This window comes from Folsomia candida, unplaced genomic scaffold, assembly GCF_002217175.1.
Source record: "Folsomia candida strain VU population unplaced genomic scaffold, ASM221717v1 Fcan01_Sc039, whole genome shotgun sequence".
Classification (NCBI taxonomy): Eukaryota; Metazoa; Arthropoda; class Collembola; order Entomobryomorpha; family Isotomidae; genus Folsomia; species Folsomia candida.
Genome location: NW_019091231.1, coordinates 713,274 through 785,362, shown reverse-complemented (window position 1 = coordinate 785,362; position 72,089 = coordinate 713,274). Strand labels below are relative to the sequence as shown.

The 72,089-nt window shown below is 36.4% G+C and overlaps 4 protein-coding genes and 3 long non-coding RNA genes across 8 annotated transcripts; 4 read left to right on the top strand and 3 right to left on the bottom strand.

Moving 5' to 3' along the window:
- The first annotated feature begins 3,293 nt into the window (after positions 1–3,293).
- Positions 3,294–4,213, top strand: LOC118433032. Its single transcript, XR_004833145.1, has 2 exons — positions 3,294–3,727; positions 3,872–4,213. It is a non-coding gene; the product is annotated as an uncharacterized LOC118433032 (long non-coding RNA).
- Positions 4,214–12,680: 8,467 nt separating this feature from the next.
- On the top strand, positions 12,681–23,051 carry LOC118433042. Of its 2 annotated transcripts, XM_035844585.1 has the most exons (7): positions 12,681–12,830; positions 13,628–13,756; positions 15,485–15,537; positions 15,705–15,739; positions 15,835–16,074; positions 16,496–16,647; positions 22,705–23,051. In XM_035844585.1, exons 3-7 carry the CDS (start codon positions 15,486–15,488, stop codon positions 22,724–22,726), a joined length of 501 nt encoding a protein of 166 aa, XP_035700478.1. In that variant the 5' UTR covers positions 12,681–12,830; positions 13,628–13,756; position 15,485; the 3' UTR covers positions 22,727–23,051. The 2 variants fall into 2 exon arrangements, with proteins under 2 accessions (XP_035700478.1, XP_035700477.1); XM_035844584.1 differs by lacking the exon at positions 15,485–15,537.
- Positions 23,052–25,480: 2,429 nt separating this feature from the next.
- Positions 25,481–32,059, bottom strand: LOC110861284 (delta(24)-sterol reductase). Its single transcript, XM_022110388.2, has 8 exons — positions 31,806–32,059; positions 30,262–30,420; positions 29,228–29,452; positions 28,980–29,074; positions 28,238–28,409; positions 27,075–27,410; positions 26,274–26,455; positions 25,481–25,755 (listed from the first exon to the last, which is right to left on the bottom strand). Exons 1-8 carry the CDS (start codon positions 31,998–32,000, stop codon positions 25,608–25,610), a joined length of 1,512 nt encoding a protein of 503 aa, XP_021966080.2. The 5' UTR covers positions 32,001–32,059; the 3' UTR covers positions 25,481–25,607.
- Positions 27,417–33,823, top strand: LOC118433039. Its single transcript, XR_004833150.1, has 5 exons — positions 27,417–27,549; positions 27,615–27,774; positions 27,892–28,163; positions 28,246–28,390; positions 33,713–33,823. It is a non-coding gene; the product is annotated as an uncharacterized LOC118433039 (long non-coding RNA).
- An 8,419-nt stretch (positions 33,824–42,242) lies between these two features.
- Positions 42,243–43,571, bottom strand: LOC118433036. The gene is made up of 2 exons (XR_004833147.1): positions 42,842–43,571; positions 42,243–42,621 (listed from the first exon to the last, which is right to left on the bottom strand). It is a non-coding gene; the product is annotated as an uncharacterized LOC118433036 (long non-coding RNA).
- A 9,631-nt stretch (positions 43,572–53,202) lies between these two features.
- Positions 53,203–57,774, bottom strand: LOC118433020 (zinc finger protein 888-like). The gene is made up of 3 exons (XM_035844545.1): positions 57,437–57,774; positions 55,239–55,640; positions 53,203–53,621 (listed from the first exon to the last, which is right to left on the bottom strand). The coding sequence occupies exons 1-3, from the start codon at positions 57,560–57,562 to the stop codon at positions 53,235–53,237; spliced, it is 915 nt and encodes a 304-aa protein (XP_035700438.1). The 5' UTR covers positions 57,563–57,774; the 3' UTR covers positions 53,203–53,234.
- An 855-nt stretch (positions 57,775–58,629) lies between these two features.
- On the top strand, positions 58,630–62,480 carry LOC110861285. Its single transcript, XM_022110390.2, has 5 exons — positions 58,630–59,099; positions 59,569–59,802; positions 60,338–60,589; positions 61,655–61,828; positions 62,188–62,480. Exons 1-5 carry the CDS (start codon positions 58,794–58,796, stop codon positions 62,320–62,322), a joined length of 1,101 nt encoding a protein of 366 aa, XP_021966082.2. The 5' UTR covers positions 58,630–58,793; the 3' UTR covers positions 62,323–62,480.
- Positions 62,481–72,089: the final 9,609 nt, after the last annotated feature.

Sequence of the window (72,089 nt, the reverse complement as noted above, 5' to 3'; positions counted from 1 at the left end):
CTAGCTAATTGGATTTAATATCGTTTTAATATCGTTTTGTGATAATGGTAAATAGCTCAGGTTTGCCAAAATTTGGTATCATAATTTAATCCGGTTGAACAGAAATTTTTTGGGTAATTGTATGTAACTCGAAAACTGGTCGCAATTATTTTGAACTTTATAATAGGTGAATTTTTACGAAACAATAAATATCATCCCACGTCTCCCTAGAATTAACAAAAAATTTAAGTTCAACTGGATTATTCGTAAATAGATAGTTGGCTACAATCAAGATTCCTTGTAGCTTGGTTAATAAAAACGCAAAAATGTTCATTTTTTCCACTTTTTTCCAAATCGCTGCCAGGAGCTCATTAACTAAAACAACGTTTCTCTAAATTTACAATCCCTTCATTTACCGCTTATACGAGCAAATATTTGGAATGCATCTACTCATCCTGACACTCTTAGAAATAAAATTACATGTTTTAAAGTTTAATACGATCCTACAATGCAACATTATTACAAAGCAACGCAGAGATATTTTAGTGAGATGAAAGCCAGAATTAGGAATCACATGGACCTTATTTTTCCGTTGAAGGGCCCCGTATAAAAATTTTAACGGATTTTATGCAGCAATTTGGCTGGATTTTGTGCAGCAATTTGGCTGAATTTTATTCACACAAATTTATGCAGGGTGATTTGTGCATAAACTGTGCAGGATTATGCATAATTATGCTAAGGTTTTTCTATACACAAGACATAATTCTAGCCACAAGCTTTGTATGAAGAAAAGTCTCTTCATAAAAATATCAGTTTATAAACTTTTATGCAGAATATACTCTCCAGAAATTTATGCAGAATTATTCATAATTTTTTCTGCATAAATCATTATGCCGACTAAGTGTGCCGTATTATGCAGAAGTCGCCACATGATTTTTATACGGGGCCCCTTAGAATAGGCCCCTAAGATAAATACTAACGCTAAATTTAAATTCTTAAAACAATTGGTATCTACAGTAAGCAAAAATTTAAATCGTAACCTTTTTTGTGATATATTTTTTTTATGGAAAACATTTCTAATTATTTAATACATTAAATCACACACATTTTTAGCTTAGCATTTTTAGCCGATTTCGCATTTTTAGAAGATAATGAACCATTATTCAAAGAGAATTCAAAACCCGTGTAAAAAAATAAATCATGTCCTAAGGGTTTCTTACATAATTAAAATTGTGTCTAAGAATTACTTAATTACCACTCACAGTGAGGAGGTGTGAGCTGGTTATCGCCGATATCCACCGGCCTAATTTTAAATTGTTCACGCCCAAAAATAAATGGACCCGTATTTTTTCGTTTTTCTGAATGGGCATGTTTACGCCCGTGGAGGAATTTTCAAAAAAAATTTCAGTCAAAATTCGGATTTTTAAAAACGCTGTAAATTATCGAATTTTAACCCGATTTAAAAAATGAAACTCAATTTGTGTTCAGAATTACACACCTGAAAATATAAAAATTTATTTCCCTCAAGGATCGAGAGAAGCTAACAATATGTACAATTTCACGCCCAACCCGAATTTCCAAAAACTTGCACGACAAGAGAACTCCACCCCTTCCACATCCAACGTCAATATCCTGCAAACCTTCACATAGGAAAACGCCGCCATTAAGATTGATAAAAAAAGAAGACAAAGACGATTTACTAACATGTCGAAAACTTTACAATACAAAGGTGAACTTACCAAAACCCAGCATAACAAACTATATCGTATGTATTCAAACTTCAAAGCACAAGACAATCACATTCACAATTTATCAAATATCAGGAAACTGCCTGAATTCGTACTATTCATTCTGTCTTTTGGTCTAAAATTTTGTGTTTTACAATCCTTTAATTATCATAAAATAACAGACAGTTTTAATGAGATTTTGAGGAAAATTAGTTGGATCACATTTTTTAAAGATATTAACCAAGTCAATATCTTAACTCCAGTTGATAAACTTTTAATCAGGATAAAAAAACACAAAAACATTGAAAAAAGTCCATGTGAAATACAGAGTCAAATTTTTCCAAATGATAATATTTCCTCAAGATTTATATCGCTTATTGCTAAAAAATATACGAAAGAAAATTTTATTCCTCCAGAAATCTTGCTCCAATTTCAAAATTTTCTAAATAATAACAACTTAGTTGTAAAAAATGCAGATGAAAATGCAGGAATTTGTGTAATGAATAGAGATGATTATGAGAGAGAGGTTTTACGTCAGCTGGAAGACGAATTTATTTACATACCCAGTACTAAGACCGAATATGATCTTAAAATGGAGATTTTCATGGACAAAATGAAATCCATGAAAATACAGTTTAATGACAACAAAAAAACTAAACTTACTGATTTAATTAACTCTAATTATGAACCAGCAAATTTTTATGTTTTACCGAAAATTCATAAACCTTTTGTAAAATTTCCTGTTGGTAGGCCAATTAGCAGTACTTGTAACACAATCAACAAGTTTGTAAACGAGTTGGTTGACTTTATTTTAAAACCTATTACTACATTTATTCCAAATCTTATTATTGATACTAACCACCTGCTAATCCTCCTTGATAAGCTTACTTTAAATCCCACAGGGAAATACATATTTTTAACCTATGACATATCCAGTATGTACACATCTCTTAATTTAAGCAAATGTAAGCAATTTTGTACACAAGCCTTCAAAACTTATCGAGCCTATTTAACTTTGCCATTTCAATCTAATGATATTCAATTTAATAATTTATTGAATTTATGCTTAGATTATAATTATGTAAAATTCAAAAATCAACATTTTATTCAAATTAAAGGTATCCAAATGGGTAACTCAGCGTCAGTCTCAGTAGCAAACATTACAGCTTTTTATGAACTTAATGACAGTTTTAAAGACAAACCTGAGATCGAATTTAATGCCAGATTTGTGGATGATGGTTCACTTATAATAAACTGCTCTGAAATTATGGATATCGATGTCTGGTGTAGGCAAACTTTTTGTCACCAATATTTAGAGTTCACTTTAGAAACAAATTACGATTCAATTAATTCTCTTGATGTGAATTTAAGTTTTAACGATGAGAACAAGATAACAACATCTTTGTACTCGAAGCCAATGGCTAAAAATATTTTTTTACATTATCAATCAAACCATCCTAAGTCATTAAAGGAGTCATTACCATACTGTCAATTTCTACGAGCGAAAAAAATATGGTCAAGTTCTGATGATGCTGAGAGACAAATTAATTTAATTGCTGATAAGTTTATTAATAGAGGGTATCCTGAAAATGTATTAAAGTTGTGTAAAGAAAAAGTACTTATTATGGATAGAAATAATTTACTCATACCCAAAACTGATTTGGTTATCAGACACCTGAAACGAAACCAACCTCAAATTCTTGCTACATACAAATTGAATATGAGTTGTAATCCAATACGGGAAAATAATGTATACATAGTTATGCCCTTCTATAGGAATATATATGGGTTCAAAAAATTTATTTTGGAATACATACGTAAACAAGCTGACCAGAGTACAAATGTCAGATACAGAAACATAGTTAAGAATCTAAATTTAGTTTTATCATTTAAAAAGGTGAACTCTCTTGAAATGTACTGCAAAACTCAGCCAACAAAATAATGTGAATTTTAGAGTGTAAGTTTCAACATTACAATTCAACATTACTCGAGGAAACATATTTTTAATAATCACCAAATAGGTAATTATTTATATAATTATTTATACAATTTAATCATAGCTGGATATATATTTTACCAATTTTAATGGCACATACATTTCTCCAATTTTTATTATTATTTAATTAAGATTATAGCTAATTTTGACATAATATGTATTATTACAGCCTGATGAAGCTGAATTATATTGCGAAACGCGTCGCTTGGTGAATAAAACTAAATCTTTGAAATCAGTTGGATTTGTTCCCTTCTCACTTTTCATAATTTTTTTGGTCACTTCCCGTCAGATATTTTATAAAATTTATATGTACATCTATATTTATTTAATTACCCCATTTTATATGGTACAGATATTTTTTAAATGTGTATAATAAATTTACAAGGATTCGATTCTTATGTATGGGTCATAGATAATATTGAATAGATTCCTCAATTTTCTTCTTAACGGACTTGTATAATATTTTGGAACGTAAGTAATAACAACATAATAAAAACCTTGCAGACAATAAGCTTTCCTTAAGAAATCTCCTGCATTCATTCATTCATATTTGTCAAGAGCATATCCTATCTTGTGAGTGAAAATAATTGTGCGTGTCTACATTGTAGGACAAAAAGCAATCAATGATGAAACGTACATATATTTGAAGAAATCTATAGTTTTAGGTTTTGTCACCGTAACACACTCTTAATATCCACACCTCTTATATATATTGTTTTTTGTAGATTTCAGTGTTTTTTATATTGGTAGTGTATCCACGATGTATGCATTAAAAATTATAGTTACTGGAAAATTCTTATTTACTGGAACTATGATACCTAATTCCAGTAAATAATTACTTATGCTTGTCACATGTCAGCAACACCTTTAGATTTCGTGCAGTTTTTAACATAAAGATTTAAGATATATACATACCTATGCCTTTAATCAACCTAAGCTGTTTACAAATTTCTTGCCGTCCATGAGAAAAGCTATCACGCAATCTATATATTTTGCTTACACGTGGCAAGCGACATGAACCTTAGTTTGTCCATATTTCCAGTTGACGTACGTATAAGAAGACAAATGCAAAATCGTAACCCGATATTACTTTGACCGGAACTAAAAACAATTTTATCTATAAAATTCAATATTTTTTTGTTACAGCCTTCATTACAAATTACATAGCGTAGGGTATAATAGTTTTAAAATGCATCCCTTTTAAAAAACCCAGTTATATTACTTCCTTCTTTTATTAGTTACTACAAATTCATCCTGTAATACTTCAGCGGTTCAAAATATTTTTGCCAACTGCACCCTCTACTTTGTCACAAGGTCCAATTTAACGTTCTCAGAAACACCCCCATATTTCCAGACAATTCGAGGCAACAATATTTATTCCCCACTCATCATTAGTGCCGCACTTGGAAAAAATTTCGATAACATTGAATTTTATTTTAACCAAACTTTTCCCACGAAGAGGTCATCACGACGGATCGTTACGTTCCTAAACTTTGATTTAGATTCGACTGATGTTTCGAATTATTGGATCCTTTGGCAAATTTTATTTATTCAAAATCCTTCCTACATATTTGCAAATATAAAAGAAAACTACCCAGATATGGGAACCGATTATATTCAAGGGTATCCAAACATGGCGGGAACTTCGAAATTATTTTTATATAACTCAACCCGAAATATTGCCTGGATCCCGTCCATCCCAAGAAGCTCAACATTTGAGCAACTCCCCCCTAATCTGACCACACTAGACGACCTGAATAACGCATGGGACGCCCAGAATGGGAAGGACATGCAGAACACGGCTGTTCTTATACTAACGCAGGTATTTCCGTTACCCACTCAGATCTCTTGTGGCCCCAGTATATTTTACATGGGTCCACGAGAATATCCAGATTTCTGTGGGATCGCCGTACTCGGGAGAAAGTACAATTTTACCACAAACTCACCCTGGCACACGAACTTGGAAGAAACTCGAGTCGTTGGTAGGGTCAATTTCAGATTGGGACTAAACCAGGACTATGTCGACATCGGACCATACCAACTTACCCCGCTAGTTTTAAAAATTCAGGAATTTGGATTAACCATAGTGACCAATTTCCCCTCAAGGCAGGGGTCCGTGGACACGCTACTTTCACCGTTTGACCACCTCACCTGGATTCTTTTATACGTGTCAACTATCCTCGTTGCTATGGTGATCCATATGGACATAAAAATCTTAAAGTTTAAACCCTTAGAACTGCCAAAATTTGACCCAATCTTTCACCTCCTTACCCAACTCGTTGGACAGAGTAGTTTCTACCTGGTTAAAATTAACTTTAAAACGATCGCCGTAATTTGGTCCATTTTTTGTTACATCTTAATGGGAAATTTATATCAAGGATCAATCTATTCCTGCTTAACGGTCATGTTACCCCCATCCGTTCCCAGGACGGTGGCAGATATCGTGTCCTCTAATCTCCAAGTTTTAACAATGTCCCTCGTGTACGATAAGGTCGGACCGAATGGAACCTTAATGTACAGTTCAGTCCTAAAACACTTCATTCTTCCCTCCCTGATCCATCAATTTCCCGAAAACTCCACCATTGCCAGGAAGCTTAGTGAACTTGAGGAAAATTTAATCTTTGTCCACTCCTACCACATCTTCACGGGTGAGTTGGCCACACGGCTTTCAAACTCTGAAGAAACCTATTCTGCCAACAAGTCCATCAATACGGTGGGAATGTTGGCTGTTATCGATAGAAAAAAAAGAGTTGGATCGTTTCACCAGAACAATGAAAACGCTAGGAAAGCGCAAAATCATTGAGGGGCACTTGAAAGATGCCAATTTCCAATATATTCAGGTGGACGTGGCCTTGCGCAACTTTTTTGTGGCAAAGTTTTCCCACGGAATGGAATCTTTAATCGAGTCCGGAATTTATGGGAAGTGGGAAGACATGGAAAATTTGTTGTATGATTTACAAGTAGTCATTAATATTGGGGACGGTTCGTACTCAAAGTTGTTTAGAATGGAGATGGCAGGTGGAAAGGGTGCGGGGACAGTGTCGGCAGATCCGGTGGCATTAGCAGTGATGAAATATATGTTTGAACTTTGTGCAATAATAGTTTCGCTGGCGTATATAGTGGGGTTGGGGGAATGTGTATTTTATAAGAAGCGTTACCTTGCTGTATTTCATAATTTGAGACGATTCTGGAAGTGGTTGTGGCTATGTAGTAAATGTAAAGAATCGAAACACACGTATAAAATATATAAGCCGAAAGAATTTTTAGGTTAAAGAAAAATCAATTTTCATGTAAACATCAAGCACAGTGTGTCCGAATTCTGGAATATTATACTTTTTAATGAGAAATAGGAATTAAGAAAATAGTAATAAATTGTCACCAATATTTGCAGTATTATCAGAAACAATTTTATTAACACATTTAAGCAACTGTAACTGTGAAAATATTAATTGACTCAAAGAACGTACGCGGCAACCAGTAACCTGTCAATTTTGGTGATACATACATACATAAGTCACTTTGGTAATAAATTTACCTCAAATTTCAATGGTGACCTCAATTTTGCCCCCGAAGGACTCGAAACTTTCTAGTTTCGTGACCTTTCGAGTCACTCGAAAGGTCACGCAGGCGAACTAAACGTCAAATTTGACACGTGTCACGGACTTCGAAACCACGTGAGATATAACAGTTTTCCTACTGAAATTTAAACAATATCAGCTTCATTTTAACATATGAAACACTACATAAATACTTTCACCCCTTGGTTAAATGTGTTGTAAAGGTTTATTTATAACATTATTAGCGATATATACCAAACCACTACTTAAACGTAAAGCCAACTGGGATACCGAGACCCTGGGCCACTTCAAGTGTAACATAAGGGCCATCCATATACGTAGGTGTTTTATTATTGATTTTCAAAACGTATGTTCCGCATTGTTTCTGACCAAAATTTTGATGAAATAACAAACTTCAGATACATTTAGGATGCTGTGATTTTTTTCAGCTCTTTAGGTTAACATCACCACTAGCAATAAATCAGCAAACTTTACCTCGACGGAAAAAATGTCAGATTTGCAAATTAAATATCGTAGTGTGATTTAACTTTTAACGCTGGAAGGGCAATCGGTGTCGCAGATTTATGATCGCATGCTTAAAGTTTACGATGAAAACTGCCCAACACAAAGCACAATATAAATTGGGTCAGTAACTTCAAATGATGGCGAAAAGTGGTCTCGGACAAAAAGTCGCCAGGACGCCCAAAATCAGTTTCTTCCACAGAAAGGCTGCAGAAACTAGAGGAACCAATAATTAGAGATCCACGATTGAAACTGTCCTATTTAGCAGATAAGATGGGTGTTCCAAAACCAACAATTTGTTCCACGTTAACTGAAGACTTAGGTATGAAAATGGCTTCCGCCCGTTGGGTACCAAAATTGCTTTCGGCATCTCAACAACAAGATCGAGTTGACCTTTGCAATGCCAATTTTAACCTATTAAATGAAAACTGGAACCTGCTTCATATTTTAGTAGTTGCATATGATACTTGGGTTTACTATTATGACCTGCAGACTAAACAATACTTCATGCAATGGGAGCACGGGGGGTTGCCACCCCCCATGAATTGAAAAGTGCAAAAATCGGACAAAAAAATTGATGATGACCATTTTCAAGGATACCAAAGGTCCCCTCCTTATAAAATTTATTGCTGGTAATACTGCAATAAATGTGGCCGTGTATGCAGGAACCCCGACGGAGCTGCGTGCTGCGGTTGAAGAGAAACGTGAGGTCAAAATAAAGAGTTGGCCTTTTTTTAGACGACAACGCGCGAACAAATACCTCGCTGGTTTCGAGGGCTGCTGCAGACGAAAAACGCTTCACCGTCATAAACCACCCCCCGTACAGTCCAGCCTTGAACCTTAGTGATTATTATCCGTTTCAAACGTTGAATAAAAGCATGAAGGGGAAACGATTTTGGGATGATAATGGAATCAAGTCGTAAATTTTTGCATATTTTCGAGGTAAATTTGGATGATTTATTGCGGGTGTTCCTTTTAACCGATTGAGCTGAAAAAAATCACGACTTCCTAAATGTATTTCAAGTTTGTTATTTCATCAAAATTTTGGTCAGAAACAGTGCGGAACATACCTTTTGAAAATCAATAATAAAACACCCACGTATGTATCATATCATCAAAAGTTCTATGTCCACCCACCTTGAATATACACTACGAAATATATGTAGCTTTAACATGGCATAGGCAAGAACATCTAAACCACCACGCACTAAGAGGTTGCCGTAATATATGGACGTTCCTTAAATTGCTACATACTCTACGAGGTCCTTCGTAAGGAACATTTTTCCCCTTCTTCCTTATAAATACAAGACCTTCATTAGTTCCCTTGAGGGCCACTTTCTCTTCACACATTCATAATTCCTCTCCTTTTTCACGAGTAGATTTTCATTTACTCGTTCATTTTCTAAACAAAAAACCCAAAGTTGCTTTGCTCCTTAAATATTTCAAAGTTGGACAATGCCACCAAATTTGGACGAGTTATTACCAAGTGAAATACATTTTACGACCCGTCCCCGTAAAAGAATAAATGCCGGCCAGGCAAATTCTACATCTTGGTTTCGTCTCCTTTTCAAAACTTGGGTGTTTGTCTTAATCTTGGTACTTTTTAAGGAACGATATACTAAACCGGATCCCAAATATTTTTTATTATTGAGATTTAACGCGGGGCAAACTTTAGTGACGGATTTGATTTTCTGGAGGCTATTCTTTATCTCGGGAAGGATTATTGCGAACCTGTGGGAAAATCGGGGTCGAACAGAGGGTGAGAAGTAATGTATTTTTTGGGGTTATTTAATAATACTTTTTTTCGGAGTTTATTAATTTTTGGAAAAACCGAAGAAATTTCAATGATTAGAAAAGATGCCAAAGTTATTCAAGATTTTGTAAAAATAGTAAATTTACAAGTCCCTTGTGTCTTACATATTGGTTTAAGCCGGAAATATATTTTTTTCATTAGTCAACTCTCTTCTTTTATATAAAAAGTTGCAAATCTAAACGTAGTTTTTACATATTCCGATAAAAGCAGTATGCATAAATTTCAAAGTTTATTAACTTTAAGTTTTACACGAATGTAAAATATGATGTTTTACGATATTTTTATTAATTTTGTATTTCTCTCAATCGAAAAGGCGTCTCGGATGAAACCAGAAATACTTCCAGCCAAGGGTCAAATTCTTGGAGAAAGTTGATTAAAAATGTAATACCTGTCGTCCCCTGTGTCATACTTTTCGTTCGAGCCACGTACCTCGCACCGAAGGAGAATAATGTATCCTTGTTTTCATACGTTGTAACAGGGCTGATCATGGCCTTCCTTTGGTATTTGGCTTACACGGCGGGAAATATTGTTGGCGAAATTTTAGTCTGGTGGGACGACACTAAAGGTAAAAATGAAAATTAATTATTCTTGTACACAGTCTATGTAAGAAACCCGGTAACTGAGTTATTACCAGTCGGAGTATCTACGTGACTCTACCGCATGGTAATTAATTTATTATTGAGAGGTAGAAAATTAGGTACGAAGTGGTAATATTTTCAAATTTCGAGACCGGGGTTATTACTGGTTGGGTAACAAAACGTGTACCACTCAATAATCAATTAATTACCATGCAGTAGAGTCACATAGATACTCCGCCCGGTAATAACTTAGGTACTGGGTTTCTCATAGTGTACATATTTACACGTTCTCTTCTATGTTTACACACATTATTCAATATTTTTCCCTCTTCAGACCAAGAAGCTGCTGCTGAATGGGAGGAAGACGTAGTGGCCAAGCTGAACAGGATGGTGGCCATTTTGACGGAACTGGAGGAAAAAGTGGCCGCGATAAATAAATCTAAAAAACCATAAATTTTTCACACACTCAAAATAATCCGGAAAAGTCTTAGATCTTATCCGTGGAACCTATAATATACAGGGTGGTTTAAATGTCACGCTACAAAGAAAAATTTGGCAATGGGAAAAATTCGTAAATTTCCATTAGTTACGGAAATTTGGGCTCTGAAATTCAATATTTTAATATTTTGCTATCAATTTTGATAATAATTAATCAAAATCTCAATCCCAAATCTTGTAACTATTGGAGATTTAGGGGTTTTCCCCTTGAAAAATTTTCCTTTATAGCGTGATATTTAAACCACCCTGTATAATTCCACCTGTAGTTACGGTAATGATTTATTAAATACTGGTACTAAATTTGGTACCATAAGTACACCCGCGAAGTGAACAATATTACCAGCGTTGTAATAGATAAACCTATTATTTGTGGGTAATTCACTGTAGGTGACAAATTTATTAACAAGGCCGTGGTGGATTAACCATTGCCTGGTAATGCATTTTACCCGATTATTAAGTGTACAAACATAAAAAATATCAACTGAATAACATAATTTGACTTATACTTAAACTTATTTTAATTGTAACTATCCTACATGTATTTAGCATTAAATTAAACCTGACCTTGCCAAAATCGAAGATGCAAAACATACTTTCAGAAACGTTCAGATACCAGTTGCAAGATAAGTTGCGACTCTGTCGCACAAGATATATTTTGTATACTGTATTTCACTAGAGTAGATAACCCTCTTACATACAACAAAAGAAAGGATTCACCGTACGTGTTGTTAAATGTGTAAGGATGGAAGGAAGCTATTTTTAATTATAAGCATTATCAGTTCAAATAGTAATACTTAATTGTACCAGCCGGGTCTTCTGAAATATTAATCATTGTTGTAATATTACTATTTTCAGTGCTTAATAAAACGCAATATATCAGAAATTTGAGATGATTTTGCTGTTTTTTTTTATTTGATTTTTTGCTTTAAAATTCTTTTTGGGCGGCGCCACGGACCAGCCCGCAATCGCTGTATTTTAATAAAAATCTATAAGGCTTCCAAACTAAGCAAGAAGCTGCTTTAAACAGCAAAAAAGAAACCAAGCAAGCAGCGTTTTCGCTTGGTCGAACACTCACCTCTTTCCTGTCAGGTGACCGGTTTACATATTTATTCGCATACATCAATGCGTATAGGTTATGTCTCAAAATATTTTGATCTCTGTTCTTACTATCTTTAAAACTTATTTAATGTATTTTTCTCAAATATTGTAAATAATGAAAATTAGTGATTTGCAACGGCTACTGGCCATTTATGCAATAAAGACATACATACCTACATACATCAAAGCGTGACAGATGGTACTACCATCATGGTAGCCGATTAATGTAATACATTGTTGCTTACGTGCTTTTATGCCAATAAAGTAATCGATAACAATAGCATTTCTTTTATCAAGGGATTTATATAAGTCATTTGTCAAATCTGCATGCTCAGTGGGACGCGACCTACCCTAACTACAGAAATGCGTGCGATTCTTAATTAATCCCCCCCCCCACTCCGACATTAGACGAGTATTTATGATATATTCCAATAACTTAAACAAATTATGTAGCTACATAATAATAAATTAGTAATAAGCAAATAAAAATCGAGATAATTACAACAATAAAAATGAAAGGATTGCTATCTCCTATAATGTGCACGAAAGCAATAAAAGAAAAAAAAATTACAAGTCCAGCCCTCTTTTAATAGTACTCATTTAAGGCTATCATTTATATTCTATTATTAAGTACCATCATTCCGTCAGGCAAACCGTGTACATATTTATTCGCATAACTCCATTCGTGCCAAATTGTAAAGGATTGGGTTTATTCCAAAATCGTTTTTTAAGCAAATTGTATTCTTAAATCTTATCTGCGACAGGAATAATTTGACATGACATGGCAAACTTTACATAAAACTGAAAATCAATTAGGTAACTTGCATTGCACGAAATGAGAAAAAGGAAATTCATTATTATCCAGAGGTATTGTCAAATTTATAGAGTTAGACTCATAACTTCGACCCCCCCTACACGCAACCAACCGTGGTGATAGAAATATTTCTAAGAGATAAGTCCATCATTAACACTATTGGTTCGAGATGTCACTCGTTGAAAAAATCCTGGTTGGAGTAGGGGTCTGGCTCCTAATTTCTTTCGTGTCGGATGGCTTTGGGGAAGGTGACAAAATAAGTTTTTTTTAATATTTGCCCCTAACATTATTCCAGATTTTAAATGCTATATAATCAAGAACACTTGTCTTGCTTTTATTAATCGGGAACATGTCAAAGTGTTAACTTGGTTGCTAGGAGAATACGAATATTCCAGTGTAGGAAAAAGATATCGGTAGGAAGGGATTTCCCCCTGGTCATCATGTTCCGTACAGTGATCGCTGAAATTTTCGCTAGTGTAAAAAATTATTGTGTAACGAGGACAATCGGGTGGTTCAGTAATATGGGTGACAATAAGGTTAATTGTTCCAAAGATTTCATGTGAAAATGCGGAAAATAATATTTAATTTGCATGGAATTTTTGGTACAAAACTTAGCTCCCTTGTTTCAAAATTTCTGATACATATTTTTCATTCAACGTATTTTAAGTGTATCATAAAGCACCGTCAAATGGAAAGTCATTGCAAATTTTGCTAGACTTTGACTTTTACAATTATATTTTGACCATAAATTAAGTATGTTACATACATCATAATTTCGTTTAAACTGAGCATTATGAAAAATCCTGAAACACGTGTTTAATTATTTATCTAATGTTGTACAATTATTGTGGTTTCGTCAAAATCGGAGCGAGACCGCTGGCGTCATCGCATTGTAAGTTGTAATTCAACTAGTCTCTTAACCATAGTAAATTTTCATATCTACACAGATATATATTATTTGATCATTACCTTTCTCCTTGAATTGATCGCTCGTATGTATAAGGTGATAAGTGATAAATTTCTATAAAAAATATTGTTTCAACAGGTCAAGGGAGTCTTAAGGTAGAAGGTCTATGGAAAAGGTGTGATTCGGTCACTAAATGTTCCAACGTTACGATATGTCGGGATGGAATTTGCAGATGCCCAAATGGATTCTTTGGGCGGATGTGTGAACGTATGTACCTATAAGTTTAATTACATACATACCAAATGTTAAAATTATGATGTTAATATTTTCTGTCATGTCACACTTTTATTTGCTTTACTATTGAGAACCGAACAGCGTAGTTGAATTTGTTATACATATGTCACATTTTTTTAAATTTTTGCCTCAGTTCCACAATTATGCATTCATGTTGCACATTTATATTTATACTAGCCTATAAGCCCGTCTTAAAGACGGTCCACAATTAAAGTTTTAAGCCAACAAACGTAAATCATTAGATGCAAGCATTATATAATGTTATGTATTAATCTGTATCGAAATTATAATTCCAGAAGAAACATACCACATCCAAATATATTAAACCTTGCTTAAACGTTGCTTAGGAATTTTTTAACGTTGCTGAGGAATTTTTTTATCGTTGCTAAGGAATTATTTTAACGTTGCTAAGGAATTTTTTAACGTTGCTAAGGAATTTTTTTAACGTTGCTAAGGAATTTTTTTAACGTTGCTAAGGAACTTTTTTTAACGTTGCTAAGGAATTTTTTATCGTTGCTAAGGAATTTTTATAACGTTGCTAAGGAATTTTTTTAACGTTGCTAAGGAATTTTTTTTAACGTTGCTAAGGAATTTTTATAACGTTGCTAAGGAATTTTTTAACGTTGCTAAGTAATTTTTTATCGTTGCTAAGGAATTTTTTTACGTTGCTAAGGAATTTTTTTAACGTTGCTATGGAATTTTTTTATCGCTGCTAAATAATTTTTTTAACGTTGCTAAGGACGTTTTTTATCGTTGTGAAGGACTTTTTTAACGTTGCTATGGAATTTTGTTAACGTTGCAAAGGAATTTTTTATCGTTGCTAAGGAATTTTTATAACGTTGCAAAGGAATTTTTTACCGTTGCTAAAGATTTTTTCTAACGTTGCTAAGGAATTCTTTTAACGTTGCTAAGGAATTTTTTAACCTTGCTAAGGATTTTTTTTATGTTGCTAAGGAAATTTTTTTATGTTGCTAAGGATTTTTTTATGTTGCTAAGGATTTTGTTCTGACGTTGCTAAGGAAATTTTTTTATGTTGCTAAGGAATTGTTGTAACTTTGCGAAGGAAATTTTGTATTACGAAGGAATTTTCAAGGCGTTGATGATGGATTTTTTGTACGTTTCTAAGTTAATGTTTTTACGTCCCTAAGGTATTTGCTTGAACATAAATTGTAACACAGGTTGTAACATCGATTATAACATCGGTTGTAACATCGATTGTAACATCGATTGTAACATCGGTTGTAAGCTACATAAATTGTACCCGAAAATACATGCGTGCTGTGATTGGCGGATTCAGAAAGCTGGCAACCAATCAGAATGCTGGGATGTCACGGAAAATTTCACGGGACGGACTTTTCGAAATTATAATATAGATAGTTAATTCTTCTAGAAAGAATAGTGACTCACTGCTTCTTAGGGAATTGTCCAGAATTATTCTGCGACTTATAATTGCACACGATAAATTCTATGTTAAGCATTCTGCATTCATGCACCGTAAAGTTGACATATATATATCGCTCTTGCTAAATCGGATCCACAAACCAGAACGATCTGTGCGATAATACTTTATCAATGTAGGTATTTTAATAACACTACATAAATACGTCGTTGATCAATTGAGTAGTTCTCTTTCTATTTTTAATCTGTTACACATAGAAATATGAAAGATAAAGAAACTATGGGATTGTGAATATTTTTCAGTATGCATTTATTGGATCATTGCCAGTCAGCTCGAGTTTCAGTACTTTTACAAGGTACGAACCGCGCGCAAGGTTGAAATACATCTGCCTTTCACACAGATTTTGGAGGCTTATTTATATATATACTAAAAACCCGGGTCTATTCTTCTTGTGCAATAATTTATCCTAGGACACTGTTGTTGTACACTATTGTAACAAAGTCTCTTATTCGTTTATTTCAGCCCATCCCCCAATTCATAAAATTGTAACAATGGAGGTGGGTGAGATATTGATTACTGAGTCACTGGTGTCCCAAGTAGATCGATGCTGATTCTTCCCTTGCAATTTACTTATCCTGCGTATATCTATTAGGACCATCCCTGGGTAATTGTAAACCGCTCGTGCCTATCTTCAGGAAACGTAAATAAAACGTCGTGTCGCTCTTCCCCATGTTACACTGGCTTCCTGGTCGAGCTACTGCACGCGATGTATCAATATGGTGGACGGAACCTTGATAATTGCACAATTCAAGAGGTTTCAGCCTTCAGAAGTAATCAAAACAGTAATGGATCGTTTACCAAGGATGATGTTATGAACATCGTGAGTGGTGAGGTAGGTCAGGAAAATTCTAAACTTGGACATATCCATTGTTCGGACAGTCATACAATCCTTGTAAAGTCACTTCCCGTTAGATAATTATCCTCTTATTAATCCGGTAAAGTCACGCAGGTAGTGATTTCTCGGTAATAGATTTGGTAATAATATTTAACGAGGCCGTAAAAATTCGTTACCATGATAGTAAAACTTTATTACAAGCCATTACCACACGGTACAACTTGTCATTACCACTATGGTAGAGTCATACATATACTTGTGCTTTTCGGTAATGTTCATTACCAGATTATTTACAGCATGATAGCCAGTGTCAGAAGCCGAAATTTTAGTTGGCAGTTCAAGATATTAAAATTCATTAAAGACTATGCAGCGTTTTAATCTATTTTACCACAATTTATGAAATCTTGTGTAATTCCAGGAAGCTGATCTGGCCTTGGTTCCAATAAATGCGTCCAGAGGATACAAAAATATACGAAAGACCTATCCGGTCGCCATGAACATTAAGATGAATGACTATTACAGTTTGGTATTTCCGTATAACTCTAAGCTGGCAGACTCGTTAAACTACACGTAAGTGTTTCTTTATTTACCAGGGAAACTTCCTAGGTGCCTGTCGAATGAAGGGTTCCTACATACACCAAAATGAGCACAATATACATACGACTTACGACGAAAAGTGAAGAAATTAACTTGTAAAAGTTATTATTCGTCAAGTTGTGACGATATATGTGATTTTTTCAGATTCACCAGCTTTGTAGATGGAGAATCGAGAGACTCGGACACAATAATCGCATGCGAGTGCATTGAGGTGTCTGCAATAGGTCCAATTGGTGACCTGCGTGGCTGGACTTCTGCCCCCATGGGCTGAAATCCTCTTCACATAATACATACACATACATACGAGCCACTATTTACGTTTTGTGAACGTCAACGAACACTCCGTCGCTTCATTCTCAATCGTTCACTCACTCCTCCTCTTCGCCCCCACTGTCCCACGGTCGTCACAAGTATCGCCACAACTTGACGAATAGTAACCTTTGCATGTTAATTCTTTTACGTTACGTCATAAGCCGTATATTTTGCTGATTTTGGCGTATGTATGAAGTCTGGATTCGACGGGCACCTCAGAAGTTTCCCATGCTAGTGGTGAACCCGTTTTATGCGTATACGGTGTCCGTTTATTTATAAGATTATTTTTATGAGCTCGTTACCGCAACCCATGAAGATTAGGAAAGGGCCACAATAAAGTATAATGGAACCAGTGCAAGGTATCATTTTAAATCAACTGGCAACAAGGATTCAGGGACGTCAATATTTTACAGATTTAGATGAAATTGATAGTTATAGGTTAAAAAAGATGATAATACTGACCTATTAAAGAAGCAGTGCCTATCGGGCATAGGGTATCATTTTTCCGAGATTCAGGTCATGTTCAAGATCATATGTTTCATGATACAATGGGAACACAGAGAATTGATTTGGTTTCACCACTTTATTATACCCGATTTAAGATAGTTTAATAATACTCTTAATTTGAAAGTTGCGGTAAATGAGCGTATTACGGTCGCGGACCTAATCAAGTTTCCTCAATTATGTCGCGGTCACGTCGCGTACCGTATTTTGGGTTTTTTATGACTTCCGAGTGAGTTTAAAAGTGGAAGGGAAAATGTAGAAACTAGTCATCAATTTCACACAGGAAAAATCTATTTATTTTTAGCAATTTTCAGAAATTAAAATGACAAATTAAAAAACTACTATTTTTACTGCCTTTCACACAACTCTCCTCGAGTCTCTCTTACATACTTACTTGCTTCTGGAATATTCTGGCAAAAAGCTGATGCAATTTCCAGAAGCGGATCACTTAAAATTTACAGGGAAAAGTGATACATATTTTACATTTTCATACAATTATCAGATTCATACATACATACATATATCAATTCATTTATCAATTTATAATACACATACAATAATTATAATTCATTTCTCGACATTCTTCCCCCTGATGAGCGGAGTTGAAGAACTCGAAGCTTCATCACTCTTGATGTCGAGTACTGCTATTTTCACGGCCGCGCGACGATAGCTTCCTTTGGCAGTCTTCACGTCCACGGATCGCATTTGTCCGTCTGCGCCTGGAATGACATTGATGATTCTTCCCATATCCCACTGATTTCTTGGGGCTTGGTCGTCGACAATGATGACGATGTCGTCTACTTGGATAGGTTTTCTTCATTCGAACCACTTCGATCTTCTAGTCAGGGTTGGCAAGTACTCCTTGACCCATCGTTGCCAGAATATGTCGGCTAATTGTTGAGATGCTCTCCATCGTTTCTTGAGAAGATCTCCATCATGAAATGATCCAATTGTTTCCTGCTCAATTGATGTTTTTCCACATCCATTTGTCCATCCTAATAGGAAATGATTAGGGGTAAGGGTGATGGGGTCGGTCGGATCCAGCGAGACTTCAGTTAACGGGCGAGAATTGACGATATTCTCAGCTTCCGTTAAGAACGTGTAAAGTATTTCTTCAGTTTGGGGCCTTGTTGATCTCAAAATATTAGATAGTACTTTCTTGATGCTTCCCACCATTAGCTCCCAAAGTCCTCCCATATGTGGGGCTGCTGGGCTGTTGAAATGGAATTGGATTCCAGACTTGGCCAAATTTTCAGAAATTCCATTAACATTGATACTAAGCAGTGCTTTTTGTAATTCTGCATCTGCGTTGGTCCCATTATCGCAATAAATGTGAAATGGATGACCTCTTCGATTTCCAAATCGGCGTATGCGTTGATTGCTGAGTCTGTGGTCAAAGAATTCGCAACTTCCACGTGCACAGCTCTAGTCGATAAACAAGTGAAGAGGGCTCCCCACCTCTTCTCATGGCGTCTTCCTACCACAACTTCCATAGGTCCGAAGTAGTCGAGGCCAGAATTGGTAAAAGGTCGTATAAATGAGTCTAATCGCACAGCCGGAAGGTCAGCCATCCTTGGTGGGCACGGTTGTGCTTTTCTATTTTTGCATAATTGACACTGGAGAAATGCCTTCTTAACTGCTGACATGCGATGGAGAATCCATAACTTTTGGCGTAGCTCATTTGACACAGCATGTACGCCTTGATGACCGTTCTGCTCATGATAGTGGGAAATGAGCAGCTTAGTGAATGGATGACGATTGTCCAAAATAATCGGCTCCGTCACTGTTATCGGAATGTTTGCTCGTCCGGTTCTTCCTCTCAGTCGTAATAGTCCTTCTTCAGATAACTTTAGATCCAGGCTGTAGAGGCGGCTTTTCTTGGGAGGCGTCTTCCCCCCGTGTAACTTCTGCAATTCTTCAGCAAACGATTCCTGCTGCACTTGGCGACACCAGTATAATTCTGCATTCTGGAGTTCTGCAACAGTGACTTCGTTTTTCATTTCTTTCCTGAACTTGCTCACCCAGCGAAACACTCGAGCTGTGGTCCTTAATAAAGTCATGTAGTTACTGAATCGTTCGATTTTAATTACGGAGATGATTGGTTGGATGCCATTAACTTGTCTCTTCATCTCCACTTCGTCGTCTTCTTTGTCGTCACACTGGCGAGATACTTCTTTGGGCCAATGTCGTTCCTCCTCCTTGAGCCAAGCTGGACCATGAAACCATCGGCTCGTTGCACTGAGGTCGGATTTTTGATTATCTCTCGTGGCATCATCAGCCACATTCTCCTTCGTTGGGACCCAGCGCCACTGGCTGACGTCACTAAGTTCCAATATTTCTCCCAGTCGGTGGGCCACGAAATGCTTAAAATCTTTGGCGTCGGATCGGATCCACTTCAAAACGGTACTTGAATCCGTCCAGTATATGACGTCTTGAATTACGAGTTCCAATTCTTGTTTAATCATATCGGTAAGTCTTACTCCCATAACGGCGGCTTGCAACTCCAATCGGGGAATTGAGAGTACTTTTAACGGCGATACTCTTGTCTTTGCTGCAATAATACTGGCATTTACCGTGTCATTCTTCTGAACTCGGATGAAACTTATTGCGGTGAACGCCTTCTCACTCGCGTCGCAGAAAACGTGCATTTGGACTGAATCCGCTGTCGGGATGAGATTAGAATAACATCTCGGAATTCTTACTTCAGGTATTTCTTGTAATTCAGTGGTCCAACTTGTCCACCTCTCATAGATGGAGTCAGTCACTTCATCATCCCAGCCGAGTTCCGTTCGCCAGACATCCTGCAGGAGGATCTTCGCCTTCACTATCAGGTGGCCGAGGAATCCGAGCGGGTCGTACACCGACATGACAAGTCGTAGAATTTGTCGTTTTGTTGGCCTCATTTCACCATTTATCACTTCCTCCTGACCTTATGGAAGTTTAGTCGAAATGAGAAATAGTCGTCGAGGCGCAGCTTCCCTGGTTTGTTGGGATTTACCACTCCGAAATGCGGTAAATACCAGGTGCGAGAATGACGGGTCACTATTTCACCTTTATCCAATTTTCTGATGAATCCCTTATCCACGTACTCTTTAATCTTTTGACAGTAAGCTTCAGCAAATGTTCTGTCCTTATCCATTTTCCTCTCTTGGCACTTTAGGCGGTGCAGAGCGTTGTTGTAACTTGGTGGTAAAATTACATCATCCGTTTTCCAGAGGAGGCCAATTTCATATCTCACTCCGTCTGGTGATCGCTTCATTGTAGATTCCATTATGTCGATAGCACGTTGGTCTTCTTTTGACCTCAACTTTTGCACTAATGGTTTGACACCAAAGTCTTCGGTAGTGAATGAATTCTTCACTAATCGGTGTAATTCAGCATCACTGTCCTCTTTGCAGTCGTGCTGTAACGTGACATGATTCAGTTGATGTGACTTCATATTTGGCAGGATTCCATTAACGTCGGGAATAATAATAGTCCACCCGAGGCGAGACTTTGTTGCCACTGGTTCCCCTGGCCTGCCTTCAATCACTTTCAAGGGGCAAATCAAATGATAATGAGAACTTCCTAGAATCATTCTTGGCTTCATATTTTTGAATGATGCTAACGGGATATTCCTGAGATGCGGATATCTTTTCTTGAGGGCTTCCGCATCTTGACTAACAGGTGCCAGCTTCAGTTCATCTATCGTCCTCACGTTTCCAATCGTGAATTGTGGTGAATTCCTAAAATCCCCACGAATCCGCATTCCGATTACTCTTGCATTGGGATAGTAACCGTCGCCTTCCACCGTCGCCATACAGAAAGGTTTGGTGGGACCGATGGCTCCAATTTGTTCTCGTACTTTCTCCTCAAGTATTGTAATGCTGGCTCCATCATCCTGCAGAGCTAGTACCACTTCCTTTCCTTGAGGACCTTCTATTTCTGTCTGAATGTATCTGAGACTTGCGGCTTGTAAAGTGTTGACTTGATTCTTGGCGTCAGCTGCCGGACCAGAGTCTTCATCACTTTTGACTTCTTTTTGTAAATCTTCTTTCTTGGATAGCAATTGGCGGAGTGGAAGGGATCCATGAAACAATCTGTTGTGGTCCTTCTCACAATTGTTAATTCCGCATTTTCTTTTATTTTTGCATCGTCGTGACGAGCATCCAACGGTTAGGCAGCAAAGGCATAATTTCTTTTCGACTGCCAACACAACTCGTTCATTTGCAGTTAATTCTTTCACTTTACGGCATTGATAAGTTTTGTGATTTTGCAATCCACAAAAATTACATACGGTTTGCTGCTGGCTTTCTCCGGTTAGATGAACACCAGCTCCTCTTTTCTTAAAATTGCTGTCGGTCTTCTCGTCATTCTTCTTTCCTTCTTTTATAGGTGAATGAGCGACCATTTCGTAAGCCATCTTCATCTCTGACTCCACCCACTCGGCGAATTCTTCGATGTCGTCGCTGGCTGCTTTTGCTGTCTTCCATACATGCCACCGAATTCGAATACTGTAGGGTAGCTTATCCTCCAACTCTGCCAATAATTGAGGATTTTTAAGATGACCATCAGCTTGCAGACTTTTGATTGTTGCTGCCAAGTTGACGACTGTCGTGCCAAAGTCGATGAGTGATTGCGGCTTATCATCTTTCACATTATTTGCTTGTCGGGCTTTTGTTATCATTGCTGTGATGATGTGCTTCGTCTTTCCAAATCTGTCTTCGAGCATCTGAATCACTTTTTGTATATTGTTCGGAGACACCATAAGACATTGCACTGCTTTTGCTGCTTCTCCCTTCAGGCACCGGCGCAGGCGTTCCATATTTTCGGCATCTGAGAAACCGCACATGTCAGTGGTTCTTCGGTAACTCGCGATGAACGCCGGCCATTCCTCAGGTTGACCACTGAAGGAGGGCAAATCTCTTCCGGCTGTCTGCCGGGCCATAAATTTGTCTGATTTTGATGAACTTGAATCTGTTAACATCTTGGCGATGGCTTGACTTTGCATTAATAACACTTGTGCAAAATTGTCATTATTAATAGTAGAATCCACTGGTTGAGAATCACTAGAATCTGGCACAGTTTGACTTGACACTGGAACACTTGGGTTTAATGACAAATTGTCCATTGTCGGCACAACACTACTGTCTACTATTGTCTTCCTGACTGGTGGCGGTGATACGTCCATACACTGCTGTGACCAACTTTGAAATTTCTCTGCTAATCTTTCAGATTCCATGTCGTCGTCACTTGAGCTTAAATTCAACTCTTCTTCTTCGTCCACGTGCTTGAGTTCAGCATGGTGTTTACTTTTCAAAACTCTAAATTCACTACTCTATTCATGAAAAGAAACACAAATACTATACAACTTTCAATTTAACCCTTTTGCCAAAATAAATCAAATTTATGACCAATATTACAAGTAATTGGGTTCGTTGCCGCTACTAGGCTATAGTATTTCATAGATGTGTATTTATATTATAATTTTATTTATATCATTATTGTAATATTTTGGAAAAAAATTCTAACCTACCCTAATCCCCTATATTGTATCTATGCACTTAAATTAAAAAGTGAGTAATAAATTAATAGTACACTACACTACGAATTGTAACGCTAAAATCTTAAAATTCTTGACCACTAAGCCAAACTGACCCACCTGGATTCCCAAAGGTCTCATCGATTTCCACGTTTTGCGTTCAAATTTACAACTTTTTGCTTCATTAGTTCGCTTGGATATCAAGTATTTCGAATACTCGAAAATCCTTTCGGCCGGTGGAATTAAAAGTGTGATAAAAAATGAAGCCACCACCGCAATTACAGGCAAAACTAGGTAAATTAGAAATTCCAGTTTTCCCAGCATACGAATTGTACCATACCATGCAAGTACAATTAGGGAAATGCCAAAAAATAATAAGGGCGGAATGGAAAACCAGCTCACATTTTGATTTGTGTACTTATTCCATAGAAACATTTTTCTGTACAGGCTAATTTCCTTCAATCTCGTGATCAAATTCGAGCAAAAATTTGTTTTCCTTAGATCTTGTAAAACATCGCTTGCCGAACAGGCCACCATCAGTCCAGTGATAAAGAAGGCACTGGCAGCTTTAATACTCTCAACAAATACAACGACCAGTGTGACAAGTCTAATCACAATGACGAGAATGCTCCTCCGCACTGGGTTATGAAGTGGGTCAATTTCCAAGTACACCATGATTACAGGTGTCGGGAAGGACAAGGAGAAAGCAAAAACGAGCATGATTTTTATACCAAGTTCCACTATAGAATAGTTGTTATGCCGGCGGGGTCCGGTGAGTTCTGAAATTTCATAGACTACTCTAAAAAATAAAGTAACCCTTTTAGAAAAGTAAATTCACTCGAGAATGATAGATTTAGAAGTTAAGTATGCCATAGAAAATCCTGAATAACTTCAAATTCATCTGAAATATTCATGTGAATTCTTACCTTCTGCTTCTTTCTGAAAGGGTGCAATTCCGTTTAGAATTATTGGTGCAACCTTCGGCTTGAATGAAATAACGTAACTCATGGCAAAAACCGATAACGACAAAAAGGCCACGAGTACTTGAATGTATATTCGGATTACTCTCACGGCTTGGGATGTTTCATAAAAATCAGAATTTTTCGTCTGTAGAGAAAGGGCTTTACGCAATGCAGCAAAGCAGACCAGAATGTGGCAAAACACGCAGATTGTGCAGAATTTAATGACATAACGTCTTCGCTTAGGAATGGGCAGAAGGAAAATTTGCTTCTTAGCAATTAATACTTTGTAAGGGAGTATATGCAATTTATCGTTATATAAGTAGGAATAGACCCTGGCAAGTTGCCACATTCCAAGGGTGGCCATGGTGTTACCTTGCAAAATGTTTATAATATCTATGCATAAAAAAACGTGACTTGATGTTTAAATAAAGTTGCTTTTTTACACGAAATGCAAACAGTGGACGGTAAGGATGTCCTTGATTTGGGTTTTTATAGGTAGAGTTAAATTAAATTTTAGACCTAGTCACGTAGGCAATTAATATCAACAATTTTACAACTTACGTGACTAAGCAGAAGTACGAAATTAGTTTTCAAATTGAGATACAAGCTGAAGATTAAGAACTCTTGGAATTAAAATATTCTACGGGACAAATGATCAACAAGACGACTAACATTTAACAAATAATTGGAAATACATTTTGTGCCTACGTTAGCAAGCTTAGCTAGATCGACAGCACAACAAGTTTAATTCCGGATTTTTTATTGTTACGGTCGAATCGAATCTAATGAATTATTGGTAGCATTAAACTCCGAAGATTAATTAAGTTTAGATTTTATGGGTATTTACATTGCTTCATATGTATATCGTGGAGGGAACATCCATTCCGTCATCCAGAAACCCAACTTTAGTTAGACCACCCAACGTCCCCTCCCATATCCTCTACGTTGAGCTTAACATAAGTAAGACAAGAAGCGACATAATACCACTCACCCACCTCTTTGATGACGTAATATATGTATTCGCTTTTCCAATCAACAGAAATTAAAATTGGGAAAAGGAAAGTTTTCCTACAATTAAACTAGTTATTTTTGTCGTTAATTTATTTCTGGAGACACAAATTGTATCATTTTTATCCTTTATTATTTTTTAAATGTCACGCTAATCTTTTAAGCTAAACTTAATTTATTTGTTTACCCGTCCTACATTTTAATTTTAATTTTAACTAATCTTCGATTTGTAGCACAAGAACAATTTGAAAACTCGTTTCGTACTTGTGTTCTGAAATACCTTGTTATGTTTGTAACTTGTTACTAATATGACCATCAAAGTTCATTTAGTAATTTAATTAAGGTTTGGAACAATATATATTTACATATGGCTAATGCAGCGGTATTTTATAATTAGTGTCTTTCTTTCTCATACGCATTTTTGGCCCAGATTTCGAGAAAATGACTAAATATTTAACTTCCATGACTTTTAGCAAGTTCAGGATCAGTTCGCAACAAATTTAATTATTGATCTAATTTGATTTATTAGTAATACTTTTTAAAAGCCTCTCGGGCTGATAAAAGGGCATAATATTTTGAAATTTAATTATATCCACCGCCTGGTAATAGTATTGTTCTCAGAGTTCTTATATTCTTCCAGAAATTTTCTCGTACACGTCGGGAAACGCGTCGAGACAGTCGAGCTGCTTTCGAACCTTGTTGTACAACGTGGGATCAAACATTTCGTAAAATTCGTCCCGGGTTAAAAACGTATCCGCATAAAGACCTTTCCAGCTGCACATGAAAAATAGAGAGTATTCATACCTTGATAAGAAACGTTTTCAAAAAATTCTCAAAATTTATTTCCGCCAGAGCGTTTCCCAAGTTTTAAGAAACATGGCTCGAGAACTTCCCCGCTGCATATCGAAAAATTGAGGGCGTACTCAACTTTACTTTCCAAATTGAGGATGGAAACATTTTGAGAAATTTTTACAAAAAATTTGACCCAAAAACGAAAATTTGCCCAACAATTTTGATTATGTTATTTATTTCGCAAAATTATTTCGCAAAAACCAGGAAGAGAAAGTGCAGAAATCCATGTCAAGACAAGGGTTTTTAGTGGACTGCCAATGTCTGATTGGCAGAGTCATTTTTTGCAAATCTCCTCGCAATATTTTTTTATCCAAGAATAAAAAAATTTCCAAGGTTGTATGTAAATTTGCATTGCGATGCGAAATAAGACGTTGTCTTGAGCCGGCTCAAAATTTTTCAAAAACTAAGAAAAAAATTATATAAATTTAGAAATTTGTTACCATTTATTTTGGAGGCAGAACTGTTCAAATATTTTGTTAGATTTGACCAGCTCGTAGTCCTCGAGGTTCTTTGGGACTCCGTAGATTCCAATGTCAAGCTGCATCGTGTCCGATTTCTCGTCAAATTTAAAAAATCCCGGTTCGTTGAACGACTTGCTGGGGCAAAGCCAGACAGGATAAATCTACATAATCAGAGACATTTTTACGATTTTATTCACGAACCAAAATGTTCAAGAAATTTTTCAAAACATTGAAGCAATCAATTTCTTGGAAAATTTCACTACATCCGATTTTTTTTCATAATTTTAGGCCACAATTTTGAAAAGTCGTATTGGATTTCAAAAGTTGTAAGTTTTAAAATTAAAAACATTCGTTTTTGGTGAATTTGGCGTCACGCCACTAAATAAGTCATCTAGCGTCCAAAAAATGATGGGTACCACTGGACACGTCGTGACTCCCCTATGAGACCACTTATTTTTAGTAATGCGATGGTGTGAAGTGTAACTCTCGGATTTGGTTGAAATTTTAAAATTGTCGTCATGTCGTCCCAATCAGTAAATACAAACAAGGTTTGCTGAGCGAGTTTGTACGAGTTGACCAAACTGGAGGAAGCAAACCCCACTCCAATTTATACGGACAAGTCACCGGTTTTTTAACTTTGACTTAAAATTCCAATCATCGAACAAACAAGAAACGTTGGTTGTGTTGACTTGGATCACTTAGATAATTTTAAAATTTCAACCAAATCCGACAGTTACACTTCACACCATCGCATTCCAAGATATCCAAGTAAATACTAACCTCGACCTGGTCGTTAAAAAATGTCAGGGCCTTTTCAGTTATTTCAATCGGCACGATGAAATCTTGTACGACCACAATTTTCTCGGAGAATTGTCTGAAAGATGGGGGTATCAGCTTGTACCAGTTCGTCTCACCTGCCGCCGTCCAGCCGAACAGCCAGCGCATGACGGGCATGTCGATGTACGGCACGAGAATATGGGTCATCCAGAAGATGCCGTACGTGTGGCGGTGGTAGTAATCGCGGAGCGGGATGTATTCCACGCTTGGGGCGGAGTGAGACAAATCTTGCACGTGTTTATAGAAGGATTTCTTGTACCAGCGATTCACCGGGTTTATCTGTTGAATTTGAATTATGTAGTAAGGGTAACGAACACCCCGGAGTTTTGGGATTGAAAACCCCATACCTAGGGGTTCTACCTAGATTTTAAAACTGGCACAACCCTAATAACGAAGAAACCGGGGTGCATGGGACCAAGTAAGAAATGAAATGAAATGAATTTGAACTAAAATGACTGAATTTGGATGAAAATCTTCGCTCAGAAATCGGAACTACTCACTTTCCAACAGATGTGGGAGATATGTGGGAGGATTTATATTAAAGACATTCAGTAAAACCAGAAAATATGATCGGGAGGGGTGGAGATCAACGGGAGGAGACAGGGTAAAATTTAATGGCCCTGAGAATATCTTAAATCGTCAGGTAAAAATGTCTTAATTTAGCTTATCTTAATTTACCCTGAGTTTAAAATTCTTAAATGCCGAAATGTCTTAATACAGCCTGGTAAAAAAATCGGTAATTTATAAATGTAAAACGTAGAAACGGATATATTTACAAATCAAAAATAACTCAATCAGCCAATTATGCCTACTTGGCTTTTGCTGGTCGACCTTCACCAATTGGGATCGCCAGAGAGATCGATCGAGGAGATAAGGGGAGGGAGATGAACGGGAGGAGATAAGGGGGGGAGATGAACGGAAGGAAATTAACGGGAGGATATGGGGGAAGATGAACGGGAGGAATTATCCCGTCACCTCTGGATTTATTTAGAGAAGTTTATGTACTTCAGTCTTGGGTTAATGCTTGATAAGGTAGCATTACTTTTAAGAGTGTAACGAACAAAAAGTATATTTTTATCACAAAATTTGAACAAATGAAGGAATACCTTTCCAGGTTCTGCTTTCGACGTGAAACTTCCCACCATGATGACCCCTTCGTGCAAGGAATACATGATCCCCTCGACGAAATCGTGCCCCGGATTTTTTAATGATTCCTTCCTTATCGCTTGACTCGCCTCGTCCAACGAGTTCACCGGGAGGTAGGAAAGCTTCACGAATCTAAAAATGCAGGGTTTCACACTAACAATGGAGCCCTTTTCTCACTCTACGCGAGGATTTTGTAGTAAGTTATGTAAGTAAATTAGGCCAAAATTTAAATTATGAAACACGTGGCACTAATATTTCCGTTGAAGATAAATAAGTTAAATTTTCGAATTAATTCTTCCTCAACGGGGTGAAAAACAAGACGGGCGACTTTGCCCCCCAATATAAAGGAAATATTAGTGTCACGTGGCTCTTAATTTTTGGCTGGATTTTTTACATTATTCGCTACAGAATCCCGGTGAAGCTAGGCAAAGGGTTTCGTCGTGATATGTACACTTTAAATAAAAATAGGATAGTTAAATTTACTCAAAGTTGAGTATATAGAAAGGAGAATGACACAACCAAAAGGTAAAATTGTGCTAAATTTATCCACCCGTTGGACAAAACGTCGCGCAAATTTTGCAAAAGATTGGACAAATTTTAGCTTTTGGTTGTGTCATCCTCTTTCTTCATAGAGCAAATTTGACTTATTTTTTATTTAGAGTGTAAGCTATTGTCAGGAATATACATAATTATTTGGCTTACTTTTCCGCTTTTATTAATCTAATTGTGGCAGCAGTAAGGAATCCAATGGTCCCATAGGAGCCCGGCATGGCATAGAATAGGTCCGAATTTTCCCCCTGTTTGTTAAGCTGATTGATTATTTACTATTACGAGTGAAATCCTGGGTTTTACGGACTCAAGTAAATCCGATTCCTCTCAAATCTGGATTCATGCGGTGCACTACTTTTTGAACAAGTAGATATATGACCAAAACACGACCAATTGTTTACCTCACTGCACGTAACCACCTCTCCGGAACAGAGGAGCACCTCGAACGAAACGCACGTGTTGTGAAAAAGTCCATACTTCTGGGAGGAGGTTTCCACCCCGGCCCCACACACAAGTCCCCCCACGGTCAGAAAGTCAAACTCTGGCACGACCGGGATCATCAATCCCTTCGGGGTGAGGAATCTCGTTATGTGGCCCATCGTCACTAATGGTTCGACGGTAATGGTCTACATAGTAAAATAAACCGTTACAACGCATGTAACCAAGGGGTGAAAGGAGTGTCATACGTCAATGTGAATATCAAATTGTTCGAAAATTTGTTAAGATTGACACTTCTGACGTGTTTTCGACTTTTGTGTCTTATTTGTGTCAAATTTAACAGTTGATAACCCTTATGTGACCTTTATATGACCTCTGAGGTCAAAATGGAGGTCACCATTGAATTCGGGGTTAAATTTCAGTTGAAATTGAAATAGATATGTCCTATGACCTTTACATGACCTCTGAGGTCAAAATGGAGGTCACCATTGAATTTGACATTGAAAAATAGTTACAAATGACGTGTCACATGTCAAAACTGACAAGTGACACTTTTTCGTCACTTTTCGTCACTGTGACGACGTCATCGTCACAGGTGACGATGTCACAGTGTCCATCTTCGAACTCGTCCTGTCCATTGACGTTAGGAGTTTACGTTCAAAATTTCAAGTGTCTATGTCTTTTCGTTCAAAAGTTATCGGAGCTACGGACAGACAGACGGACGGACGGACGGACGGACGGACAGACGGACATAACGATCTTATAAAGGGCTTTCACCCCTTAATAAACTGTAGAAGTAGCTCACCCTGTAATAATGATTCGGTTATAACTTTGCACCAATCAATTGGCACGATTGAATTAATTTTAGTATTTATTCGAATAGTTTTTAAGAAACGCAAAATGGCTACTTGTTAACTGACGTCCCCATGGCAATCACCACGTCAATAAATTTCATACATACACTCATTTTAGGTTTAACAATTGCTAAATAATTTACCATTGCTTCTTCATCTATCTGAATGATGTCATCCAGCTTGGACAAGTCAATCCCGGTCATACTGTCCTTGTATGCAGGAGTCCTTAAGCACATTGATTGCCACCCGGGTCTCCCTGTACATAATTTGGTCCGTCTCCCGTTTTTGTTCCAGGTTGAGATCTGTACAGGGATTTAAGAAAATTGAAATCAGTTTCCGGAAACGAAATAAGGGAACGTTTATTCATGAATCATACGTCAGAAAAACTATGTATTTTATTTATATACAAGTTTTAAATAAACAAGGTCCAAAAAAATGGAAAATCTTAGTGAGGCAGTGCAATCACAACTAAAATTAGATTGCAGAATTTTTGCATCACCGCTCTATTTTTGCTGGAATTTTCTTTGCATCCTCATGAATTCTTAAATATTAATTTGAGAATTCAGGGCATTTTCATACAGACATATTTAGTGGACGATAAGTGTGCTAAATTAACTGAGATCAAATATAATGGATTAACAATTGTGACTTACAAAATTGCAATTTCATATATTTGTATATTCTGTATTTCTAAAATCACCTTTGAGGGGGCCAAGTATTCTAAGTGATTAATGCTTCCAGTATAAAATGGTACCGAGAGCGGTGATGCAAAAATTCTGCAATCTAATTTTAGTTGTGATTGCACTGCCTCACTAAGATTTCCCATTTTTTTGGACCTTGTTTATTCGGCAATGATTTGGCAAAAATGGGAAATGAGGAAAAAATTAATGTCCCTGACAGACAGTCATCATTTAAAAAATTCTTAATACTTTTATGCTAACAGTATCCCATATTTAGATAAAAATGGACAAGTTTTTAAATGGCAATGTCATGTGTGGTTTGTATTTGCATCAATTTTGCCTTATTCTCTATCGGTGACAAATTATCTGCTAAATCATTAGCAACCTGCGTTTTATTACTAATTACCAATTAATTATACAAAGTATTTTCTTTCTAATTATAAATTACTAATTAATTAGAAATGTGGCTAATGAAAAAGCTTTGCGCGGGTGACGAATTGTTTCTAGTGTAGTATGTAGTCGTGAAAAGAGTGGAAACTCCTGTTATTCACAGCCATTCATCCGATATGACAAAATAGTTCAATAATTTTCATTCAAATGCGAGAAAATTCATTTTCATCGGCGAGTTATCTTCCACTATCATAAACATATGTATGTACCTGTTCACTTTCATTCACTTGATTGATTATGATGGAAAATGAAAATGAAATTCTTATCATGTGAATGAAAATGACTGAAAGATTCCATCATTTCAGAGTGTGAACGGATTTTTCACTCTTTTCATTTTTCACCTTATGCATAATACATGGGGCGAAGGAAGAAATGAAGTCAGATGAAGTAAAAATGAAATGAATTTCAACGAAAATGACCAAATGTGAATGAAAATCTTCCATAATAAATCGGAACGATTGAGTTTTGAATGAAAACTGAATTTTTGAACAGGTACACACATAAATATGAATATAACACAAGAATTTCAAAAAATGTATGTATATAGATTTACTCACCTGTTCCTGCGCATGCTTCAGTTTTCTGGCATGCATTTCCGGTGAATTTACTACTTTACGGGAACATTTTTCAAAAATATATTCGAATCCCCATAAAAACGGGAGGGTAACGGCGCGTCCCAAAATTCCCAGGAGCGATCCATAATATCGGACAATGTGGAAAATTACACGATCGATAAGTGTTACTTTGACCATTTTTCAAACTGTTCAGATAACCACCACCAGTTTGGTGTAATGCTGCAAAGCAACTGAGCATTTTTAAGTGGACCTGTTACATACTCCATATTAATCTGTGTATACGAGAGAAAGGAGCGTTCATAAATTACGTCACCAAAAAGGTGCGTGGGAAATAAGACAAAAATTCGTGAACCAAACACACGTGACGTCGTAATTAAAAAAAATTCAGTACTTTTATGCAAACAAGATCCTATAGCCAGATAAAAATGTTTGGTAATAGGTCAAAAACGTGTGTATTAAACACAGTGTTGGATACACACGTTTTTGACCTATTTCCCAATGGTGACAAAAATCATTACCCATACAATAGAACACTATTTATGATACCCCCGCGGGTGATGATTTGTCTCCAGATTACTTAGAGTATACGGATGTGGAGGTTGACAAGTCGTTTTTTATTGACGACGTAATGCTTGCACGTTCTCAAGCAAAATTTGCATATAGGTATGTGTTTGCGTGGGAATTTTATGGCAAAAAACTCTGTACATGCGGCATGATTACCTTGAAATATATTTCATAATGTTATACTTACTAGTTTTATAAGAGGGTACATACGTATGTACTTAGGGAACGTCCATATATAATGTCATCAAAATAGTGGTCGTATAGTTGTTGGGTCGCAGTGTCAAGCTTAACATGAGTAGAGATGAGGTGGGTGGTTTAAAATTTTGAGTTTTTTTATGCCGAAATATATGGACGTTCCTTTAGGTAAGAGATTCCAATCGTGGTTTTCTTTACGCTGAATCGTGGGAATTCTTTGTTAGTCAGACAAGCAGGAAAACGAGTAGGAACTACATAATATGCAACAAATTACCACAATTGTTTGTAATACATATCCAATTTAAAATGAAACTCTACATTAAGGGTGGTTTAAATGTCAGGTTAGAATGAAAAATTTGTCAATGGGACAAATTCTCAAATCTCCATTAGTTACCAAAATTTTGCCTCTGAAATTCAATATTTTAAGAATTTCGTCATCAGTGTTCCATAAGTTATAAAATAAGATAAAAATTATTAAAAATCTCAATCCCAAATCCGTAACCAATGGAAATTTATGAAGTTTTCCAATTGAAAATTTGTCCATTGTAAACTGACATTTAAACCACCCTGTATATGCAAATATGCATAAGGAGAACACTCTTAAGAATAACCTTAAGTACCTTAAATGCACTCCAAGAAACACTTTTGTTACCACGCTGGTAGACACTACTATTACCGCGCCGCAACAGCCTAATTCTGGCATGAGACTAAATACTGATTCGTTGGTGAATGAAATCGGACTCAGGCTTAACTTAACCAGGCTGGTAGTCTTTGCTACCACTTGGTGGAGGAAATGGTATTAAACCGTTACTATGTTTCCGCTGATGGTAATACTTGTTATTGGACAGGGGGTAATTACCGAATTTTTTCAAGTGTGTATTTTGAATTCTAAATTAAGCAAATTCAGAGTAAACTTAACCCTTTGTCAGGTTACCCTGGCTTTAGAAACTTTATAAAAGTTTAATTTTCAAATAGGTAAAATTACTTGTAAGTGTGTACATACATATTTACATATGTAGTCATGCATGGAGGCATACTCCCACGAAAGCTTTTCCGCCTCGTGACTATGTAGTTATATAAAAATTAAATGCATGAATCCAACCATAACGCGATGTTTTGTAATTGTTTAGATTTTCCATGATGCGAAAAAACTGGTAGCATTCCACAACTCGCGGATATTGGTGGACAACTGGATTCTTTTTATAACGGGTGCAACCCCTGTCTCATTTACCTGTGGGAAGATTGAACAATTTGTATTCGTGATTGTACAATTTGACCGTAATTGTCCAGCCCAAACCTGCCTGCGACATCATGAATTAGTTCAAAAATTTTCTCACCCCTTGTAGAATCAAGTTTTTGTTTGTTCCCATAATAATTTCTCATGTAAATGGGTTCTATTTTACCTTGGAACCCTGAGACAAGTCTGAGAGGAAGAAGTACCTAAAAATTAATAATTATGAATATTTGGCCTTTAAGTTTGAACTTTATCTCAACTTTCTCTTACCCGGAATGTTCTCAAAGCTTTGACATCAAAGCCTGTCATTATCGAAGAGAGAAGTGAACTAAGGAGACTGTCAAAATAAATGATAAACCCGAGTTTACAATTAGATTACATATGTAGATTCTTTAAATGAATGCAACCCAATAACTACAACAGTAAAATCGAGCAAATTCCGGAAATTTCTACATAAAAAGTAATCTAATTTATTGCATGTGAAATTTGTCCGTGTATTATTCCGCTTACCTAAAATTTGCCCGTTCATGGGCTACAAACCGAATTCGATTATTTTTATGGCGCATTCAGTAGTAACAATGATTGTAAAGACTAGGGTTATTTCTTCCTGTGAGTGGATTGGATTACATATGTAGTTTTATTAGCATAATTAATTTAATTTAATTAATAATTAGTCTAGTCATTATTTTATATTTTCCTTAGGAAAATTTGTCATCAATCGAAACTAGTTTGGTCCAAATGTTTAATCATACTTTGGGAGATTTCCATTGTTAGCTAACAATCCGCAAGTACTAGAATCCGAAAATTACTGAAATTAATCATCATGTTTTTCATTTTAATTATCGAATTTGTCACGACCAGATAAGCATTCCGAAACCTAGTGTCTCATTTTTAATAAAAACCGTGGCCTCCAAATCCATGCATCTTTCTTCAAATTAAATTAATGAACATTATTTGTCATTAAATTGGGTTGTAACGACAATATGCACGAGTCTTATTAACAGCATAACAAAATTACTGTTATACAACTAGTTTCAGTACTGTCTTTAATTTCCAACTTTTAAACATGTTAAATTTTAACTATCACATTCTTGCTTGTCCACTGGTCTGTATAATGAATAAGTATTTTCATTTCATTTTCTTTATAAGGTAGCTTACCAGGTTTACCAGGTGCACGTGTAGCGAAAATTGATGGATCAACCATGGGGGCGAAATTGTGTCCGAAATTGTGCCTCAAAAGTGGGCCCAATTATGCTAAACTTTATACGAATTATCCTAGCGGATGTTTACGATCAAAAAGATGAATACTTATCTTCCCACGTGCGCAGCCTTTATAGTAATGACAATGATTGTTCAATTGGCAGCTACCTTTCAAACGCGCATACTTGGCAAACGGAATTCCATTATCAAAAAAGCAAAATATAAATATGCTACTTCTTGACAGTCTTTTCAAAATTTTTGCTAACTGTTGCCTGGAGCTCATCAATTTTAAAGACACATTCCAAACTACACAAGATTTTCATGTTCCCGTTGTACGGACAAATATTTTGAACAAACCACTTACCCAAACAATTTTACCTCAAGTGCTTTGGAGGAGTGGAATTTGCAATTTTTGTTCAGGTCAAGTATCTAATTTGGACGTTGCCCCCAATTTTTTAGATCTCAGCAACGTTTCGAAGATTACGAATCACCCGCAATTTCGCATTTTCATATATTCCAATTCAATCAGTGATCCTTGTTCTAATCACAGCTTTACACAGACTCTCCATTCGATATCAATTTCTCGAAATTTTGTTCTTCAAATCACAAATAATTCAGGTCAACTCGTCGAAGCTATTTACTGTTTAAGATCATCAAGTTGCACACAGTTATGCAGACTGGACACATGCAAAACTTCAATCTTACACCATTCCTTTTGGAAACCTATATCTCACGATTTAAATAACGAGTACATCTCGCTTCCAAATTTTCCCGAGTTCAGAGGCAGAATTGGTCCTAGTGAAGCTGTACATGCGACCGAATTACTTGAGCACTCATGTAGTGATACAGCTTCGGGATACCACTATGAATCTGGACAGTTTCGGGCATTGGATACCAGATTATGTTTATTGTTTCACTTCCTGTTGAAAACCAACGTGTCCATTCGCCCATTAAGAAATCATAAATCCAGCTTCGTCCAAACTTTAAAATTCGAAAGCATTTCAAGCACTGAATCAATCAATATTTACTCGCAGGGTGCCACCTACGATGACCTCTTATATTCCACTTTTGTCAACAAGTCCCAGCTCGTCTTGGTACGTTTGGTACTCACGAAGCCATTCAAGGAGTACGTTTGGATAACTTTTATCCTATCCGGAGCATTTCTCTCGGTCGTATTATGCTTTCAGCTTCAAGAAGGTTGGACACGTCTTGGTTCAATTGTATTTTACCTTTTTTCGATACCAATAGGACAATCTTGGGATGCTTTTGAAGCCAGGTTGCCGCGCAAGATTAAAAATGCTTCCTTCTTAATTGTCACATGGTCATTAATGATGATAACATTAACTTATTCGTACACAAATTTATTATTTTCCTTATTAATGGCTGATATCAAGCCTGACTTGCCCAAGGATTTGGTTGGACTTCTAAAACTACGTGATATCAAGTTGTACACGTTTTATAACCCAAGACTTCACGACTTTACGGTTCCGGTGATGGACTTGGTAAATAAGGTCAAACCCTTAGGTGCACAGGTTGAGGTAGTTTTAACTAAAAATGATATATCTGTCTTCGACCAAATAGTTGTTTCCCTTGCTTACATTGGGTTTGTCGATTCTAAACAAATTTCACCTAGCTTCATAGCGGTACAGAGTTCCAAAGATATGAGCACGTTTGAAGCCTTGTTAGATTTACTGACAGGTTCGTGCAACTAGTAAATTATGACAACGTTCTGGTCAGTTTTAAGTCTGGGTGGATTTCCTGCAGGGATGAGGTGGGTCACGTGTTTGGAAATTATCTCAAGTGGTTTCACGAATCTGGAATCTATCCAGTTTGGCAAAAGCGGTCGCAAAAATTCAGCGACGCTTTAGGCCTTCGTGCTATACAGGATGAAATTAGAAAATATAATGGTGGTCGCCCAGCCATGAGCATGAGATCTGAGAAGGATAAACCATTTTCTCTCACCCATCTAGCGATGCATTTTGCACTCATTGCAGTTGGTTGAGGGACAGCATCTGTTGCACAAATTATGGAGGGTGGGTGGTTTAGGTTGGCAAATATCACTAATTAAAAATCTTAAAGCAAATTAATTTATGATTTTTTGAGGAAGTTTTTATGATAAAAAGTGTTTTGTCTAATTTTATGATATTCTAGAAAGTTCTATTTAGGTCAAGAAAAATTTGTTGTGACTTTACGATTCTCTTGCAATAACTTTTCATACATAAAATTTGATGTTTTGTATTTTGTCTGGACAATACTTTATTTCTTGAATTGAGGCCATCTCCTTTTAATGCATTTTCCAGGTAGATTGTCTAGGTATTAGTTGTTAGGTACAAACCTTTAGCATTAAGTACATGTATGTATAAAAGCAAAAACCACTGGTGTAATAAATGACACTCTTACTTTTACTCTTGCACACAAGTCGTCATCACTCTGTCTTTCCTTTCTGATCTGAAATCCTCTGACAGTTTCAGTACATATTTTCCCGACATTACTGCATTCCTCCTCGTCTTTAAATAGAGAGTCTTCATGAAAAGTATGGATACGAATGAATTGCGTATAATGAGAGAAGCTCGGGGGCTTATAAAAATAAATTTAACAAAAGTATTTTCCCCGAAATCCTAAGGGAAATCCGATTTTGTATGTGTGACTTTGTATCTCCATATGTATTCTGCTAACACTAAAGGTACGACCCATTTCCTCTTTCCTATGTTTAAAATTATAATTTACTTTACTATGTTCTTTGTGGTAACGCCCGTTAACTAAATACCGGGCTTGCATAAAAATGTACAATGTAATTGTTACAGCCATTTTAAAAAGTTAACAATAAGTTGATCGTATTTTCCGAAATGTGCTTCAGCGCCTGCATTTTCAAGTCTTTTGTAACATATCCATACGCACCCACCTCGATACCCGAATACCTAACAGACTCCCACATTTTGCGCTCAAATTTCGTTAACTTTATATCATCCGTTCGGCTCGAAATAACATTTTCCGCATTCTCGACAATTTTTGCCGCATACGGGATCAACATCATTACAAAAATTGATGAAAGCAATGCAAGCGTGGGGAGAAAGAGGTAAAGTGGGAAATATATTTTTCCCGCCATTCGAATTGTTCCATAGTATGTCAGAATAACGACAGAAAGTCCAAAAAATATTAGTGGAGGGACGGAAAAAGTACAGAAGTTTTGATTGGTGTACTTATTCCATAGAAATAATTTTCTATAGATTGATTTCCTTCAATCTTGTAACGAAATTGGTGTGAACATTGGATTTGCCAAGACCTTCTAAAATATCGTTCATGGAACAGGTAACCATCATTCCCACAAGGAAGAAGGCTATCGCCGCTTTGGCGACGTCCAGACCTACAACGATTAGTATCATTGACCTGAGAAGCATTTGGATTTTCAAGTTATTCTCTTCATTGTTAAATAGAAGATGTAATGGGTCTAATTTTAAGTAAGCCAAGGCAACTGGTGCGGAGAATGAGATAGGGATGGCGACCCATATCATTAATTGGATAGCAAGTTCGGCAGCAAAGTAGTTCTGAGCTTTCAGGGTACCTATAAGTTCTGAAATTTTAAAAAAACGAGATAAATTAATGATTTATGTATAACCCAAGGAATTAAACCAAACGCTTCTTGCACTGGCCGTATATATGTATGTTAAGAGCCCGTAGCAAAATTGTGGCGAAACGAACTACGAATCGTGCATTATTAGATGTCAGTCTAAGGAGTAGGGTATTACATGTTGCCAGTCTCAGATTTCGATCTCCTTCAGATGTGTTGTAGTCAGGGTTGCAAGTGGTATATATCACTTAGTGAGATTTAGAGAGATTTAATGATCTATATCAATCATCTCAGTTGGGGCTGAATGAGAAATATGAGAAATAATGAGATAAACTTCTAGCTCATGACCTATTTCTCATTATATCTCAGCGAGATTTAGGTGAGATGAGATTTCTGGAACCCTGGCAGCAGTACTGTATGAGTGTAGAAAACGTGAAGCAGTCTTAACCTCCATGAGACCATTTACACCCGCCACACCCCTTCAAAGACGCCAAAACCCCTAGAGTTGTGGCACAACAATCGAGTTTTGCTCAGATTAGGATGAAATTTGCATTTTTGCGATCCCAGAAATTTCAAAAAAGTTGAGTTTGCTATTAGATATGATAGAGACACCCTACTCCTTAGTTGGTCCCACATCCAATGTAATTCTTAACAATTATTTCCACAGCATTTCAAATAATTACCTTTCGTTTCATGCTGGAATTGCGCTATACAATTTATAATGATCACTGCCACTTCGGGAGTGAACGAGATGGCATAACTCATCGCGAGGAATGCGGGTGGAAATAAGGTCGATAATACTAGCATAAAGAATCTAACTACTCTGACAGATCCCTCGGTCGAATCCGTTCGTTCGGGCTTGACAAAAATAGGTTTGCACAAAAATGTCAGCGACACCAGAGTATGAAAGACGACACAAAGGGTGCACAGCTTTAGGAAATAGCGTCGAATTTTAGACATTGGTTGAAGGTGCAATGCCTTCTCTCGAATCGATACTGTGAAGGGAAGTAGGCGTAACTTATGGTTGAATAAGTTGAGGCCTAGATCGATAAGTTTCCAAATTCCAAGGGTGGCCATATCAGAAGGGCGGACTTGCTGCCGCAACTCTAAGCTTTGTAATGATGCGATTGGACAATATTAGTTGCAGGGGATTAAAAATCTTAGGGTAGAACTAGTTTGAACAAGATCGTTCTTCAATTGAGTCAAGATTTGAAATTGCTTCAAAACCAATTAATCAGCCCAACTCAATATATGTTAAATTCTGGAAAATTACACCTCCCAACAACTTTGTCCGTTCTGTTAAAATCGAAGACTAAATGCTTCCCCTAAAAATTCACCCCAAAGTATATTTTTGGGTTCCAATTGACAGTACTTATAGTTAGCCTATGGTCTATCTTCTTCGAATATATCCACGATAATAATATACCTACCGATATACATAAATACTAGTCATGCATATGTAGAAATTTCTAGAAATGCCTTAAATTGATAGTATTAGATCCTCTGAGTATCCAAATATTTTCTCCGGGATGAGTGTCAACCGGTTTGAGAACGAACTGTTTCTAAGGCTTAAACCCTCAGTTACATACAATTTTAAACTGAACTGGACCATGCCGAAGTACAGTTTGAATACATTATTACCGTTTGAACTACAAATATTCAGGGTATGTAAAATGTCGATGGCAAATTTATCAATGGGGAGGACTTGTAAATTTCCATTAGTTATTATGTCTCTAAAATTCAACCTTTTAAGAATTTTGTCGTCAGTTTTGATACTAATTATAAAAATCTCAACTCAAATTCTTGTAACTAATGGAGATTTAGGGACTATTCCCATCGAACAACTTTCCATTGTAGAATGACATTTAAACCACCCTGTACATAATTGTTTTTAGATATCTGTGTGCCTGTGAATTTATATTCATACATACATATATTGATTTCGAGCTTATTACATTTATTTATTATTGCTAGAATTTTATAACTCAGTACCAAAAACATTTATAAGAAAACAGGTAGAATGTAAGTTTAAGTTAAGATATGTATGTGCATACTCCTTGCCAAATTCGCAGCGGAAGCTGGTCTGCCTTTCGCTTATTATTTATTTATTAATGTTTACCGTCACAAGACTTGGAAATAGCAATTTCAGCAAGTTTTGTGAATATATGTATAATATTTAGTTTGTTGGAAAACAACTTGGATAACTCAAGAGAAGCTTCGTAGGATGTACATATGTATGTATTTAGAATTTATGAGTTGAAAAATTTTCCAAGAATTCTTAGGCCACATATTTATATATGTAATATATGTAATACATATATGTATAACCGAGCTGTGCATCCTCTTGGGTCGATGCTCATTACACGTGTGGGATAATTAAATTTCCTGTGCACAGTTGGAAGGGAGACACACGGGAATAATGCAAATAACCGTTTCAAGGCAAATTTTAGTTGATACAAAATAATTCGCTTTCAGTTTTTACATGAATCAACGTCGATACATTCAACGGGCTACTCTGTCTAGCAGATATTTGTTATAAATAACATGTTTTCCTAATGTGTGAAGTACATATGTACGTCTTGTAGAGGATTTAATTAATGTATGGTCTAAAAAATCACTTTTACCTTGCCCACTAAATGCGCACATTATGCTAATGTTTGATACGTTTACATTTATTCGTCACAAATCCTTCATGTCATTTACATATTTATGGCCCCAGACATGTAGTCGAGAAACGGTGCAAACTTCTGTTCTTACTGTGTATTTTACTTGTTTCACTACATTGAAAAAGTCTCCAACATGAACACTTAGAGGAATCAACCCGAGCTGCACACCAAGGAATGATACCGTAACAATGGAAGGTGCTAAAAAGTTACCGATATGCAACGCTAATCCTAAGCAGTAACGATATGCTACCGAATTTTGGTAATCAGCACCAAGTAATCAGCACCAAGTATTTATTAGCACTGCTTATTTTCCACCAATTGAGAATCGAAATTAAGGCGTTTATGTAATCGGAACGTGTAAATAAATCCTGATAAAATACCTGAATCTGACAAAGGAGATTACATAGTAATTTTTCCAGTTCATAGAAAAGTTGTAAGAATTGTAATATAAAATCGGAATACGCTTAAAGTGGAAAGGCTGAATGGGTATGTTAACTAAAGCGTTTCAAGACAAAAGATGTGAGTTCCTCGACTTCCTAGGGAGAAGGAGACTTGCTGCATTTTATCCAAAGTATGCTCGATTAAGTAACTGATACTACTTGGCCAAATAATTAAGTACTTCTAATTTTTATTACTCCAAGTCCTCCAAGTACTTAATTACTTAATTACTTTGAAAAATACTGGAGTAATTGAAATCAATTATCAATTACCAGTTACTTCAATTTCAGTAATTAAGTAAGTAATTAAGTACAAAAGTAATTAAGTACACCAACCCTGGTATGTAGATATGTAGGCTTAATACAAAAATGTGTTTTAATATGTATTTATAGCGCTTTATGTGAAGTTTTAAGGGGACCTCCATAAATTATGTAATGCCATATTGGGTCTGTGTCATGGTGTGCAAACCAATTCGTAATACGTTGATCTCTGTTGAGACGTGAATCAAGCATTAACAACAACAATAAGAAAAACCGTGTCGTTTCACCCCTTCATTACATTTGTATTGCAAAGTTTTATTTATAGTCGGGTTGGATGATGGGTACATAATATGAGAAGAATTTCTTATACGGTAGGTTTTCCATTAATTTTTTAGCCGATACCTTATTGCAACAGGGTTTAGATCCAATTTCGGTGTACATTCGTTACACTGAATATCTCATGATATCTTAATGGAGAGCCCATGGGAAATAATGGTGATGGGGGCATTTTGGCCTTCAAATGGTAAAAAATGGGTTCTAGAAGTCTAAAATTTTGGTATAATATGTTTTTAAACTTTGAAGGTGTGAAGAAAACACTTCCAACTGATTGACAAATAATCTGATTTATTCACCAGCTGCGACCGGTTTCGCCATAAAGTACAGCTTCTTCAGGCTACGAAATTATAGAAAATTACAAAATAATTAATATAAAATAACATAAAGTGAATTAAATTTCAAATTAAATTTGAATATAAAAGTATATACATATGTATATGCACATGCATATTCACATGCTTATTCACACGCCATTAAAATAAGTGTAATTGTGTTCTTAAATAATCTGGTAAAATTAAAGACTTTAGTAAGTTTTGTAACAGAATTTCAAAAGTTACCTGCTGAGTGACTTGTTATAGTTTGTTTTTTAAAAATGTTTATAAGTTGTTTACAAGTTTCTTAAACTTTTTTTGGGCAAATATTTTTTTCATATGTTACGCCTCGAGTTGAGTACAAATTGATACTGTTATCCAGTTTTATGTTGCTGGCCAGTGTACCTTTTTAGTTGGGTAGTTTTTTTGTAAGATATAATTAAATTAAGGTTTGTTAATATTTGTTTATATTTTACATTTTGACCTTTCTTTGCTTCACATACAATAAAATCTATAAATAATTTCTTAAAACCATACATATTCTTGTAGAACGGCATGACAATAAACACTTTTTCATGCATCTCTTTTTCATGTAAGTTGACATTGGTATATTTACATAACACAGTAGGATTATTATGTTTTAAATGCTTTATCACAAGTTGAGTTTTTGGCTTAAGAATATCATGTCTGCTTATCTGATTAATTTTCAATAAACATTTATGTAGTACATTCAAAGGATAACCCCGTTTTGAAAATTTTCCGAATAACATATCAATTTGTTTCACAGCATTTTCAGGATCGGAACATATCTTTTTTATACGTAATGCTTGACAGTACGGAAGAGATTCAATGAGAGATTTTGGGTGGTTTGATTCGTAGTGTAAAAAAACATTTTTAGCCATTGGCTTCGTGTACAGTGATTTTGTTCATATCATTAATTGTTATTTGTACGTCTAAAAACTCAATTGAGTGATAATTTAATTTAGTGGTAAACTCTAAGTATTCATGATTAAAAATTTTATTGTACCACTCTTCAATATTTGAGATATTTGTATTATCTACAATTAGGAAACCATCATCTACAAACCTTGCATTGAAGACAATTTCTGTATGATTATGGAACAAATTTTTTATCTCAAATTCGGCTGTTATATTTGCAATCGTAACTGAAGCTGAATTTCCCATTTGAATCCCTTGAATCTGTTCGTAATAGATATTTTTAAACTTTATAATATTATAGTCAAGACATAAATTCAGTAAGCTTTTGAATTGCTGTGAATTGAAATTATATGGGAGATTTAACTCTGGTTTATACATTTCGAAAGCTTGTACACATGCATATTTACAATTATTTAATTTCAGACTGGTGTACATACTAGAAATATCATAAGTAATTAAAGAGTATTTAGTATCACATTTTAGAGATATGTTTTCTAGTAAAAGTAGTAAATGACCTGTGTCGATAATGAGATTCGGAATGAAAGTTGTAATTGGTTTTAAAATGAAATCTACCAATTCGCACATGTGTCTATTCACGGTGTTACATGTACTGCTAATGGGTCTCCCAACTGGAAATATATCAAATGGCTTATGTACTTTTGGTAAAATGTAAAAGTTAGCCGGTTGACATTGATTATTTATCAATTGTGAAAGTTGTGTCTTGTTCTTATCATTAAAATGGATTTTCATACAATTAGTTTTATCAATGAATTCGTCTACTTGGCTATGGAAATGTGATTCGGTTGAAGGGTGGTATATACTTTCGTCGTCCAGTTGACGGAAAATTTCATTTTCGTAATCTGGCATATGCATAATGCATATACCAGCATTTTTGTCTGAATTTTTTACTACTAAATTATTTTTAAGAAAGAATTCATGAAATTTATTTAGAACTTCGGGTGGAATAAAGTTTTCTCGTCTGTATTTTGCTCGAATCAAAGACAAAAACTTCATATCTGTGTCAGGATCTCGGAAAATATCATCCTGTATGTGGCACGGCAACTTTAATGGATTATTAACTTTTTTTATGTTTATCAACAGTCTATCAAAATTTGACAAAATTGACTCTTCTTTGTTAGTTTTAAAAAATATTATCCAACTCATTTTCCTCAGAGCCTCATTAAAGTGATTTTGCATAGTTTTGTAATTAACATGTTGTAATAAGCAAAAATTGAGACCCAATGATAAAAGAAATGATACATACTCTGGTATTTTCCTTATTGTCGTTAAATTGTGAATGGGTGGTTCTTGTAGTTTGAAATTCCTGTACATTTTATAAAGAGTGTTATTCTGTTTTCTGGATAGTTGAACTGAGCAATCAAGAACCTTTTTCATATTAATAAATTTCCTAGGTTTTTTATTTACACTTATCGTAATGGCGTCGTTTCCTCATGTGAAAGCGTTGATAATCCCTTCCTTATTTTGTGGGGCGTCGATCACATTATCTCGGTTATGGGCTTCTGTATTAGATTGTCCCCTTGTATTAGTGCTGGTTGTATTGAAATACCTCCTTGTCGAGTCCATCCCAGAACTTCGTTTTCCCCGTCCCGATAAATAGGGTCGTGATGGATGTTGATGATTTTGTGGATTTGTGGCGTTGGCGTCGTGATCATCATTCACCTGGCCTCCATGATTTGACCTGTCTTGTTCGTGGTTTTGACTCCTGTTTTCTTTACTCGAATTGTTGAAACTCCTCCCATTTTGTTTCCCTCGCATGGGTCTGCCTCGATTGTAATAAGTACCTCCGGATCGGTTGTTGAAGTTTCTTCCACCGCGGCCTCGATTTCTGTAACCACCTTGACCATAGTTATTTCGGTATTGATTTTGGGGGTATGGTATATTTCCTGCCATCATAGCGTAAAATTCTGATTCCACAGCTTTTCCCTCTAACTTAATTTTTGCTGCATTTATATTGTAGCAAATCCCATCCGCTAGTCTATTTTGCACATCTACTGGTGGGTTCTCGGGGTCCACTCTTCTCCACATTGGGATAGCATGGGTTGTTTTAGATTGGTAGGTTGTCCAATCAATTACATGTACTTTTTTCGATTTGGGAAATTCAATTAAAGCAATGAAATAACTTGTGGCCAAAATATATTCTATAAGATTTTGTTCGGTTTGTTCGTTTACTTGGTCGGGAAGAGTTTTTAAAAAATCTTTGATTTGCTTCACAATTTTAAGTAGGATTAGTTGTACTGTAAAAGTTGTAGCTTCCGCTGCTTCTTTTTGAATATTAAACACATATTCCTCCTTTAGGTCTGTAAGTTTTCGTAGTACTTTCTCCTGTAGGTTTTTGAAATTTGGAATGTTAAAGTTTGACTTTGGATTGAAAAGTTTTTTATTGTTGGCTTGAGCTCCTTCCACGTTATTCTTAAAATATTTTGCTTGGAAATAATCCATGAGCTTGCTTATTAATGTGTTTGCTAATTCTCTCGGAATTCTGATTGATTCATTTTGCAACCATATCTGCATGACATCAGTTTTGGGTAAAATTGGTATAAATTTCAATTCCAACATCAATTCTAAAAAATACCGTACTACTGCATCCTTATTATATTGATCGATATATTCTTTTATGCACGATTTCTCATCTGGATCGATTAAAGAGAGCTTCTCCAGTTTTTCGTCCATATCGTCGAATAGGGCTTTCTTCTTTGGCACGGAGTTGCGTAAATTTGTATGTACTTTTCTTTTCCTGGAGATTGGGGTCAACGTGGTTGGGTTATTTGGGGTATCACTATCCTCATCAGATCCAAAAAGTCGAGATAAACTGTTGTTTCTGTCTTGAGATTTGAATGGACTGGTAAACAAGTGGTTTTTTGGGGTACAGTACATCTGATACTGTACCCCAAAAATTTCATCAGTTTTCATTGAAATAAAAATTTCGTACGCCATTTCAAAGTGACGAACTCGCGAAACGAGTTTTTTGTAAGTACCAGAATTTGGTTGACAAAGACTCGTGGAAAGCATGACTACATTTCAACGGAAAAGGATGTGGGCGTGCAAAAATTAAGACATATACATATAAAAAATTATGGAGAATCCGGAAATGTTAACTTCAAAAACGCACCATGAGAAACAACCATCGTAATGACCCCTTGAAAGTTGTGTACGATTTATTGTATTTTGGATAACACATACAGAACTCATCACGGATCTATGAGAACCAAACAAAATTCCGTGACTTGGGTTTCAGAGTTATGTATGCATTATATGAATTAGTTTATGAGACTTCGTGAGGCTTATAGAAATATTAAATTTTGTAGAATTATGTATTTCATTGCTGGTATTTTGAGTCAAGTACACAAGACATCATGCATGTTAAGAATCTAGACACGCAAATAGATTTATTGATAAGCTGGCTAACCCCTGCTTTTCTCGACCAATCACTCGACCACACATCAATAGGCATAACTTTTCAGCACCGTCAACATAGATATTTTGTGCAAAGTTATTCCATAGGTTTTATTTTGTTGCATAGATCCATTCGATAGTTTGGGTAAAACATTACATTGCAGTTCAAAACCAGTGGGATTACTAATTTAGTACCCCATGCATTTTCTTGACTCGTAAATTGTTGAAGGTGATATTGTTCAATTTTTTTCTCCAAAGTGACCGAAATTTCTAGAAGTGGAGCTAGGGCGTTCTCGAATTTGTAATTGTTATACATTTTCAAACAGTGGATAACTTTATCATCATCTATGACAAACATTATCTTGTTAGAGAAATATGGACAAAAAATAATAGAAAATACTATACATGCATGCACCAGAGTAAACAATCAATTGCAAATATGTTAGCTAACTTTTCCCTCTACTTTATGCTATTCACTTTCCTCTGTGACAAACCTATAGCACAATTTACTCCATCGAATTTCGCCCCACAAAACTCTATATTCAACATTAAGGTTGATTTTGGCCAAGTGAATGATGCCGTGTGGGAATTAGCCTTCATTAATAATCTTCTAGATGACAAATTTCACCCAAAAATAATTCACAACATGTCCAATTTTGGCCTGTATGATTCTCAGCAAAATAAGAGCTGCGAGTTTTACGCGGACCCAAAAAGAACCCCGCAGCCAAGAGATCTTCTTCATAATTCCAGCCGTCCCAGGATGGCTTGCAACTTTGAATTTTTACCAAGTACAGTTGCAAATAGCATTTTTTAAAGAAAATCCCGACTTAATCTTCCTCATTGACACGAACGCTACGACTGCCTCCTTTATTCCACAGTCATCCGTATTGGTCGGTTTGACATCGAAGGTATTCGTGCTAGGTCCAGGTGAGCTAAGCCTGATAAATACGTACATTTTCTGTCCCACATGTGAGTTCCAACCGCTACGTAGGGTATACCACAACTACCCCGATTCGTCCAAAGAATGGAAATTATATAATTACAATTTAAACGGAAGGCCAATTAAGATAGGATGGGTCTGGTCTAATTCCATAAATAAGTATACATGCAGTAATCTCTACAATTCTGAAGGATCCTTCCCAACAATCATCACCTGCCTCCAGAAAACATTACGCAAATTTTACAATTTCACAGACTATGATGGGTTAGCCGAAATGCCACAAAACTTACCCATTATTTCACATAACTGCATGTTATCACCCTTCCATCATTTGGACAATTCTTCACTGAAAAACTTTATTTATCTATCACATAAACATGATTCATACAAGCTTGACAGCGATTTCGTTGAAACCCTCATCACTTGTGGAGTCTTTGGGAACCTTTCTTGTCCCATTCGATACTCCCACGTGGATTGGAATCATGGCCTCGGTAGTTTCACTAACTGTCGTTATAACGGTTCCAAAACTAGAAGCAGTAAGGGATAGATTTTCTAGTGCTTTATTTTGGACGTATGCCTGCCTTGGTGGGCAGTATGGCGGAACAGGTGACATCTTAAGGATGATGCCTCGCTAGAAAATGTTAATATTTGTATCGATTTGCTTCTTCTTCTTCATTGGGACAGAGTTTTATCAAGGTTCCTAATTCTCCTTCCTAATAACCACATCACCGCCAGAACTTCCTACCTCCACTCATGCTCTGTTAGACTTAAAATTGCAAATAATGACAACCGGGACAGGCGTTGGTGAGGAAGCACATTCACTGGCGAAGTATATGATACGCCATCCAATCGAAGAACTAAATTACTCCAAAAAAGAGAACACAATGCTTATCCAGTTATGGCGTAACACTATGTTTATTCCGATCCAAAATAGTTTTAAATTCGGGGTTGAGCTGGCTAATTCTCAGACGTTTTCTTTCAACAGGAGTACAAGAAAGTTAGAAGATACGTTTGCCATTTTAGATGAAACACCAGACGACAAGAACTTCATTTCCGGGCTAAGAACAAAGAGAGAAATTTGGGTTAAATCGTTTAACGATGTTCCCTTGTTTATCATCATGCCATTAATGATGAAGAGGACGTGGCTTTTTCCCATACTATCGGTTGGAATGGGACGACTTTGGCAAAGTGGCCTTTATCCGAGGTGGGCAATGTTGCAGGAAAAAGTCTTATTGCTTCCGCATATTGCTAGTACCACGAAAGGTAATATGCTTAGGAAGCCATGTTTCAACTCCGTTCCCAAAAGTTGACCAAGGAAGTAATCTTTGATGAGGCTAACCCGGTTACGCTTCAGGCTTTGAAGACCAGGTGTCTTTCGTGTGGTTTCTTACTTGTCGCTGGCGCTTTCTTGTTTCTGGCCGAGGGTTTCGGTCCAATCCGTCATAAATTTGAAGGTTGGCTTGTTAGTGTTCGAAACGTTTCTTTCCGTCGTCGATTTAGAAGGAAACTGAAACGGAACCAAAAATTGAGGAAATAAAATTTAATACTTTTCGCCCCAAGGTAACTTGAGATGAAGTAGATTTTTCGCTATCAAAGCAATTTATGTAAGGATTTCATCGACACTTTTTTTCTGAATGTATTGTCTGAAATAAAAACACTTTGTTCGATGAAACCAGAGTGAAAAGATAACATGCAAGTATGTATTCCTTGTGCAAATGTTGAAATTATTTAACTAACTAAATTCAATAATATAACGTCGGATATTAAGTAAAAATGCACACATAGACCGGACATGCAATGTCATCTCAACGCAGCTATTGGCATCCCATTTGAGTCGCTATGTATGTGGACGCATGCTTTCGTAAACATTTAGAGTCGTGCTTTTACATAGGGTTATCTTTATAAGGGTGACTAGTAATAAAATAGTCTGAAGTGTAACGCTAGGTTTTTTTAAATAAAGAATTTAAAGCTTGTAATCGAAACAATTAATTTGCATAATTTCTATAAATTTTACTTATAGAGCTTATTCAATTATTTTATTCTAACCACCTTGGCGTTTGAAATAAATTAGTATTTTTTCAGAAAAGTAATTGGATAGTTTCTCTCTGCTTAAAAAAATTGGACCACACGAATTGTATTTTTTGAGCTTACCGGTCGGCTCGATTATAGCTCGTTAACAGCACCAGAGTTCCTAAACTTAACAATACACCAGAGTGAGTAAACTCATTGATGCGCCATTTTGGCGATACATAAATAATACGTAGTGTTTCGTCTCAACACTCGCGATAACTCAGGGATTTGCTAATTGCTGTAAATAATGGCACTATCGAAAGAAACATTAACACTAACAATCAGGGTTCGGAAAAACCCAGGGTTTTAATCAAAAATTATAAAACCCATGGGTTTTAATGGGTTTTACCATGTTAATTGGGTTTTATTTGGGTTTTAATGGGTTTTATTAGTTTCAAGTAATAACTTAACAAAAATAATTCGGAATTTGTATCTATTCTGAAATTATTTTTATTTTATGACACTTGAAATCTGTGATGCTAAAGGATGGAGTCAATTGTTGATTTGTTCCGAATTTTCATATATTAGAATAGTAATGAAATAAACTGCTTTAGTGAATTGAGATAACGTCTTCTAACGTATTGGAGATGTATTTACCTTTTAGAATGTAGTTTTAAGGTAAAACTCAATTAAAACCCAATAAAACCCATTAAAACCCACATAAAACCCGCTTAACATGGTAAAACCCAGTGGGTTTTATTCATTTACAACCCATTAAAACCCATTAAAACCCAATAAAACCCAACCCATTAAAACCCAGGTTGGAATACCCTGCTAACAATTGTATCGATATTTTTATTCAACTGTAACCAATAAACCTGAGAAGTATGATATACAACGTACTACAGATTCTGTACGAATGTGCTTACAAAGATACAGGCACTTAAAATTGTGGGCCCACACTACCCAAGCACAATGGGCCCGGAGCCTAAAAATGTGGCCATTAAGGCGGTATCTTGAATTGGCTATTCACATATTTGAACGTGTAGTATAGAACCAACATGTCCTCCATGCAAAATATAAAACCAAATGTTACACCCACTCGGGTGTACCCGTGGGGTAAACTTTTCATAATACATTACGAAGATAGGGCGAACACATTTTCTAAAAACTTAACAAAACTTCACGCATTGCGGACTCAAAACTCATGCCATTAAATAGCCCATGGTGTGCTAAGTATACCCTGCTGCGACCGTCTGCGACCATCAAGCTTTATTCCAACCACACCCACTTTTAGTCATTAAAGTTAAAAAAATCAAATTTAAGTAGAATTGCCTTTACTCAAGTATGCTTTAAGTATACTCACTCATTGGACTTTCTCAGCAAACTGAGGTGGTAGCAGGAACGTATTTTGGGTGTGAAAACCACACCCTCTGGTAGGGGAATCAAAATTAAAGACATTTCTTGCTGAAAGGCTTGATGGCCGATCTTGTCATGCTTAACAACATTGAAAGTTGAAATTCGGATTACTTTTCCAATTGTTGACCGATTTTCAAAGTGGCGACTGTTTTGGAAACCCTAGGTCAATGGGCGAAACATATATTTTCAGCTTTTTTTAATTCGACCGCACCCCCTCGAAATTAACGTCACAAGGTCAAGCAACTTGTAGAATCAAATTAACGAATACCGCAAAATTTCAAACAATAAAAATCGAAGTGCATGTCGAAAAAATACCTGGACAGCCTGGCCACTACTAGCAATGTTCAAATCGTCATATGCCACGCCCTCAGTGGGTGTGGCCCTCGGCGACTTTTCGATTTTAACGGAACCATTTCATGTTATATATCATTTTTCTCAGCTCGGCGAGGGAATCTCGACAGATTCATTAAAGTTTAGAAACCACACCCTCAGTGGGTGTGGTCCTCGGCAACTTTTCGATTTTAACGAAACCATGTCATGTGATATGTCATTTTTCTCAGCTCGATGAGGGGATCTCGATAGAACGATTAAAATTTTGTCACCACACCCTCAGTGGGTGTGGCTCTAAGAAAATTCTCAATTTTAACGAGAACAATATCATGTGATATATCATTTTTCTTAGCTATACGAGTGGATATCCACAGAATAATTAGAATTTTGAAACCACGCCACCCAGTGGGTGCCGAATTCAGCGGGTTAACGTTGTTTTCTCCGATTTTAAATTTCTCCCACACCGAAATAGCACTACCCGTATTTTTGCGTTTCCATGAAGGCTCGCGTTTTCGGTTGTGGCGGTTTAGAGGGCATTTCAGCGCAAATTAAAATTTGTCAAAAACTTTTATGTTATATAATTTTAACGCTATATCAAAAATGAAAGAACAAAACCATTTTTTCTCAAAAATTACAAAACAAGATTAGAAAAATACATTTGTAAAAGTTTAAGGCTTTGTATGCCATTTCAAAATTTTGAAAAATGCAGCAAGAAATTGTAAAAAATTACAAAGTTTGAAAGTGGGTTTTTCTTAATTTACGTAATGCAATTCAAATTATTTTGTCGAAATCCCCTCGTTTAGTTAAGAGAAATGATTTATTACATGACATGACGTGGTTTAGTTAAAATCGAAAAGTCGCTGATTTTTAGTATTCCTTCGAAACATCCTTGTTGAGCTGAGAAGAATGATATAACACATGGCATGGTTTTATTAAAATCGACAATTTTCTGGGAACCACACCCACTGGGGGTGTGGTTTTCTAAATTTTAGGTATTCCGTCGATACCTCTAATCAAGCTTAAAAGAATGACATATCAAACTACATGGTTCCGTTAAAATCGACAAGTTGCTTAGAGCCACACCCACTGGGGATGTGGTGTCAAAATTATAATGATTCTGTCGAGGTCCCCTCGTTGAGCTGAGAAAAATGATGTGTCACATGACATGGTTTCGTTGAAATCGAAAAGTCGCAGAGGGCCACACCCACTGGGGGTGTGGCATGTGACTATTAAAAATTTCCTCATATAATATATGCCTTAGGTTATTGTTGCACACCAAAATCTAGTTCTAGTTTCTTCAAATTCGGCTTCTATATATTTTTGGCCAAAATTTTTTAAATCTGGCCCACTGTGCGCCGCTGAGAGCCAATTCTTGGCCAAGTAACAAAAGAAGGAATATTCTAAAAATCGAATCGAGCATTCTAGAAATAAAATCGGTTATAAATTCTCACAGTAACCAACCTTATTTTCATGAAAATTATAAACTAAAAAATGATTATTAACGGCACGACGGCACAAATAAATACTGTTCAAAAAATTCATAAAACCGACAAGGTCCACTGGACATGATTGTTACTACATATTTATTTACACTTCCAGATTATGTCTGGCCACGTGCCTCGTCAAGTATCCGTAGGTGAAGTACTGCTTCGCACAAAAGTAGCACTCGTAGTGTCCATTCCCAGCATGGCATCGAATGCTGTGGATTTTCAGGCGAAATTTTAAATGACTCTGGTACTCGCAATTATCACACGCGTAAGTGATCATTCGCTCGTGGGTGGATGGATGGATCGCCGCCATGTGTCGTTTCAAGGTGGAGGTTGTAACAAATTTTTTGCAACATTTATCACAGGAATATTTCTGATTTTCATGAAAAACTCTGGCATGATAGGCGACGCCTTGTCTGCTGAGGAAAGTCTGGGGACATATTTTGCATAGAAACTCTTTCCGAGTCGCCTTGTCTTGATGGATCAGCTGAAATATTTGATGAATTATCAGAATTTGTGACATGTAATAAATATGTAAATGTTTAATTAAGGATTGATTCATAAATCGTGGCACGATTTGAAAAGGCGTTCATTACTAAGCAATAAGTTGAAATGTTAACAACTTATAATTGCATTTCATGAATAATGGGGCATATCTTTCTTTTATCGTTATAGAATTTTTTAAGCTACTAAATATTCTTTCAGTTCAATATCGTGAAAATTATACTATGTATTTATCTACGGAGCCTCATTGCAAGTTAGATTGAGATTGTGTAATGAGTTGAATCGAAAAATAAAGTCAAAAATTACGTATTGAAATAAAATACAGGGGGCAAAGTTCCCAAATAGTGGAAAAAGTGAGAAAATTTAACCTCGCCCCGAATTTCTTTTCAACAGGACCATGCAACAGAAAGGTGAGAGTCATGTTACTCTCACCGTGAAAATATTGTCCATTATATGTTAATCCAGGGTAATATACGTATTAATAGGTAATACATATACTTATGTCTGTATTAATTAATTAATACGTAATACAGTATTTTAATGCGGGTATTCATTATTCGTTACGTAAAATATTTTAAGGCGATTACGAAATTTTGTAAACGTCGTAAGATTTACTTAGTGTTTCTCACGGGTTCGGGTCCTTACTTCGGGTTTCGGGTTCGGGTTCGGGTTCGGGTTCTGCTTCGGATACGAAATTTAAGAACCCGAAACTTTCGGGTTCGGGTTCGGGTCCGAAAAATGTCATGTCAAAATTTCGGGTTCGGGTCGGGTTCGGGCACGGATTAAGAACCCGAAACCCGAATCAAACCTTTTTGGATCGATATCACAAAAAGATATTAGAAAAATTGTTGAACTACATGTGCTTCAGCGGTTGCAATACTGAAGTAAGTAATTCCAATTTCTAGTTGTCTTAAATTCGTTTAATTTCAATGGTTTCCAAACAGGTAAACGATTTACAAGAGCCTGATTCAATTAGTGTTATGGTGCGAACTATTAAAGAAATCGACTTTTTATCCTAATTTTGCTATGCAATTACCTGAATCATACCTAATTACATAAGTAATAATATTGGAAACGTCAAACTGGAAACAATTATCCAATTTTGAACTGATTTTCAAATTTCTAAAGGTCTCGGAAAGCCACTCTGGGGCAGTTTTTGAAATATTATAAATATTGTTGATTTTTAAGCTTTTAAATAATTTTTAAGTACAAATTCAGCCCATGCCTGAAAATTAAAAATATTTTCGGGTTTTCGGGTTCGGGTTTCGGATTTGAACCCCCAGTTCGGGTTCGGGTTCGGGTCCCTGAAAACGGGTACGGGTTCTTCGGGTTCGGGTTGGCCTCGGGTTTAGGATCAGTGGTACCGGGTTCGGGTTCGGGTTTCGGATTTGCAAGAACCCGACCCGTGAGAAACACTAGATTTACTCATCGAAAATCCCGAACACTGAATCGTTTACACGGAAAATTTGGACTGTGACACCTCAGTAACCGTTTTAAAAATTTTGAACGGACCAAAACAATATGATATTCATTTCAACGTATGAAACATTCCTTTCACCCCCTGGTTACATTTGTTGTAACGGTTAATTTATGTATGTACCTGGTGCTGCTTAAAGTTCGATAAATGAATGAAACCCTTCCCACAAACGGAGCAGGTAAAACTTTTCTCCGTCGTGTGGGTGGCAATGTGCTGTCCCAATCCTTGCCCAGATCTTAATTCCTTTCCGCAAAGTTTGCACCGAAATCGGATCGGATCTTCTGAGCGCACCCGTCCAACATGTTTCCTAACTTCAGCCTTTGTCAAGTAAGTTTTGTCGCAGTCGGAGTACCAGCACGGCAACCGGGGACGATCCGTGCGTTCATTATGAAAAGCGTTTTTGTGCACTTGTAAATTTTGTGAGGAGGAAAATGTCTTTTTGCAAATCTCGCAGGCTGGACGGACCCGATTTTTGTGCACGTTTGATTTGTGTATCCCCAAGTCTTTCACAACCTTTCCACGAATCTGTTGGAAATTAATTTGCATTAATCGATACAAGGTTGGCCGATACTAAAATTATGAGCAATTATGTGGGTATATGATTAAATTATTAGTAATTACTTAAATTATGAGTACACTGCAAATTTTTTTTGTACAAATCGTCATCCTCGGAGGAACTATGGTGCTTTATTTTGGGTAATGATTTATTAGGTGATTTGTCACCGATGACTAAAAAATTCGGGTACCAACTACAAAGCACACGTGACGTCGTTATTAAAAAAATTGAATATTTTTATCTAAATACTAGATTTTCTTACACAAAAGTATTGTGTTTTTTAAATAACGACGTCACGTGTGACTAGTGCACGAATTTTTGACTTATTTCTCATTGGTAACAAATCCAATAAAAGAACACCATACTTACAATGCAAGTCTTTCACGTGTACAACTCAGATCTGGTTGGGACCAATTTTATTTTGTTCAGCACAAAAAATAAGCATACCCGTATTTTTTAATTTTTCATAATGCGCTAATTTGAGCGCGAGGCGCGAATTTTAAAACAATTTTCAGCCAAAACCTTGATCTTAAAAAATTTCGCAACTTTTCGAATTTTAGCGCGAATCCAAAAATTCGAAAACATGTCTCTTCAGAATGACTTACCTCACTTATGAAAAATCCAATTGTCTCGAAATTTGGATTTCAACATTTTTTTCCAGTTTTTGAAATTCATTAAAATTATAAATTCTTTCAAATTTTTAATTTTTCAAAAAATAAACCGTAGTAACGTTAGAAGTAGCTCACCCTGTAATAATGATTTGGTTATAACTTGCCCCAATGGTGCAGAAAAATCCAACAAAGTAGATCAATAATGTTTATGCAATATTTCACCAATGGTGCAGAAACATTAAACAAAATAGATTAATAATTATTATGCATCGAGGAAAGTGCAATAATTGTGCATCAATGGTGCAGAATTACCTACCAACGATCAACGATAATTTTGAAAAATTTATGTCAAAATTGTCTAATACAATCCGCCGTCTAGTATGCATTATTGGTGCTTTATGAATCAGATCCCCCAATTCTTTCGCATCACTTGGTTTTTCCGATTGTCAGATGCTAACGGTGCTATTAATTTATGAAAAAATTGACCAGGGACTTTTTAAATCGCATCAATTAATGCAAAAAACTCGTCAACGGACGGACGGACGGTCGGACGGACGGACACGAGGAATTCAATAGCTCTCGTGCTACGCAGGGCGAGCTAATAATGCATGTGGATTTTTTACAAGTCAAGTAAGTCATTCTGAAAAGACATGTTTTCGAATTTTTGGATTCGCGCTAAAATTCGAAAAGTTGCTAAATTTTTAAAAACCGAGGTTTTGGCTGAAAAATGTTTTAAAATTCGCGCCACGCGCTCAAATTAGCGCATTATGAAAAATGAAAAAATACGGGTATGCTTATTTTTTGTGCTGAACAAAATAAAATTGGTCCCATGCAGATCTGAGTTGTACACGTAAAAGACTTGCATTGTTAGTGCATACCTCCGCGGGGTGACGATTTGTTTCAAACTTATTTACACTGTAATTGTGAGGTAATTATACCAAAAATAAGTATAATTACCGCAAGGTTGGGTAAAAAGAGACGATGACACAACCAACAGGTACATAAAACTTATCCAACCGTTGTACAAAATTTGTCCAAAATTGTGTAAAATATGTCCAACGGCTGGATAAGTTTTACATTTTAGTCCTCATTTTTGCACAACCTTGACTAAATACTTATTTTTATTTAGAGTGAACTTATCTAGACATACTTACTTCGCATTTAATCCCACGGTTCTCCTGATGTATAGCGACGTGATGGCGAAGACGCGTCTTTGTGGGGAAATATTTTTGGCAGACAAGACACTCGAGGGGAGCCCCTATTTCGGTGACCTCTGACATTATTTCGTGATTAACAGTTTAGGGGGGCGTATTTGTAATTATTGCTTTCGCAAAAACTTATGAGTTATTTCACTCCGATCTTATTAAACACTAATTTAAGTACAGATGCACTATATTACTCAGAAAATATGTTTACAATATTTTTATGCTGTATGTATGACATGCTTTATTCAGAAATGTGATGCACACGTTAAGGTAAAAATGATACTGGGCTAATATTCTTTTCCATGGTTTGATGAAAGGGTGCATTTTGTCTGGGTACTTTCAACCACGGTAATGTAACTACGTGACAAGACACTAACGTAGTTTCTGAGTATTCCAGACTAAAATAAGTGCAATGTGTTCCATTCCATTCAAATGAGTAGGATTGATGGAGAATGTCTTACTGCGTAAGATCCCTTACTTAGCTTAGAAAGTACGGCTTTTATGCATGCATTTAAAAGGGTAAAAATATACATACCCTTTTTATAAGTCTATCCGACAAACAATAAGTAAGATAGACGAAATACAGAGTTGACCTTAAATACATACTCTAAATATGAGGCAAGACGAGCCAAAAGTACAAATCCAATTCGCATCGATTTCAACGAATTAAATTTAAAAAAAGTTTACATACATATCACATACATACATACTCTGCCTGGTAATAACTTATGTAGTTACCGGGTTTCTTGGAGTGTATATTTATGTGCATTTTATTGGGCAAATGCAAATTTGTAATTGCAATTTACATATTCACCAATGCAGAAGTCCCAATGGAAAACTTCCACACTGCTCTTCGTCTCAATAAAGTTTGCAATTTTGCATGTGTACATGCAAAATACTTGCACAGCTCACCGAAGAACTGTATCTATGCCTCCCATAAACTGTATCGTTAAACTGCAAACTTACAGAACAAGGATCTTGCTCCAACCAGAAGAGGATGATTGAGATAAGAAAAATGCACATGTGTATGTATTTGTGAGCCCGAGCAACTTTAACATGGTTACGTTCTTCACTTATTTAGGTTCGCACAACATTAAGATTGACTCGCATCGTCCTTGTGCCGGTTGTGTGGAAAAATGCATGAATGCAATCCCAGCTCCAGTTTCCATTCAGCTGAATCTTATCAATCTCTAGTCTTCAATACGTGCATAAGTGAATAAATACATAATTAATAATAATTAATTAATATATTAATATAATAATTAATATTAATTAATTAATAAATACATAAGATCTCTCCAGTAAAATGTCAAACTTCAAACTAGTCTTGCCATTTCTCGGCCTGTTGTGCATTTGTACCAGTACTGCGAAGGATGCCAAAGTTCTCTCAGAATACGAAAAATTCGCCAAAGTTCACGAAACAGCGATGAAAGTCTTGTCCAATCCGGACCAAGCAGTTGACCCGAATGACCCCAATTCTGTAATGTACTTGGCTGATTTGCAGAGAAGAATGGCAATTACGGAAGGTGAGAACGGACAAGTTCACAGTGTCGCAGAATCGGTGGAGTATGTCCTGGATCATTTCAAGAGAGCGAAGAAATTGGAGGAGAAAGTTAGTGATCTCACATACATATTTACATATTTGGCGTATAAGTACACTCTTAAAAATCTGGCGTTATTCTCGGAACAGTGTGTAAATCAATTACCAAAGTTTGGTGACAAATTGTGACTTGCTGGTATCAATTTTTTTCACTATTCGGGCACAAAGTAAAATGAGCAAATTACTCAAGACTGTGTAAAAAGAGGATGACACGACCAAAAAGTAAAATTTGTCCAAAATTTGTCTTATCCAAAATTTCCAAAATGGCGGGTAAAATTTGCACAACGTTGTGTCACCCTCTTTTTTACCCAACCTTGAAGAAATTGTACTGATTTTTATTTAGAGTACTAGATTTATTACTATATATGTATGTGGCGAAAAAAAGGAACACGGGATTTTGAAAAGTGTAAAAATATTATGAATTTTATTTTTCATAAATTAATGGGACCTCCATATACAATGTTTATCGCAATATTCACAGTTGGATAAGAACATGAAATCCTTCAACATTCTTGCAGAAGAAGAGGAATTCCACAAAAAAATGAGCGAGACGCAAGAATTGGTCGGAGTATTTAGAAAGAGGGCGAAAGACTTACTCAAGTCCGTGAAAAAAGGTGATAGAATAAAGTTCCGCAAGGAATTTACTACACTGATTAGTGAATTCCAGGATTTTAAAAACCTCTACGCCAACCAATGGATTAAACTCAGGAGCAAGGTAAATTTTATCCTCTTGATTCTTTGACTTCCACAAATTATAAAATTATGTAAATACTGCACACACTCTTAGAAATAGGGTTACATTTAGAAGTTACCAAAATGTTAACATAAGTACAGGGTGGTTTAACTGTCAGGTTACAATGGGAAAAATTCGTAAATTTCCATTAGTTACGGATTTTGAATTTATTTATTTTGAATTTTTATCAAAACTTATGGAACACTGATGACAAAATTTTTAAAATATTGAATTTCAGAAGCAAAATTTCGGTAACTAATGGAAATTCACGAATTTTTCTAATTGACAAATTTTCCATTGTAACCTGACATTTAAACCACCCTGTATGTGACTCTACCGCCAGGTTATATTTACGAATTTGTCACAAACTGGTTATAAATTTATAAATCTCTTAATAATTTCACAAGTCCGGGAAAATTTATAACCACTGGGTGGAGTCCCATGCATTAGTTCACTTTTTGGTTATGATCGTTACCCTACTTCTACGAGTGAATAATCATTTCCTACCTTTATGTAGTTAACGGGTAATGACCAGTTTCTCGAGATGAATCAGGTGATCGATGAAATGCAAGAAGAAATGCAGAAATTTAATGCAATGTCTGATCTTCCGTTTGCTCGGCATTTGGCTGGAGTTCTAAAAAACGTGGGGATTTCGGATGCGGATCTGATCTCGGAAGGGTTTGATAAAAGACTGGGGGTAGATTTTAGCTTGCTGGAATCTCTGTTGAAACTTTATCAAAAACTTGAAGGGATGAAAAATCAAGTTTTGGTAAGTGAAATAAGGCAATTCACAAAGTTGGCACACTCTAAGAAACCCGGTAACTAAGGTATTACCAGGCGGAGTATCGATTTGACTCTACCGCACGATAATTAATTTATTATTGGGTGGTACACACTTTGTTACCAAAGCGGTAATAACCCTGGAAGCCAAATTTGAAAATATTACCAGTTGGTAACCAATTTTCCACCACTCAAAATGGAACCTTTTTTTAAGCTACGCGAGATAAGCTTAGCGACTTAAGCTAAAAAATCAAGCTAAAAATTAGAAATGATGTGGTACTTATCTTTTCGTTGAATGGGCACTTGGAGGTCAAACATTCGAGGGCAAAGTTCACAGTAGCGGCCTGTTTTTTTCTCAAGCGGGCGAGCGGAGGAGTGAAAATTTTCTCCTTCGAGGTCATTCCGCTCCCTTCACTCTCGCACGCTTGCACTTCATTCAATGCATATTATTTTTTACAAAATTTCACAATCTCGTAAATTAGTGCATGCATTCATATAATTTTATGTTTCCTATAAATATATGTACGCTATATTTTATAAATTATAAGTTATTGAACCCATCGTCACTTTTTTTATTACGGATCGGTGGATAGTAGGATTTAGAAAAGCAAATATAAAATTATATGAATGCATGCACTAATTTACGATATTGTGAAATTTTGTAAAAAATAATATGCATTGAATGAAGTGCGATCGTGCGAGAGTGAAGGCAGCGGAGTAACCTCGGAGGAGAAAATTTTCACTCCTCCGCTCGCCCGCTTGAGAAAAAAACAGGCCGCTACTGTGAACTTTGCCCTCAAATATTTGACCTCCAAGTGCCCATTTAACGGAAAGATAAGTACCACGTCATTTCTAATTTTTAGCTTGATTTTTTAGCTTAAGTCACTAAGCTTATCTCGTGTAGCTTGAAAAAACGTTCCATTGTCAGTGATAAAAAAATTAACATGCGGTTGAGTTACATAGATGCTCCGCCTTATTTTACCAGCAACACGTGGTGAGAAATGTAACTATTTAATTTAGAAATGCCTTTATACATAAATACGTACATATTTAGATTGAAGAAGACGCGAAAACCAAAACACAATTTGACGAAGAAATAAAGGATATGGAAGAGAATATAATTCCAGACTTTCTTCACGAGCACCAGGGCCAGCTAAAAGTGGTGATTGCTGGCTGTTTAGGGACAGCATTTAGCAGTGTTAAGAAGATGAACCAATTTGAGGAATTGGTGAGTATTTTTGCACTCTTAGAAATAATTTTACCCTTTTGAAAAGTAGAGATTTCAAAAGGGTTAAATTATTTCTAAGAATGTAACAAATTTATTAATTACGGCTGAATCGTGCACTCCTAAAAATAATTGTATTCTATTTTTAAAAGTAAGAGTACTTGTAACTCTATATGAAGTAAACTTTTCTCAATCCAAAGTAACGCATATTTACTTCGAAGAGAATGAAGTTTACTTTGGATTTAGCATCGTTTATTTATTTCACATGGAGTTTGATAAGACTGCTATTACTTTTCATAAAAGTAAAATTATTGCGAAGGGTTTGGTCAAAAATAATTAAACGCTTTGGTGTATTTTTGTAGGTCGATAATGTTTTGAAAATTCATAGTAAACATAAAGCTCTCAATGAACAATGGCGCGTTGAGGTACTGGGGATCGATGATGTGCTTATCGAAGCAAACAAATTGATGGAACGAATGCTAAGAGATGAATTTTAGATGATAAACTGGTAGAATTATGTGAAGATATGGTTGCTGGTTTTAAGCAATTTATTCGATTTTAAACTCGCATTACAGAATTTTACAAACATAAATTTTGTATGGGTGTATATTTGCTAAAATGTAATCAATAAATTAGTCGTGTTTTCAAATATGTACTTCAACGCAATCATTTTCAATTCTTTGATAACATACCCATACGGACCAACCTGGATTCCCATGCATCTCAAAGATATCCACGTTTTCCGCTCAAATTTAGATATATTTCTCTCGTTGGCTCGACCGGAAACCAAATTTTTTGAACTCTCGACCATGCATGCTCCATGTGGAATCAATACCATAATAAAAAATGATGAGAGCAAGGCAACAGTTGGGAGACAGATGTAAAATAAAACTTCTAGTTTCTCAAACATTCGAATTGTACCATAGTACGCCAGGGTGGTGACAGAGAAGCCGAAAAATATTAGTGGAGAAAGGGAAAAACTGCAGAAATTTTGATTCAGGTACTTCGTAACGGTAAGAAAAATCCATTCGGTAAATAAAATTCCTTAGCTAACTTACATAAAAAATCGTTACCAGGATTAAAAAATTTTTTAACTCAAAATATATATGTAATCATGAATATTCAAAATATTAGATGACAATGTTGAAAAACTCTTAATACTGTTGTACAAAATTTCATAATCCAGTAGGGATTCGACAATGAATTTCGAGATAAAGGATAAAACTTTAATGACCCATGTTAGACTCTTTCTTAATTATAATTTCCATCTAAATAGGTATATAGGACCAGTTTTGTGTTGCTTTAACTTAATAATTGCAATGTTTATACAGAATTTTAAATTTGGCCCGTCCCTTGGACGGGCTCATAAACTAGTCTAAAATAATAAGCATAACCTTAATTCTAGCTGTCATTCAACGGTTCGGAGAATACAGATATTATCAAATTAAAACAAGGCATCAATATCTTTATCCTAGACCAACAATCAAGCGCAATTTCAACCGTAAAAACAATCAATCCCAGTACCCAAAGTACCCCCGCAATGACAAATACTGTATGAATAGTTCCCTCCATGGACATTCCTCCCTCCATCTTGTTCCTATAACCGATCAACTTTTTCACAATTCTCGTAATATTTTTTCTTGCTTTTGAAGCCGCGAAATTCCTACGATCCTCCAGTTCAGCAAATATTCCAGATTCAAATACCCCGCGTTTAAAAATCGTTACAATCTTTTGCCCCATTTCACCCCGAGTTTTAAATCCCCACCCTAACACCCCACTAAATATGGTTTCGCTTCCTTTAAAGAAATGGATCGAATCATAATTCCGCCTAAAATAGGTTATTTCTTTTTCAATAATTTCTCTTCTTTGGACAAACACGGTTCTGCCACATTGCACAATAAGTTTTTCGATATCATAATCATGCTCAACTTCAAATCCGGGAGAAACCGGTAGCAAAGGATGCGTCAAGTGGAGCGGATTAACCAAATTGGCAACCGTTTTATCAAACTTTGAAAGATTCCGAAACTCAATTTGCATCTTATCAAACAGAAATTCCATGTGTTTACTTAGTTTTCCGAAAAACGAATTTTCCTCAATGTTTTCCACATAGGCAGAGGCTAACGGGTAGTACGGCAAGATAACGAAATCTGTACTTTGATCGAATTCTCGATGTCTTACGGCATGATGGAGACTGACGTTGGCTGGATTTAGCATAGTTATGGATCTATTTTCGGGAAATCTTGGCAAGTTGTGCACGTAATAGGCAAAAATTAAAGGATTAAACAATTTTTGTGTACATTCTTGGTCTTCATCCTTTCTGCAGAGAGGTTTCGTCAAATCAGCAAATTCAGATACTGCATATTTCGCCAAAGGGGAGGATAGTTTCGTTATCGAAACGCCGATATATCCATTTGTTAACGTGATACAGGCAACGCACCAGAGGCCAAATACGATTCGAAATTCGCGCTGTTTCCATAGAACCGTAGGAATTTGTAGGGTTTCCTCAAAAAATGTCGAAATTAATAGAAGTACGGGAAAACTTGTTGAAACATTCGAAATATTTTGAATTCTTAAAACTAACACTAAAACCATGGATGAAAAGAATCCCGCTATACCAATCAGCAACCAAACTTCCCACCTAAATGGGGCAACGTAATACCTGAATCCAGACTCCACTTGAGACCAACAAGTCATAAAATCGTATCCCGTCGAGGTTGTGGTCACCCAATCGAGATAATACCCGTCCCGCAGTTCGATCCCAATTTTGATATGATTTGTAACTTTCCCACGTTCCTCCTCGATTCGCCCGTCGCATGGTGTCATTCCAAAGTCGTCCATTTCCGCGCAAACCCGTCCCGTCGAATTGGTGAACTGAATCAATAACGATATAATTGATAGAGTGGCATCTATATCGTGGATTTTTTCAAAATCCTTTAAATATTTCTTTGCCCCAAGGGGCGTAACTATGCCGGAAAATTGTGTAAATTCTCGTCCCGCTATAAATTTCCAAATAATTTTAAACCTTCCCATCTCTTGCTGCATAAGTGCGCTTAGCGGACGATAAATATGTTCAATTTTCGAATCTGCAATTCTAACCAGATTCAACGTTTTACAGGCGTAACACGCCCTCAAATATATTATCCTACCCTTCACGACCGTGTCAATACTAATGATAACGACATATTTGTATAGTTGCAATTCAAATGATGCCGCCGAATACGGGGGTCTGGTGAGACTTTGGTGTATCCACAAAAGGTACAGGTAACCCAGCGTACCAACCATGACTTCTCTCCGGCTGGGGAATATAATCAGTTGGTCAGCCGCCAAGATGAGATATTTCGACATTTCAAACTCCGCGATGACAGGTTCGATCCCACCCAGGTTTCCCGCGGAATTCAGGTAGTTGATGACGTAAAGACATCTCAAACTTTTGTAGTGATGGATTTTAAAGAGGGGCGTCAATAAGCGGATTTCTTTCCTGGTTAGTGCTATGTGCGAATAGTTTCCGGATATTCGGTGACGTAGCGGAGCAAAAAAGTAAATGTATCCTCCCCTCCACATTTGGGAATTGGTGTACACGTCGTTTTTCAAATTTTCAGTTGCCAGCCCACCGTGAATAAGAAAGGTTTGACAGGTTTCGACTTTTTCGAGGAGGCGGTCAATCCTAACGGTGAGAGATAATGTGTGCAACGAAAAACTTAGGGTTATCAGCGGTATTAGAGTTATTCGCCACATGCCGTCACTTGCCCGGAAACAATTTGCAAATGTTTTTGGAAAAAATTAATCCTACAAAATTTAATCTGCAATTCAGTTGAATTCGCTTCATGTATTAGTATAAGTCGTTATTTGTCAGTAAATGGTACTTGCCTCTTGATATTGTCCATCTTTCATCGAAACAAATATGAAACTGAGAGTATTTTTGTGAATACTTGTAAGGTATCGTAAATAGATGAATATTTTCACAACGTATTTTATGATGGTGCTTTGATCTAGAAAAAGTACTACCACGTTGCGTTGTTACAACAATGCATACCCAAGTATTGCCTTCTCAAAAATAAATTTTCCTCTAAGGCAACAACTACCTAGCTGCATATTAGTTGCAATTACAAATGTTAATTTCCTGTCCGATAGTGCCATCCTATGTGGAATATTAATCGGCATTTCTAAGATTAATTATAGTTCTACATTTTCATTGGACATACAGACGAATTTACAGCCAATTCGGGTCTGCACGGAAACAATCTAAATTGGCAATCAAATGGGAGCACGATACTGATGCACACGCACATAAACGAACTCTACCCTTTTATTTTCGTTAACAGAAGCTACATAATTTATATGTTTGAATTTGTACATGCAGCAGTATGATGTCCAATATTTTAATCCTTTGAATCTGGAAAGGAATTGTTATAATGATAAAATTCTAAATGAAATTTTAACCAATATTTATGTCAACTGTAGTTTTCCATTGAACGATTGTTTTTCAGTCGTTTTCTTTCAAAAATTTAATAAGCATTAGAACGTAGATCAGCTTCAACTAACATTAAAAAAAATTAAAATCATTATAATCAAAATTAAAAAAATACTCCCTCTTTACTTCAAATTTTCATGGCTTACTTTCGCACCCATGTATCAGAGCACTGTCCAATATTCGCTGATACACGGCGACATCTGTCCGATCCATCATGACGCTAAGCACGCTGCTCATCGCTCGACGTAGGATGTACCCCTTCGACTCTTTGTGAGTTTTGATATAGGCTTTATCCAGACGGACATGATTTTCGACAACTTTTACCGCAACGAGGTCTGGCGACATGTCGTTTAAAGCTGACCGCAACGTTTCCCATACTGCCTCCACAGCTTGGATGGATTGAGCCACCATGTCAGAGGGCAGTCCTTCATAGGAAGTAATTATGGTGATGACGTTATGCCAAAATTCCTCAAGGGATGGACAGCTCTTCAAGTGGACCGAATCTTTGACAAGTTTTCTTACAGATTTTTCCTTTTTCCCACCACGATCATCTCGATACAGACAGCGATACGAGATCCAGTCAGCTATGATTTCGCAATGCTTGCAATTTCCCGAAATGTATGGGTCGATTTTTCCCATAGTGTACAAAGGGGCCCAGTCATCGTCATGAAGAACTCCACGACAACCGGAGTGCGCTACCTTAGTCGTCACAAAGGCGGCATGCCGGTTTTTTTGCATCCTTTCCTTGTAAATCGTATTCGTTATATGTCGCAATTCAGCGAGCTGGGTTAGGCCGCGATAGTGCGGCACGCACATGTACCAGGCGCTCGATCCGATCGCGATATCTGTCGCCCAATCGTGCGCGACATCTCCAGCGGAGCAGTTGCAGCGGGCCACTTCGTCAACAATAGCGGCACAGGCGTCGGCATAGTTAGCAACGGCAGATAGGCCGCCATAGCGTCCCGCCACGTGTAACTCGTTCATCGGTTCACCTGTGGAAGCATCGTGGAAGACATCGACGATTTCGTTATAACGAACAATGACGTCCACCGCTTCTCTGATCGAAGGGCAAACCTTAGATCCAAGGGGAACCCAATTTTCATCGACCGCAACTCCCGTGCCATTTTGAAACATGAGCGGAATCTTGAAGTATGGCGACATTGCGGCGTCCCACCATCTCGCAGCTAAAAATTCTTGAGGCGTCGGGTTACGTCCTGACAATGGCATGTCTTCGAAGTTATGCGATGCAACCAGTTCTGCTTTATGTGCAATTAACGCCGATGTCATTACGACTTCTTCCATTATGGCGGGAAACGAGGTCCCAGAAACCCTAGTCGAATCTACTAATGCCTTCACATAAGCCTCATGTCCCCCCAATTTAGGATCGTCGCCCGCCACCACGTAATCTATGCAGGTTGTCAAGCACAACGTGGAGGCACAGACGGACAGCTGAGCAAGGTCAAATCCACGAATAAACATGAAGACGTTGCAGCTAAAATAAAAGTCTCGCACGGCTCGAGAATGAGCTGGTGCAATAAAATTGGATTTTGGCGAAGACTTTTGACAATTCCGTTCTCCTTCCCTCCGTTTTCTTTCCCAAAAACGTTATTTTCAAAGTTTTAGCAAAAAAACTTTCTGCAGCTGTTTGCTAACTAATTTACCTTAAAAATGAAAAAATAATAATTAGATTATACCACGTATTTGTAGAGAAACATGATGTCAAAGTTGCTGCATGGAGTTTGGCGATCACTTATGACGAGCAGTGTAGTACAAGAATTTGAGTGATCGTAATAAACCCATAAAGTAATTTAAATATTTTCTGCTGGTCCAGTTAGCCAAATCGTAACTATATTGTTAAGAAATGGAGAATTTTCGCAGATTTCGTGACCTAATATTCCGGAATTTGATGATATGAACGTATTTAATACTTTGCACATTTCATACTCAGGAGTAGCCTCATTATAACTGTATAAGAAAAGTAGATACAGTTCCGCACACCAATGAAACTTAATATAACTGGTAATCTTGACCCAAATATTATCCTAGAGCGTATTATAAAATATGCTTTTATAACACCTTTCAAATATCTACCTTTTTTCACAAGCTCCACCTCAGCTTCTGACTTTGACATAATGCGAAAGAGTGTATGCAGAAATATATGTATGTAAGTATCTCAAAGCCACTTGAAGCTACTGGTGCAATTATGTTTCTAGTCGCTGTTGTAGTGTGTATAACCAACAATTTTTGAGCACAAATTTGGAACAATTTGACATTTTACAGCCGAGTAGACTACTGTCCGACTTTGTAGCGCTTATACATTTGTTGGGCCTCCCTGTCTCCGTCTTTGCGGCCCTAAATTTTTCAAAATTTTTGTTACAACAATGCCTACATATGACTGTTTGACACTGGTATTATGGTCAATGTTGTCACGACAAAACTTACCCTTTGTCCCCATATAGAAGGATAAAACTACTCCAAAAACATACAAGATAAACGGGTTAGTAGCCCAGACTCGTACCTAATAGTAAGAGGGAGAAACTTTTTGCACACAGCGTAGTCTCAAGACAACACGAACCCATCTACGCGGAAACTCGAGTTTTCACAGATTCGAGGGAATACAATTTTATTACGTGTTATTCGGAGAAAGAACTTAGCTTTTTGTTCTATCAAAATGCATTTAAGGTTTGGGTATGGATCTGGATTTTATCCAGTGCAGTTACTCTCATCATATTGGGAGAGATTTTTGTCGCGCTGAACTTTAATGGAGAGCCCAATCTAACATTTTCATTTGGACTTCACATCGTTGGAACGCTTTTTGAGGTTGGGGTACATATCGAGTCCAAAGTGCGAAATACAAACTTTTTCAGAATTCTGCTCGGAACTTGGTTGTTCTCTGCGACAACTCTCACTAGCAGCTATAAAGGGTTGGTCATTACGAGTCTGAATTCACCAAAGAGTGTTAGACACCCTAATATATTTGAGGTAAGTATCGGTCTAAAATCATAGAGATTTGCAGAGCAAACCACAGATTTATACCTATTGTAATTGAAACAATAAACGTGCTACCTAAATCACCAAAAAATTGGAATGATTTCAAATCTGATTTAAAATAAAGTACAATATGTAACAAGTGAAGATCAGATTATTATGTACAAAGCGAACTAATGTTATAACTCTTACTAGGACATTGTCTGCAGTAATGCCGGAGAGGAATCAAAATTTCTTAAAATGGATAAAATAGAAGTATATGTAGCTATGGGGAAGGCCCTGAAAGTAAATATCCTTCGACTGGATGTCTTTGCAGCTGGTCACAAAGACGAAGAGAATTGCTTCAACATTTTCTCTTATGTCAAGTTCATGCGGCTTTCATCTTCTCCGTCAACAACCTGGGTACACTATAATATTATCTACACTATGCAGGTACTTATGGAATTGTCAACATTAAATACGCCAAAACAGAATGTGATCTGGTATAACTTGATGAAACCTAATCAAATCTATCACGGTGGGAAAGCAGAGGTCGATTTACCGAAACTTAATATGACAAAAAATCCGGAATTTGTTCTGCAGTGTGACATTGAACGCGAATTAGTCGACTGTGGTAAATCCATATTCATTGGAGATAATGATGAGATCGATCGTTGGCAACGGTATCTGGGTCGGACTTATAAGTCAATAAAATTTTACGTGGGCAGGAATCCCATCCCATTAATTAAGAATGCATGGAATTTCAATGTTCATCCAGGCAAGAAGGGTGAAAGGATTCCAACATTGTTTAAAAATGCTATGGAGGGAGGAATTCTTAAGAAGGAAGTGGAACTAGAGGGTGATTTATTTTTAAAGATTAGGCAAATGCAAACAGCTGGAATTCCAGGGTTCTTGAAAAGTACTAAATTAGTAGAAAGTACTTCTCCTGGGATGGGTGGAAGTATTCAGACGATTTTTATTATATGGAGTGCACTTGTGGTCTTGTCAGCTGGCATGTTTTTGATCGAGCTTTGTACTGAAATTTGGAGGAAAATTGTCTTTCGGAGTAAGGAGATCGGGTGTTTTTGCAAAGATAGGCAGATTCGACCTGAAATCGTAATTTATTTATTGCATTATAGCCAATAGCCTTTGCACAACATAAATGGTTACGTCGCCCCTTTTATGTTATACCGTTACGCTCGACTACCGTGACACCATAAACTTTGCTTGATTCTAGACAGGAAAATGTATTTAATGCATGAATAGATTTTAATTATATATGTATATACTTATTTGATCTCTATATTATACTGAATAAATAATGCGTATTTTCAGAATTACACAGAAATGTAATCAAAAGCTTGACATTCAATTGAATGTATCACTTTCTGGGATGAAACTTGTCACTTATTTCAACCGAATTCGCCACTGGATGAAATTTTAATAATAAGTCAACCATGCAATGTCAGATAGATTTGATTTCTTTACCTTCATAAATCGATAACTGCTTAAGTGCATGATTCCACACATAGCGTAAAACCTCTATTTATAGCCCTATTCTAATTATAGACGGTCTCCAAATATAGCCAGGTCTAGCTTATCAGCTCTGACCCCGTTCACAGCCCATCCAAAAATGCTTTACATTCGGTGAATCCACGAATGAGGTCAAAATTTACAAAACTGCTAATTTCATTTGACCAAGAATGCACCTAATCATGAGCAAAAGTGATTTTATAATATTAAAAACTAGCACGGACCAAGATTTAGCCGGGTCTCTAATTATAGCCGGTCTCTAATTGTAGCCGGGTCTGTGACACGCAGTTTTGGATTTTAGCCCCGGCAATAAATAGAGTATTTAGGGTATTCTTGCAAAATATTTAAAAAATTACAAATGCATTAGTGTCAAAAAATCTAGAAACATTTAAAAATTTCAAAAAGTGCCAGATTTGTCACAAAGCATTTGAAATTTTGTTGTCCACATATAAATTATTGTATAAATTCTGCTACTCTCTAAAGAGCACACGTATTCGACCTCATAGTTCAACGGCCGACTTCTCCGCCGGGCTAGCTGCTGCGCATGACCAAAAGTGAATTTTACACCTCCTTCATTTCGCTGAAAAGATCATGCATCGTGCTCATTCGGATACAAATAGGTGTCGACCCTTAACTCGATGGACACCTTGGGATGTTCCCTTGTAGGACCGACATAAATCTAAATACTCGGCCACAATTCTAAATATACGCATATATCTGTTGTTTATCCATCCGTGTCAAGTCAGTTTATTTTAGTCATGAATCGTGACTCACGATTCAAGAGATATGTGCACAGTTTGAGACTTCTTATCTTTAGTATGCAAGCAAAAACAATTGTGTCGACATCCGTTAAAGTTAAATGCATTAATAAATAGCCTTATCTAAGCTTTTGTGAAGACAGACAGACTATCCGTCCTTCCGTCCGTCTGTCCATCTGTCTGTCAGCAGAATAACGGGAGAAGGCATCGAGATTGGTTTAGTGAGTATTCCCGAACTGTGGTTGGGGTGAAGTGAGAATGAAGCTACTTTTTTATGTGCGATTGTTATGATTTATTAATCTACTGTTATGTTTTGACTAACAACTTCAACACCGATACACCTTCGCATGCAGAGTCAAAATAGATTCCGTGACGTGGGCTTCATAGTTATGTAAATATGTATGCATGCATTACAAAGCATAGCCTCGCCAACTTGGTGACACTTTATAAATATTTAACTTGCATATTCCAATGGGTACTTTAAGCCAACAACATAATCGGAGGTCAACCTATGTACGTAGTTAGGCCAAAAATG

Coding starts and splice junctions, on each gene's coding strand:
- LOC118433042 (XM_035844584.1), top strand. CDS start 12,752: ATGTCACTCGTTGAAAAAATCCTGGTTGGAGTAGGGGTCTGGCTCCTA. Junction 13,757..15,704: donor CTTTGGGCGGATGTGTGAAC/GTATGTACCTAT, acceptor CGTTTATTTCAG/CCCATCCCCCAATTCATAAA. Junction 16,075..16,495: donor TGAACATCGTGAGTGGTGAG/GTAGGTCAGGAA, acceptor GTGTAATTCCAG/GAAGCTGATCTGGCCTTGGT.
- LOC110861284 (XM_022110388.2), bottom strand. CDS start 32,000: ATGGTCAAAGTAACACTTATCGATCGTGTAATTTTCCACATTGTCCGA. Junction 29,453..30,261: donor AGATAGATGAAGAAGCAATG/GTAAATTATTTA, acceptor TTTACTATGTAG/ACCATTACCGTCGAACCATT. Junction 26,456..27,074: donor TTTTTAACGACCAGGTCGAG/GTTAGTATTTAC, acceptor CTGATTATGTAG/ATTTATCCTGTCTGGCTTTG.
- LOC118433020 (XM_035844545.1), bottom strand. CDS start 57,562: ATGTCAGAGGTCACCGAAATAGGGGCTCCCCTCGAGTGTCTTGTCTGC. Junction 55,641..57,436: donor ACCGTGGGATTAAATGCGAA/GTAAGTATGTCT, acceptor AATTTCCAACAG/ATTCGTGGAAAGGTTGTGAA. Junction 53,622..55,238: donor CGAACTTTAAGCAGCACCAG/GTACATACATAA, acceptor CAAATATTTCAG/CTGATCCATCAAGACAAGGC.
- LOC110861285 (XM_022110390.2), top strand. CDS start 58,794: ATGTCAAACTTCAAACTAGTCTTGCCATTTCTCGGCCTGTTGTGCATT. Junction 60,590..61,654: donor GGATGAAAAATCAAGTTTTG/GTAAGTGAAATA, acceptor GTACATATTTAG/ATTGAAGAAGACGCGAAAAC. Junction 61,829..62,187: donor TGAACCAATTTGAGGAATTG/GTGAGTATTTTT, acceptor GTATTTTTGTAG/GTCGATAATGTTTTGAAAAT.